Source organism: Nicotiana tomentosiformis, chromosome 1, assembly GCF_000390325.3.
Source record: "Nicotiana tomentosiformis chromosome 1, ASM39032v3, whole genome shotgun sequence".
In the NCBI taxonomy this organism is placed as follows: domain Eukaryota; kingdom Viridiplantae; phylum Streptophyta; class Magnoliopsida; order Solanales; family Solanaceae; genus Nicotiana; species Nicotiana tomentosiformis.
The window spans coordinates 118,848,969-118,921,057 of NC_090812.1; the positions used below are offsets into that span (position 1 = coordinate 118,848,969).

General features: G+C 38.2%; 4 protein-coding genes and 1 long non-coding RNA gene across 8 annotated transcripts; 2 read left to right on the forward strand and 3 right to left on the reverse strand.

Moving 5' to 3' along the window:
* Positions 1–10,847: 10,847 nt before the first annotated feature.
* On the reverse strand, positions 10,848–11,582 carry LOC138908994 (uncharacterized). Its single transcript, XM_070199905.1, has one exon. It carries the CDS (start codon positions 11,580–11,582, stop codon positions 10,848–10,850), a length of 735 nt encoding a protein of 244 aa, XP_070056006.1.
* A 2,065-nt stretch (positions 11,583–13,647) lies between these two features.
* Positions 13,648–15,360, forward strand: LOC104084893 (anthocyanidin-3-O-glucoside rhamnosyltransferase). The gene has a single exon (XM_009588848.3). It carries the CDS (start codon positions 13,742–13,744, stop codon positions 15,224–15,226), a length of 1,485 nt encoding a protein of 494 aa, XP_009587143.1. The 5' UTR covers positions 13,648–13,741; the 3' UTR covers positions 15,227–15,360.
* A 751-nt stretch (positions 15,361–16,111) lies between these two features.
* LOC104084894 (serine/threonine-protein kinase MHK) lies at positions 16,112–27,320 on the reverse strand. Of its 4 annotated transcripts, XM_009588851.4 has the most exons (19): positions 27,033–27,319; positions 26,114–26,196; positions 25,900–25,976; positions 25,729–25,807; positions 23,872–23,940; positions 23,645–23,734; positions 23,297–23,435; positions 23,094–23,196; positions 22,947–22,999; positions 21,968–22,034; positions 21,568–21,676; positions 21,158–21,223; positions 21,006–21,074; positions 20,834–20,894; positions 20,654–20,758; positions 20,052–20,098; positions 19,884–19,926; positions 19,632–19,695; positions 16,112–16,548 (listed from the first exon to the last, which is right to left on the reverse strand). In XM_009588851.4, the coding sequence occupies exons 3-19, from the start codon at positions 25,905–25,907 to the stop codon at positions 16,419–16,421; spliced, it is 1,302 nt and encodes a 433-aa protein (XP_009587146.1). In that variant the 5' UTR covers positions 25,908–25,976; positions 26,114–26,196; positions 27,033–27,319; the 3' UTR covers positions 16,112–16,418. The 4 variants fall into 4 exon arrangements, with proteins under 4 accessions (XP_009587146.1, XP_009587144.1, XP_009587147.1 ...); XM_009588849.4 differs by having other exon boundaries at positions 25,900–26,196; XM_009588852.4 differs by lacking the exons at positions 25,900–25,976; positions 26,114–26,196 and having other exon boundaries at positions 27,033–27,318.
* Positions 27,321–41,562: 14,242 nt separating this feature from the next.
* LOC138902570 (uncharacterized) lies at positions 41,563–42,478 on the forward strand. The gene is made up of 2 exons (XR_011412505.1): positions 41,563–41,625; positions 42,051–42,478. It is a non-coding gene; the product is annotated as an uncharacterized lncRNA (long non-coding RNA).
* Positions 42,122–47,649, reverse strand: LOC104084890 (chloroplast envelope quinone oxidoreductase homolog). Its single transcript, XM_009588846.4, has 4 exons — positions 47,306–47,649; positions 44,551–44,692; positions 43,406–43,497; positions 42,122–43,004 (listed from the first exon to the last, which is right to left on the reverse strand). The coding sequence occupies exons 1-4, from the start codon at positions 47,369–47,371 to the stop codon at positions 42,315–42,317; spliced, it is 990 nt and encodes a 329-aa protein (XP_009587141.1). The 5' UTR covers positions 47,372–47,649; the 3' UTR covers positions 42,122–42,314.
* Between the last annotated feature and the right edge of the window lie 24,440 nt (positions 47,650–72,089).

Sequence of the window (72,089 nt, forward strand, 5' to 3'; positions counted from 1 at the left end):
ATTAGGGAAATTTAAATGGCCATCTTCTCCAGTCTTATTTCGATTTGAAGAGGTATACTGGAAAAATATTCAAATCATGTAAATTGAATCCTCAGTATCCTCATGTGTGGCCACTGCTGAAACTTGAAGAGAATAGTTCAATTCGATCAGAACTATATAATACCAGAAAAAATCCAATGAGGATGAACTAACCAAAAAAATCAACAACCTAAAATCCGCAGCTTTAATTCCAAACCTAACGCCAAAGGAACTAAGAAAGAGGAAACAAGAGAGACAAAGAAGAGAGGGAGAGTATAGGGTAAGGGGGTGGGGGGGAGGTGATGTAAAAGAAGAATCTGCGTTCTCTTGCCTTGTAGAGAAAAATTTACGTTTTTGAGTTTTACCCTAATTTGCAATAGAGTGTTTTTCTCTATTTTATCTTCTTTATCCTTATTTTTTGTTCCAAGCAAGGTGGTGATAGTCTTTATCTTGTTTTCAATTGCGTGTGGTGTTTCTTTATCACGTTAATTGGTTCCAAGTGGTGACTTTAGGAATTGTTTGAGTTCTTGATCATTCAAGAACACGTTTTTTGATCTAAATTCGTTCTTTTGATATCATAGAATCATAACTTTCATTGGACTGGTGCAGCATCAATATTTACTTGTTTTGAACGAGTAAATAGTATTTCTTATAGTTCAAATCGTCATCTTTCACCTCGTTTTTGAATAATCAGATTCCGAGTCCTAAAACTTGAGATACGTTGTTTCTTGAAATTGGCCCACAAAATCACGTTTTCGTTTCAAGATCTTGATCCTGGCCGGTTGGTTCTTTATTAACTCGAAAAATCACATCAGGAGGGTTTAGGGGTGAGGGCTGTGGCGGAGTTAGAAATTTCGCAAAGGGTGTGCAAAGTTTTGTCTCAATTGTGATAAGGGTGTGCAAAAACTAAATATATACTTATAATAACTAACATTTAACATATGTACACCGCATAATTTTTCGACAAAGGGTGTGCACTTGACCACCCTTCGCCTAAGGTGACTCTGCCCATGGTGAGGGACATATGTCATCCAGAGGTAAAATGCATCAACCTTCAAGAATCGTCGAGTTTATTGCTAATAACAAATCATGTGAACATTTTGTAACTACCTCAAATTAAGCCTTCAAATCCCAACTCTAACCGCGGTGCATAATTTGGTAAATATCGGATTATCATATCAAAATCAAAAATTTTGGTATTTGGTATTTTGGTATTTGGTATGATAGTTGGTTTACATTTTTAAAAAATTTGATATTAGGTATGGTATTTGGTATTTTTTTTAAAATACCGAAATATCGATACCGTACCGAAATATATATTAGATTAATTTTAAATGTCCTGTCATCCTTGCAGCCTGCAGTTACCAGAGTGCTTAAGGAGGATGTTTCTAGTTCCATGTTCTTTAGTTAAAGCCTGTGCGCCACCTATTTTTGTCTATGTGGCTAATGGATGTTACCCGAATGATTTATGTATACAATACTTGTGAAAAACTTAATTTGGTCACATTTGAGAAGCTTACTGGTGTCTGGTATATTACGGAGATGCAAGTTAGAGCTTTAGACCAGACATACTAACATGTTGATGAAGTTTGTAAACGTTATTCTGATCTTATGCTCTTGTTTATAGAAGTCCAATATATGATGTGTAGTGTTATTGCATTCATAAGATTGATTTTGCTGGCTAGTTAAGGTGTTATTCTCCCTTAAATATAACGTTCAGAAGCTGCTTTAGAACCAAATAAACCGAAGTTACCGTACCGAATAAATCGAAATCGAAAGGCAAAAAATCGAACCATACGGAATTTAATTAGGTACGGTATTGATATGGCATTTTAGGATACCGAATACCGAAAATACCAAACTAAAACGTCTAAATACCGTACCGTACCGACCGCCGAACACCCCTAACTCTAACTACCTCAAAATTTTCAATTTTAAGTTTGGGCCTGGGCTCAACACGGTCTAGCTCTTAACTAGTACTCTTGATAAAAGTTATAAGTCGTAGTAATCTATTGGATAGGGTAAACATAAATGTGACTTGCGTTGTTTTGCAGCATGAAAAATCTTGTGGATAGGATAAACATAAATTTGTCTTGGATTGTTTGCAGCATGATAAATGGGGTACAGCGACATGCCGTACAACAATAGCGTGACAAGCCATATTAAGCAAACAGATCACAGATCCATGGCCAGGTGTTACTATTTATAATAAATAAACAGACACTTAAAGTTCGTCCTAGATGTCTTTCTCATACTCCAACTTACCATGTGACCATATAGACATTTTATGTTGATTTTAGTATGTCTCTTAAATACTTCAAGGTGACATGGCAAAATAAGTGTGTCTCACTCATATTTGAGCGTGTGAAGATGCATAAAATTACATTTTTACTTTAATATTTTTCATGTGAACCCCTCCTTCTTCATCCCCAATCAAGCCATAGCCACCATCGCCATGTTTGATCTTTTCTTGTTCGGAAAGATGAATTTCACTTTACTTTTTTTTCTTTCGCCTCACCATCTTCTCTTTGCCACAAGCTCATCTTCTCCATTTGTCTTCCACCATATGAGTTTTACCAAGCTTCACTCTAATATCCAAAATAGCCATGTACATAAGCCCTTTTAAGTCAAAAAACGAGCAGCCTCATCACCACCAAACAACTCGCACACAGAAGTACAAAAATACCATGTAACCATCACTATTTTCTCAACTCAAAAATAACAAAAAACTTGTCAATTTGTCCAAAAGTAACATGAAGAAGAAAGAAAAACCTCGTTACCTCCATCTCCTCGTAAACAATATCTGGATCATTCAAAAGCAATAACATTTAACATTAAGAAGAAGAAAAATCTAAACAGTAATATTCCAGCGAAAAATATCTGAACAATAACATTTTCGGCGAAATTTTATTTTTTCGGCGAAGTTTCATTTTTTTCTCAACAATAACGAAATTAATCTTTGTGACTTAAATCTGGAAAAAAAAATAAGATTTATATCTCAAAAATTCCGACGAAGCTTCATTTTTCCGGCGAAATTTCATGAATCTAAAGAAGAAGAATCAGATTTGGAACTTTCAAAGAAATTTCGACGAAAGCTCCAACGTGAAGAAAAAGAACAAAAAAAAGATCAAATTTCTGGAGAAGAAGACAAAATTGGAAAGAATGGCCGGAATTTAATTTTTCCGGCAAAGAGGGGTCGTTGGGGAAGATGATGGCGGGTAGAGTTGGAAGAAGGAAGAATTGTTCTTTTTGAGTTTTTTTTAATCAAGTTATTATTAAGGTGATAATATTTTTATTTTGAAATTACATGTGTCATTATTTCATTTGTTGACTTGACATGTCAGTAGAGAGTGTATTTCACGCAGGTAGACTTACAGACACAAGTGTCCACGTGACACATCTGTGCTAAGTTGAAGTGTCTATTGGTCACCTGGTAAGTTGGAGTGTGAGAGATACATCTGAGGCCAACTTTAAGTGTCTGTTTATGTATTTTGCCTAAATTAAATATTTCTAAAAAGGTAAAAGTTACTCAAAAGATGTATTCTTTTATTAAGGTCAAATACATAAGCAATTCCTTAAACTCGCTCCTTTATTTGCCACTTAGGGGTCGTTTGGTAGGATGCACTAGATAAAATAATGCATGCATTAGCTTTGTGTATTAATGATACCTTATTTGATAAACTTTTTGAACATATGCATTAATTATGCAAGCATTAGTTATACATCATATTTGGTATTATCCTATGCATAACTAATGCATAGAAAATCATGGTATTATGTTATCAATGCAATGGATTTTAATGCATGTATTAGCTAAGTTAAAAACAAAATTGCCCTTCAAAATTTATACTTGATTAAAATATATTATTATATTAATACAAGTTTGAAGGTAAAGTTTAATACTAAAATTTCTCCCGCTATTTATATCAATACACCGCCAATTTCTTCATTGTAAATTAATAAATATGTACTCTACTACTACGTATTGGAATGCACTTGTAATCAACTTATTTTCCTTTTATTTTTTTAATTCAAATTTTCTTTGTCTGATATCCAAGAAAGTGGAAAATAAAATTATATCCCTAGTAGATAAATAAATACCTAGTATATTTCTCTTTCATAAATAAATATTCAGTTCTATACTACAATATATATAGGTAGACAAATCAAATAATTTTTTAAAATTTTTTTCATATAAAAACATTACTCAACATATGTTTCTTTTAAAAAGATAAAGTGATGGACTGGTTATAAAGGTATTTTTGTAAACAAATAATTTTTTTTGAAATTGTACAATGCTTTAATACATCAAATCAAACAATAGATAAGAAATATGCACAACTAATACAAGCATAACTAATATCAGCAATACTAATATACCCTATTCAGCATTTTTCTTATACACCGCACCAGACCCCTTAAATTAGACTGTGTTCTTATTGAACGCATAAAGTAGAACCAAATTGTATCTATTAAACACGCACGACACAATTTGTGGAACGGCTTAAGCGTGGCTCGTGGCAAAATAAATACTACCTCCGTTCCAGTTTATGTGAATCTATTTCCTTTTTTGTCCGTTCCAAAAAGAATGACCCCTTCTAAATTTGAAAACAATTTTGTTTAAACTTACAACTCTATCCTTAATGAGAAGTTTTTATAACCACACAAATACTCTAGAACCTTTTTGAATTTTTTAGGACCACAAATTTCAAAAGTCTTCATTTTTTCTTAAACTCCGTGTGGAACGGATGGAGTAAATTAATATTTGGCGTGGAATTTTTTACATAAAACTCTCGTTTTACATTATTTTATTTCAAAATCTCCTCCCTTCATCGTCTTCTTGCCCTTCCCCCTGCCCTTTTTTTTCTGTCTTTCCCAACTCCACCGATTATCACTGGTACCAGAATATACCGACAACCATGGCGTGGGAGCTTATGAATGAGCCTAGATGCACATGCACATCAGATTGTGCTTTGTCCTTTTTAGTTCGTCCTTTCTCCATATCTATGCATTTATACAATGGCTCAAGTTTTAAGAAGCAAAGTTTAAATCAATGCATATTCGATGTCCCACTGTTCCAGCTTTTTCATTTGGGGAACATAAGAGTTGCTGGTGGTGCTTTCCGACCGACGGCAAAAATTTTCGGTGGTTGTTTGTGGTTGTGCGGTCAATTCATTGTCCATAGCCTCCAAATATAGCATATCGAAGTTTGTTCTAGGTAATTTATGTACGAAATGGGAAGATATTTGTGGTGAGAAAGTGGCTATTTCAAGCAAATTCTACCCGTGGTTGGGTTTCCCGGCGAGTAATTCTCCGGTGTAGCCTTTTTTGTTTTTCCGCCAAAAGTTATTACCGATATATTTGTGACTTAGAAGAGAGAAGAGATGAGTAAGAGGGTGAAGGATTTTAACAAGAAGGATGAGGAAATTTTCTTTGTATTGTATTCAAAAGGCATGTATATATACAAGTATAGGTGTTGAAAGAAATAATGTAATATGAAAAATTAAAGAATATTCCCTATACACTTGTCATGTTTTCATTCCTACTCCTATAACAAAATAACTGATTTTATTCTTCTACTATGTATTCACATGTGTGGGCACGTGTAGAGAAGTTTTCAGGCCTCTCATTCTTGTGAGCTTAATATGCCATATCGACGACTCAGATTAAGAGCAGCCGAGGGTCAAGATACTTTCACGTGTCTCATTATTTTAAGAGACCAAACTATACACTACATAGATAAATCCGAAATCCCTAATATTCTTGTTTGAAACCCATCTCTTTCCCTTTCTTCTCTTTCTCTTTCTTTTTTTCATCGATCAAAATCTCGATTCCTTCCTTCTTCTCTACATCCCCCTCAAGTTGGAGGGGAGAGAATGAACCCCCAACTTGTGTAAGAGAAGATTATGTGAAGCTCTCGATAGAGGTTTGGTAAAAAGGTCGGCGAGCTGCTATTGCGATGGGACGAAAGAAAGGGTTATTAAATCGGAGAGATATTGTTGGCGGACGAAGTGACAATCGAGCTCAACATGCTTCGTTCGCTCGTGAAAGACAGGGTTATGGGCGATATGTATCGCTGCTTGGCTGTCGGAGTGAATCAGAATAGGAAGAGAAGGTGGAGATGACAGGTCTGCAAGAAGGCGTACCAACCAGGTAATTTCTGCAGTAACTCGCCTCATAGACCTATATTCTACCTCGGCAGATGAAAGTGATATTGATGCTTGTTTTTTCGATTTTCAGGAGATCGGAGCTCCACCAAGCATGATGAAAAACCCACTTACGGACCTCCTGGAGTCTTTGCAAGCCGCCCAGACGGCGTCACAAAAAGCGATCAAATCAAAAGAAGGATCAGAAGATAGGAAGATTTCTTGTGAAAGATCTGCAGATAAATAGCGTAGAACACGCAAGCCGGCTGTGAAATGAGAAAGGCAGGGCCTTTGCATAAATTGACTGAGGCAAAACACTACAAAGGACAAGCCAGGGCGGGTGTTTGTGAGGTAATTAAGTTTGCCCATCAAATGCATGTAAAGACTGGGATCTGAAAGAAGAGGCCCATCATCAGCGCAGAGCTTGGAATAAGGATCAAGTGGTGAAGAGACAGCCGAGCCAGAGTAATCAAATTCCTTCAAAAGATCCAAGGTAAATTGCCTCTGACTAATAATGAACCCCTGTTTTTCTCGAAGAATTTCCATGCCTAGGAAAAAATGAATGTCTCCTAAATGTTTGACCTTGAATTCTGTATTGAGAAAATCTTTAATTTGATTGTTTCCTTCAATGTCACTACCTGTAAGCAAAATATCATCGACTGCTATGATAGAAATTAAATCCCCGGATTGTTTGTAGAATAATGAATAGTCATTGAGGGAACTAGAATAACCTTTATAGCTAAGTGCCCCAGCAAGCCTCGCATACCACTGCCTAGAGGCTTGCTTTAAACCATACAGTAATTTTCTCAATAGACACACTTTAGTAGGATCAGGAGGGGATAAGCCAGCAGGAAATCTCATGTAGATTTCTTCTTGCAAGTCTCCATATAAAAAGGCATTATTCACATCAAGTTGTGAAACAGGCCAACCTTTCTTGACTGCTACTGTTAAGAGACACCTAATTATAGTCAATTCCTTCTCTTTGTACGTCCCCCCTTACCACTAACTTTGCCTTCAGCCTTTCTATAGTGCTGATAAGTGGAGATTTTGACACTTATTAGCGCCTTTTATCTTTTGTTTTAATCTAAAAGCATTGAATTGTGTTCCCGAAATTAATGAAATGTGCTAAATTGCAGGAATGTTAGAAGATGGACTCCCGAGATGAAATCCGACTCAAAAAGGAGTAATCTAAACTCAAGGCAATAAAAGGCATAGAAGCTTACAAAGTGCAGACTGCAGAATTCCATCTGCGGCCGCAGATGATGAAGGAAAGCACAACAGACTTTTATACAAATTACAGACCGCACATGAATTGTGCGGCCGCAAAAACTGGGCTAGGAACAAAGTTCAGAGAATGTGTAAATTCCCAAGTTCCAAGTCCCTAAGAATTGCGGACCGCACAGGAATTGTGCGGCCGCAGAAGTAAAGTTGCGGACCGTAGAAGACCAAGTTACGGCCGCAGTTTTAAATCTGCGAACTGCAGAAAGACTGCCTCGCGGCCGCAGATCAGAATTGTGCGGCCGCAGACCTTCATTTCGTGACAAGTTGAAGAAACTTGCGGACAACACATGGAATTGTGTGGCCGCAGAACCTCCCGAGGGGCATTTTTGTTCGAAATTTTCAGCTTTGTATAATTAGAAGAGTTTCACGAAATTAGGTCAACTTTTGACATCACCAACTACAGTAGCCGTTTCTCTTTTCTTCTTTATGTAGTTTTTCATATCTTGGGATATTTTAACATAAATTTTACTATTTTGATTTTACAATATGAGTTTAATTAGCATTTCCTCTTCTATTTCTTCAATTGCAAGCATGATTAGCTAGATTTTTACTAGGGTTGTGACCCAACCCTAGTGTGTAAACCTTATGGGTGTTTAATTTAATGCTTGTTTATGGTTGGGTGTTTATTATTTAGCCTTGTTCATGCTTTAATTTGTGGAATTAATGGTTGCAAATATTAGTTCATGCCTATTTGACTTAGTCTCTAGTTGAGAAAGAGAGACGTAGTGTAGGATAACTTGGCTAACAAGAAATTGGGTCAATCAAGAGATTGATAATCCCAATTAAAGGGTTCAACCTAGAGATAATAATAACCCGACTTGAGCTTTTATCAAATATTTTGTGCAATACCCATTTGGACTTGAGAAAGCCAAATTGGGCAAAATCACTCTCTGACCGAGAGGTATTGAGTGGGTAATTGAGAGTTGATAGCTATAATACACCCCCGATCAACAAAACTAGCATTAAGGTCTATATCCCATTAGGCAAACACCTAGGTGATGGTCATAACCCTAGGATTTTTACAAAACTTGAAAAACAACAAAAACACTTTCTTAGTTTCATTTCTGAACTTTGCAATCTTAGTTTAAAATAGACATAAAAATAACCCCAATTTGTGGAGGTGTAAATTGAGGTAGTTCAAACTCACGTACTACAATATGTACTCCTAACTCCCATATATAGCTCCATGTGAAAATCGACCCCGACTCTTGTTGGGTACTATTATTGTAATCGACCGTTTAAAGTGCCATCTAACTTGTGTTTAACTTTGTAAACCCACTTGCATGGTAGAGCCTTCTTGCCTGGTGGCAAAACCACCACATCCCAAGTATGATTTAGCTCTAGAGCTGCAATTTCTGCGTCCATTGCCCTTCTCCAACCTGCTTCCTTACAAGCTTCATGATAGTTTGTTGGTTCTGAAATAGTGGACACACTCTTTAGAACATTCTGATTGTTCAGTGTTAATGCTCCAAAGGAGAAAGCATTAGGTTTAGATGACTGAGTATAACATAAGGAGTTGAGGTTAGTAAGAAATGTGTTGTTGCACACATAATCACTTAGGTATGTTGACTTTTGACTAATCCTTTCAGATTATCTGATTGGAGGTGGTGGAATAGAAAAAGTGTGAAGAGGAGATGAGATAGGTGTATTGGGTGTGCTAGGGTCACAGGTTGATGATGTACTAGGTGAGAAATATGGTGAGTTGGTTAGCCTAAAGCTTGGCAAGGGAGAAGAGGGGTCTGGATGGTTGGTGGTCTGATTTACTAACCCAAGTGTCCTGCTAGGTGTAGAAAAGGAAGGGGAATCAGCTGAATCTGCTCAGGTGTAGGGATAGTGTTGATAGGCGGTTGGACAGATGGTGGACTGTCAGAGGATGTGGTAGAAGGGGAAAACAAAGGCTGAGGTGTTATGGTTGTCAAAGTGAATGGAAAATGATCCTCATGGAACTTGACATCCCTGGAAATAGACACATTTCTTGTCTCAATTTCGAGAACTTTATAACTCTTTTTGACCTTGTGCATAGCCCAAGAATACGCAGCTCTTAGCTCTTGGCTTAAACTTACTCCTGTTATGAGCCAAAGTAGATGAATAGCATAGACACCCAAAAGATCTAAGTGATTCATAGTTAGGTGGTCTCCCAAATAGAACCTCATAAGGTATTTTCCCTTTCAAAACTCTAGAAGGTATTCTGTTGATGAGATGAGTGGCTGTCAGCACACATTCTCCCCAGTATTGAATAGGGATCTTAGACTGAAAAAATAGACCCCTTGCACCTCTAAGAGATGCCTATGCTTTCTCTCAACCACCTCATTCTGTTGGGGTGTTTCTACATAAGATGTTTCATGCAATATCCCTTGTGAGTCAAGGAAAGCAACTTCCTGTGATGCCTAATTCCCATGCATTATCAAACCTTATCCTTTTCACCTTCATCCCAAATTGCCTCTCTACCATGCTCAAGAAATATTTTAGAACTGTAAAGGCATTACTCTTGCAACTTAACAAAAAAGTCCATGTAGCTCTACTGTAGTCATCTACAATAGTAAGGAAGTACTTAAAACCATTGTATGTCACAGTCTTGAATGGTCCCCAAGTATCAATGTGAATTAAATCAAAAATTTCTTGTGTTTTAATATGACTTAAAGGAAAAGGAGGTCTAGTTTGTTTAGCTTGGGGATAAATGTTACACACATAATCAAAATTTGAAGGGAACTTAATGAAACTAAGATTCTTCATTACTGAAAAGGGCAGATAGCCCAATCTGACATGCCATTGGCTTACATTAGAAGTAACATTAGCCACTAATGGTGTTTGAAAAGAAATAGAACTAGAACAGTGATTGGAATTTTTTCCTTTTGGAATTGAAACTACATCTTGACAGGGCAGAATGCCAGAAACTACACTAGTAGACCTGAGTAGATATAAATTATTTCTTACCTCACCAAAAACTTATCCCCTCCTCATCAAAGGGACCTGCATTAGACAACCATCAGAAGTTAGATTTAAGGAGCATTTGAATTCACTACATAACTTATGAACAGGTAATAAGTTATATCTGAAAGAAGGCACATGAAGAACTCTTTTAAGGATCATATTTGATTGAATTGAAACACTACCTATATGTGTAACATATAATTGGAAAGAGTTAGGTAGACTAATATGTAAAGGAACAGGTAAAGGAGTCAAATCTATAAATGAACTTGAATCAAAACACATGTGTTCAGAGGCTCTTGAGTCAATGATCCAAGTCTTAGTATTAAAAGCTGAAAGACAAGTTCTAGTATACTTAAGAATTGTACCAGCCACTACATTGGCATTGATTTCTGAACTTGCATGTGCTGAGTTTCCAATCTGAACCTGTTTGATCAAGTTAACTAGCTCAGAAACTTGCTCTTTGCTAAACATTTATGGTTGATTGTTCATGTTTCCCTCATTATTAATAGCTGCTACACCCTCCTTCTGTCCTGTTACCACTGCATTTTCTTTCACGGTTGCCTGATAATTGTTTGGTTGTTTGGTCAACTGAAAATTTTTTGGGAACTCAATTAATTTGTAACAATCTGCTCTCACATGTCCTATCCTTATGTAGTGAGAGCAGGTCACATTAGGTTTGTATTTAGACTTCTTGCCTTTGAACTTTTGTGAACTATTCCCAAATTTTTGAGTGGCAGTCCAGGGTTTCTGAGTGTGATTGTTGTTCCTCTGTTGAAACTTTGTCTGAGTTCCTACCATAAAGGATGCTCCATCAGAAGGGTATTGAGGGCTCATGTATACCTCTCTTTGACTCTCATCCTGTAGTAACAATAAGTAGGAATGGTCTAAGTTGGGCAACAGATTCATCATGAGAATATTGCCTCTTGCTTGGCCATACACATTATTAAGTCCCATAAGAAATTGAATAACTCTCTGATCTTCCAAAAACTTAGTTACCTTCTTCTTTCTATCACACACACAGTCACAGATGCATCCTAAGTGTGTGCTCAGAGAGTCCAACTCATCCCATAGTCTCTTCAGAGTTGTGAAATAACCTGCTACACTGATATTTTCTTGAACTGACTTAGATATCTCCTTTTGCAGGTGGTATAGTTTAGCCCCATTGGATTGGCCAAATATGTACTCAAGACTATTCCACAGTTCCATTGCAGACTTAGAGTAGATGACACTGTCTCATATTTCTTTAGACAGAGAATTCAGTAACCATGAGGTTACCATGTCATTGCACCTGCTCCATTGAGGAAGATCATTGGAATCCAGACTTGGTTTCCCACAGCTTCCATTGATGAAACCAAATTTATTCTTGGCAGATAGTGCAATTAGGATTGACCTCCTCCAACCTGAAAAACTTCTCCCATCGAATGGTGTGTTCACGAGAGTCATACCAGGTGCATCGGAGGAGTGAAGAAAATAAGGGTGATTATAGTTCTGATTGACTGTAGTAGATGAAGAACCAGGGCTGGAAACCACTAGAGTAGAGATGACTGGAGTTTCTTCTATTACTGCCATGGTTAACTTTGAAATTTATGAGATTTTGAGATGAAGTTTGTGAAAGATCGAGCTATAAGTGCTCTGATACCATGAAGGATTTTAACAAAAAGGATGATGAAATTTTCTCTGTATTGTATTCAATCTCAAGGCATGTCTATATACAAGTATTGGTGCTGAAAGAAATAATGTAAAATGAAAAACTAAAGAATATTCCCTATACACTTTAATATTTCATTCCCTACTCCTATAACAAAATAATTTATTTTATTCCTCTATTATGTATTCACATGTGTCGGCACGTGTAGGGAAGCTTCCAGACCTCTCATTCTTGTGAGCTTAATGTGCCATATCGACGGCTGAGATTAAGAGCAGCTAAGGGTCAAAATACTTCCACGTGTCTCATTATTTTAAGAGACCAAACTATACACTACATAGATAAATCCGAAATCCCTAATATTCTTGTCTGAAACCCATCTCTTTCCCTTTATTCTCTTTCCCTTTCTTTCTTTCATCGATCAAAATCTCGATGCCTTCCTTCTTATCTACAGAGGGAAGAGCGCAGGTAAAAGAAGGAGAAGGTGGATGGTGGTGGAAGGTTGCAGGGAGTGCCATATCAGCAAAACCGGTTTAATAGGTACAATTTGACTTTAGTTTAAAGTGTTCAGTAGGAACAAGAGCTGGTTTAGGTGTCTAAATAAAAAAAAATGGGTAAATTTAAGGGTCAACTTATGTATTTGGCCTTTTATTAAAGTGTAGAATTCCAAAATTGTGTTAATTCAAAGAAAATATTTTCGTGTGCAATTTTTCTCTTTCCCTTAAAACAAAATCAAATCTAAAGCTTTCAAAATAAAAGGCTAAACTCACTTGATATATGTCCTAGATATTTATATTATTGTATTTTCTATTTTCCTGGAAAAAGTGAAACTAGCTAAAAATGACGGATTAGAAATTAAGATTAAAATTAAAGAAATTAATAGTCAAACGCTAAAGATATATCATATGAAAATGAGAGACAAAAATGAAGCGTCTACAGTATTAGAGAGATCTGGTTTGAAATAAATTCATTAAACTGTTTATTTCGGACAAAATTCGAATCAATCCATTTAAAAGTTTAGATCAACTGGAGAGTCTTAAACCCATGTCAACAAAACATAAAAACATATCTCATCCATTTCAATTTGGAAAAACTACCCAAACGGTCAGTCCATAAACAATTTCATCCAAAACTAGCCCAAAACAAAATATCTACCAAAAATAGTCCAAATGCTATTTTGTAATTTTGTTTTTTGCTAAAACACAAAGATAGTTCAAACTTTTTGAGACTTTAGCAATATTGCAATATTCTAATTCCTTTAAGTTAAAATTCAGAGAATCGAGCACCTTAACTCGATTAAGAAATCACGATTAAACATTAGTTTGTTGGATTGGGTAGAAGGATTAAACTGAAAACATCATGGACAGCTATTGAAGCTTGTACCAAATAAGTAAATAAGTAACTTATAAAAGAAATAAGTAAAAACAAATTAACACCTAAATAAATATTTAAATGGTACATAAGATATAAGATACCTTTGTACCAAACAACTACTATTACTCGTTAAAGTGGCGGTCATTCAAGAGTCATGAAATGGTTATACTAACCTTCTTTTACGGTCAACCGCAAGTCTTTGTTGATCGACGGTTTGTCCACGAGGCCTAAAAATGCTCATCAGCTCACCATTCATTCTACCTACCATTCTACAAGCTACAACATCCTGCTTTCTTCCCGTGTCTTTACTCTTTTTTGTCCTTTGGCTTCTCCATGTCCCATATATATGGAAGTTCCGATTATTTGCATAGCTAACACTACAGCACACTCTCATAATTATACTACTGAATCAATTATGAAGAATGACAAGTCAAATGATGTTCTTCATGTAGTTATGTTCCCATTTTTTGCTTTTGGTCATATTAGTCCATTTGTGCAGCTTGCTAACAAGCTCTCCTCTCATGGTGTCAAAGTTTCTTTTTTCACCGCATCTGGCAATGCTAGCAGAGTCAAATCTATGTTGAATTCTGCTCCCACTACTCATATAGTCCCTCTAACTCTTCCTCAAGTTGAAGGTTTACCTCCTGGTGCAGAAAGTACTGCTGAGTTGACACCAGTAACTGCTGAACTTCTCAAGGTTGGTTTAGACCTTATGCAACCACAAATCAAGACTCTACTTTCCCATCTCAAACCCCACTTTGTTCTTTTCGATTTTGCTCAAGAATGGCTCCCAAAAATGGCTGTTGAATTAGGGATCAAGACAGTTTTTTACTCTGTTTTTGTTGCACTTTCCACTGCTTTTCTTACTTGCCCTGCTAGAGTCCCTGAAGCCAAAAAATATCCAAGTCTTGAAGACATGAAAAAACCTCCACCTGGATTTCCTCACACCTCTGTCACTTCAGTCAGAACTTTTGAGGCTCGAGATTTTCTATACATTTTCAAGAGCTTCCATGGCGGTCCTACTGTATATGACCGTGTACTCTCAGGACTCAAGGGTTGCTCTGCTATACTAGCCAAGACTTGTTCTCAAATGGAGGGCCCTTATATAGAATACGTGAAAGCACAATTCAATAAACCTGTTTTTCTTGTAGGACCAGTAGTCCCTGATCCACCTTCTGGTAAATTGGAAGAGAGATGGTCTAGTTGGTTAAACAAGTTTGAAGCTGGAACAGTCATTTACTGTTCTTTTGGAAGTGAAACTTTCTTGAAGGATGAACAGATCAAAGAACTGGCTTTAGGTCTGGAGCAAACTGGGCTACCTTTCTTTCTGGTTCTAAACTTTCCTGCTAATGTTGATTTCTCAGCCGAGCTAAACCGAGCTTTACCTAAAGGGTTTATGGAAAGAGTGAAAGAGAAGGGAATTATTCATTCAGGTTGGGTGCAACAACAGCATATATTAGCTCACACTAGTGTAGGTTGCTATGTATGTCATGCAGGGTTCAGTTCAGTGATAGAGGCACTAGTGAATGACTGTCAAGTGGTTATGTTGCCCCAGAAAGGTGACCAGTTTCTGAATGCAAAGCTGGTGAGTGGGGATATGAAAGCTGGGGTGGAGGTAAATAGGAGAGATGAAGATGGGTATTTTGGTAAAGAAGACATTAAGGAAGCTGTGGAGATGGTGATGGTGGAGATTGACAAGCAGCCAGGTAAATTAATTAGGGAAAATCAGAAGAAATGGAAGGAGTTCCTGTTGAACAAGGATATACAATGCAAGTTCATTGAGGATTTACTTCATGAAATGATGGCAATGGCTAAGGTTTCAAGTACCTAGGATATATCAACGTTCATCTCACCTTTCATAGTTGGCATTATTACAATGAATTGAGCATTTCCCAATGTACCCGCAGAATGTCAAATTTTAACCATCAGGTCACTTGAAATGAAACTACGTAACTTTTTATTAAAGTATTGATTAATAAGTAAAATTTAAAAATAGCCAGATTTACAAGTAGTAGTTGAAAAATAGCCATAATTTCAAAAGTAATCGAAAGTTAATCATTTTTCATGTAAAGATAAATCTGAACAAAAATACAGTTCAAAATCCGAAAAATATTTCAGTATAATATACTGGAGTTCGAATTTTTTACACATGAACTTCAAGCATAATATACTGGAGTTCCAGCATAATATATTGGTCCAGCATAATATACTGGTCTAGCATAATATGCTAGAAGTTCATACACAGGTGCTCCAATCTTCAGAATATTATGCTGGAACTTGTTCATACACATGTGCACCAATCTCCAGTATATTATGCTGGAATTTTCCGTGTTGCAACAAAATAGTAGCTATTTTGCAATGACTTTGCAAACGCTGATTATTTTTCAATTACCAATGCAAAAACTAGCTAGCCCGTACTATTTTCACCCTAAAAAATAATACTAAATAACTTCCTAATAACAGATTATATCACATTAATGATGTAAAAAATTACATTGTCACATATGACTAAAATTCTTTAAATTTTAACCCAAATTGCAAATAAAAATGGGAAGAAGAGGAAGCTGGCAGAAATGCATAAAATTTTCCATGCAGAAATTAAGTTTCACGATTCAGTCACTGTTATCAGCAATCAGAAATAGGCTGTGAAATGCTATTAGCTTGTCAGATAAGGTCACGTATCATTTCTTTTCAGTTTGTTGCACAAATAAGCATATGCTCAAATCAAGACCGGTCTTTACTAGTTATATTTAAATAGTTTCTTTCTCCTCGTCTTTGATGCTTCATACACAGCTGAAAACACATTTCAGCTTAATTCCCATATATTACACCAACTAAGCCACACAAGGGGCATGAATCATCTACGTTTTAGAAGAAAAAACTTCTAAGAAATAAAATAGGGCTTGTGATGATCCGTACAATACAATTATAATTTTTTATGTGGGCAATAACATTTACAAACTACAACTGTATTCCCTATAAATCACTTAATTACTCACTCAAACAGCTGAATAATCAGTTGCTCAAACACAATGTCTCTGCTGGAAGGAGGAAGACATGGCTAGAAAGGGGTGGTCCAAGATGTTAGACTGCAGAGATGCCAAGGGGAATCCCCTCGATTGTGGTACTCCCGCAGTTGTGTGTGGAATTGAGCTGTTGAAAGATAAAAAAGAATTTATTGTGTGCATCTACTGTTTACACAAGTGCAGTAACTTTTGATGTCCGCCTACTGTTTAAAGAAATATGTTCACCAACTTTCAACGTCCGCTGTAAATTCAAGGACCTCTATATCATGAACAGAAGATACTACTCCATGTCTACTTTCAGTTATAATAATCTCATTCAAGAAAAAAGGTCATTTTAATTTTAAAGCTGAAGGGTTTTCTGGTCACACACACGCGATTGCATTTTTTGGTTAATTGTGTCATTTTGAGCAGGTAAATATTGCTAAACCATCATGATATGAGCAAAGTCTTAATCATTTGACCCAACCATATATTTGATATCCTAAGGGTTTTGAAGAATACAGTTACTATCCAAACTTGAGTGGGGTGTATTATCACTTAGTCCAGTTTGACCAATCTGATCTTTTTCTTTAGCAAGTACTTCGTCATTTCTTTTCTTTAGCAAGTCCAGTTTTTTTCAATAAGTATTTTGTCTCAACTCATCTTTACCAATTCATCCATCAAATTTTGGACTGCACCCTCTGAATCCGTTTTAACCCGTCCAAGTTAGCTGAACCAGTCAATTATACACTCGTGTTGAAATACAAAGTGGAGGACAAGGTCTTTTTAGTGTTTGCTTTTCTTTTGATAACAAACACTTGAGCTTGACTGTTTAGAGTTGGAGGATAATTTAATTACACTCTCAGTAGGATATGCTTAGCCTACTTTCTTTTAGGATTATTCCAAAATAATGTCCAATTTTCCCAATTCGAAAACTTAAATACATTTCAGAAACTACAAAAAAAAAATGAGACCCACTTAATGCAATCTTTTATGCTTTAATCCATTTTTCCACACCACAAAACCATGGATTAATATACACTTGGATGTTCTAAAAAATATTAATCTACTCACATCATCACACCGCCATTAATTAATTGAGCTAAATCAAAAGGGGGCAAGCAAATTGAGACAACACTAATGATTATGAGCAAAGGGCTTTTTATATATACAGGGAAACCTTAGTAGTGGCATGGACTCTTGAATGAATTGGGGCACAAGACTATTGTGTTGGGTGATTTAGAGCACTCCGAGAGTCGTCGTGATTTTGGGTATTGTAGGCATATAAAGTTTGAGGAGGCTGAGGGAGCTATGCGTAAGATGAGGAGGGGAAGAGCGACCAGACATGACGAGATCCCAGTAGAATTATGGCAGAGCACAGGCAAGGCAGCTATAGAGTGACTGACTAGGTTGTTTAATGTCATTTTTAGGAAATCAAAAATGCCCGAGGAATGGAGGTGGAATACCATGATTCCGTTGTACAAGAACAAGGGTGATATTCAAAATTGCAACAACTATAGGGGTATCGAGCTGCTTAGCCACACGATGAAAGTTTGGGAGAGGGTGGTGGAGATGAGGATAAGCGGTGGGGGGGGGGGGTGTCGAATTCCGAGAACCAATTGAGATTCATGCTGGAGTGATCTACGACAATTGTCATTCATCTTGTTAGGAGATTGGTGGAGCACTATAGAGAAAGGAAGAGGGATATATATAGTATTTATTGACCTAGAGAAAGAATATGATAAAGTCCCGAGGGAAGTTCTATGGAGATGTGTGAAAGCTAGAGGTGTACGTGTGGCATATATTAGGGTGATTAAGGACATGTATGATCGAGCCAAGACCTAGGTAAGAGCAGTTGGACGAGACTCGGAACACTTCCCAGTTGTGATGGGGTTACACCAGGGATCAACTCTTAGCCCGTTTTTATTTGCTTTGGTGATGGATGAATTGACGCAACATATCCCAGGGGAGGTGCCATGGTGTATGCTATTTGCATATGACATAGGGTTGATTAACGAGACACGCGGCGGAGTTAACGCTAGGCTAGAGGTTTGGAGATAATTCTTAGAGTCTAAAGGTTTCAGGTTGAGCAGGATCAAGACGGAGTACTTAGAGTGCAAGTTCAATGACGAACCTCATGAGGCAGACGTAGAAGTAAGGATTGGTGCACAAGTCATCCCCAAGAAAGGAAGTTTCAAGTATCTAGGGTCTATAATCCAAAGAAACGGGGAGATTAACGACGATGTCACACATCGTATTGGAGAGAGAGGTGGATAAAATGGAAGCTCGTATCCGATATTTTGTAATAAGAAGGTGCCACTAACACTTGAAGGTAAGTTCTATAGAGATGTTGTTAGACCAGCCATGTTGTATGGTGCGAAGTGTTGGCCAGTCAAAATTTCTCACGCTCAGAAGATGAGAGTAGCGAAAATGAGGATGTTGAGATGGATTTGTGGACATATTAAGAGAGATAAGATTTAGAACGAAGATATTCGGGATAAGGTAGGAGCGACTTCCGTGGTTGACAAGATGAGGGAAGCGAAGTTGAGATGGTTAGGGCATGTGATGAGGAGATGCACAGATGACCCAGTGAGCAGGTGTAAGAAGTTGGCTATTGTGGGTCTAAGGAGAGATTGAGGTAGGCCGAAAAAGTATTGGGGAGAAGTGATTAGACAGGATATGGCACACCTCCAGTTTATCGAGGACATGATCCTAGATAGGACAAAATGGAGATCGAGGATTAGGGTAGAAGGTTAGTAGGTAGTCGAGTTTGGGATTACCGTATATGTTCTGTGTTTTTCATATCATGTGTATGATTATTATCATTATCGTATTATCTTAACCTTCGATTTTTATTACTACATGTTGTTTCCGTTGTGTCGGTTTTCTCATTGCCCTGTTATTTTGTTGTTGCTATTATTCTTGTCTTCATCGTTTTCAACATGGCTTCTTCACTATTGTTTCTCTTTTTCAACCTGCCGAGTATTGCTTTTCTTGAGCCAAAGGTTTACCGGAAACAACTTCTCTACCTCCACAAAGTAGCGGTAAGGTCTGCGTACACATTATCCTCCCCAGACCCCACACACGGGGAATATACTGGATATTGTTGTTGGAAACCTTAGTAGTGTAGAAATTTGTAAAGAGAAGGAAGATGTATTCCTTCGCCATACTCCATATATAGTACATTATTAAACAGCCAACCGAAGTTTAATTAGAAGAATAATAACTGACCTGAATGAGGACTCCACTGGCACAGAGGTATGATGGTGATCAGGAGGAAGCAATGACCAAAAAACTGTTAAAAAAAAAAGGCATCAGCAATGACTTAACTGGATAACATTGAATATGAAGGTCTAAATGCTTAAAGGACAGAACCCAAAGATGTCCCGATGGAGTAATATGCAGTGAGGACAAGTGCCATAAATTTCTACAATGGTCAACACAATAAGGTATTAAAGATATCAAGAGATGTACACAACCTACCTGATTGCTGTGAGTGACCCTGAAAATCAGAACAGAACATATCCTGCCATTTGTCACCAGAAAATTATTCAGGCCAATGTAACTGCTATGTGATCAGGAGCATCATGAAAGAAAACCCTAAAAACAGTGAGTAAAGCTACTGAGAAACGAAAACACAATACAACTCACCGTTCCTGTGCCTCGACTTCTACTTGTCATTTCCACAGGAAATAAATCTATATAACATGATCAAGGTAAATAGTTTTAGAAAGGCGCAACTAAAAAGAGAAAATAGAAAAGTAAAAAACTTGAAGTTTAAATTCAAGATAGAAACTAAACGGGACAATCACTTCCTACTTGAAACAAAAATAATCTCTCTGTCACTTGAAACAAAAGTTATTTCTAATGACAATGATAGTTTATTTCTTTAAGGATTTTTTTTTTGTATAACTCTTTTTACTGGGAAATATTTTTCGTTGATTTTTCTTTTAGGGGAGTATGGTGGTGCAGGCATCACTTATGAGAGACAACAGGGAAGAATGCACCAGTTATGATGAGATCCAGGATTAACATCAACCAAACTGCAATTTTTGTTAAAAAAGAGACTCTTAGGCAGACATGTAAATGCAGTTTTTGCAACAGATTGAGTCACAGGCAGATGTGCATCACAGCAAAGACATGAGACTGTTGCGAATTTATATTTCATGGCTGCAAAAGGTATCATGAAAAAGAAAATGGAAAGCATATTGCCCTGCAAGTAACAGGAATAATGAAAAATATAAAATACATACCCAAACTAGGAGGACTTGGGTTAATTGCCAAAGTTAAACCAAGAAAATAGTCATCTTTTTGTCTCCCAAAGTCCCAGAGGTTCAACTCAAGATTTGGCTTAGGTCCTGCAGAAACAGAGGTTAGCTTCACACTCTTGTTAAAGATAACACTAAGGCTAAAATTGTTTTGTGAGTTCTTACCACCATTGCTTAACTTAAGCTGCAGCGGATCCTCTAGCGGCTCAAGTATCCACTTACCAACCTAATTTATTAGCAAGCAGCAACTTATTCAACCATTACGGAAAGATGCCAATCATGCCACTAAAAAATTCTAATTAGAGTAAGCAAATGACAAATAAGAGAAATATCTTACATGGAAAAAAGGGTGCTGCAAGCATTGTTCAGCAGTTGGCCTCCTTAAAGGGTCCCATGAACAGAGTTGCTATGATATGAAGGCATAAATTGTTAAAGTATTTTCTATTTCATGAGAAAAATGGCAATTTGGTAGAGATTGCAAATAACAACCTTGATCAAATCAATAGCTTCCAAACTTGCATTTGGAATGACATCAGACAGATTGACTGGTGAAACCTGCCAAAAAGAAAGGATAATAACAGAAGGAAAGAACTCAATGTGTTAGTGCACATGTCAGCATGCGCATGCACATATCAGTAAGGGGTCGTTTGGTTGGGAAACAAGTTATCCCATGATTAATTATCCCAGGATTAGTTATCCCGGAATTAGTTATTCCACCCTCTCATGGGGATAAAAACACTACCATCCCGGGATTAGTTATACCACAATTTTATCCCAACCAAACGTGGGATAAACTTATCTCAAATTTAATCCCGGAATTAATTATCTCCTATCCCTGGCCCTAAGAGAGATCACATGAAAATGGCAGGAAACTTGCAATAGGTTCAAGCTAGACTTACGTTTAAATTACTTATATCAACCAATCGTGAAGCACCTCTCACTTCTGGGAAGATAGTCCAATCTGGTGGTCCAAGAATGTAGCATATCTTATACAATTGATCAGCTTCACTGACCATGGGAAAAGAATATTAGAAAGCTCAAAATTAACAGTTCTCCAAATAATTTGACTTAATATTCAAATAAATCAAGATTCAATTTACTAGCAGAAAAGAATCTTGCAACATCAAAATAATTCTGGGTAATTGACTATGAGAGTACTTCAAGATATATCAGTATCTCTTTAAATTTTCACGAAAGCAACAAGCATTCTAACTATATGAGGTATAAAGAAGTCTAAGCTCCAAAAGAAAGAATGTAGCACATCATTTTCACGTAACTAATTATGGGCCATGAAATCACCTTTCACCAGGGAAAATTGGGCACAAAGTGAAAAGTTCAGCAAGTATTGCACCAACTGCCCACATATCTGTGTTGGTTGTTTACATATGTTACACAACACCAATAATAAAGAATAACGGTATATAAGCAAGAAAACATCAAGGAACTATTCAAAGAAGCAACCAATAATAACAATTGACTGGTTATTTCTGCCAATTGTAGACCTTATTAAAATGAGGCAAGAAACAGATTGCAGAACAAAGGGTATATACCAAAAGTAATTGCAAAACTACATCAAGTTCAAACTCTCGAACACCAACTCAACTATCTACAAACTACCTGAATCATTGGTTTTGGATGCCTGTGCAATTTTTTAGTTATACTCTTATTCTATGTGCCAATCAAACTAAGACCACAAAAAATGGGATGGAGGCAATAAGGTTGTACTAGGACAAGGTTTTACTATATCAAAAGAAGCGGAAAATTTGTTCCTTCCAGCTTTTATTATCCAAAGAAGCTAACACTTTCAATCATAACATTAATGTATTCGGGTCAGGCATTTTGAAATTAGTTCAAGGAAATTATTGGAATTGTCCTATTTATCTTCATATAACCTTCCAACTGACTAAAGCTTATTTAACCTTTTTAAGAGCCATGACAGCTAACAAAATATTATTCCCATCAAACTCACCGGTTGCCTTTATCTTGTTCCAGTATAAAACTTCACAAACGAATTTATGCCCAGTCATGTACTGAGAATTAAATTCAATAAGGCCAAATATAAAGCTACCGACAATAATATTCAAGATTGTAAACATTTTGCTCTTGATAAATAATACTCAAGATCAAGAACGTAACCAGAGCACAATGATCCAAGGCAATATCTGAAAAAATCAAATTTTAGCTTCTAAAAATACAGTATCTGGCTAGTATCAAATAAAAACCCAGTGCATTACTCAAGAAGCTTCTGGAATAGTAACAGTGAGTGGACAGTGCATACCAATGGCAGGTGTGTATGAAGAAGATTGCAACAAGATCTCTGGTGCTCGATACCTTTTAAACATATAAACACCCATCCCATCAGAGGCAAAATATTTAGTAGCACATGAAGAGGAATAATGCACTGAGAGTAGAGGAGATAACTCACCAACGAGTTGAAACATAATCAGTGAAAGGTGGCATTGATGACATTTCTCTAGCCAATCCCATGTCAGCAATTTTAATTATGTCATTTGTCACCAATAAATTCTCTGAGACAGAACAAAGTTTACTAATTAAGGTTCACACTGCCGCAACGAAAAATATCCGTAAGCTGCATGAAATACAGATAATCATTTGATAGCTCAATACCAGGTTTCAAGTCCCGATGGAAATAACCATTTTTATGCATGTGAGCGAGTCCTTGCAGCACCTGCAACATAAATCCCCGGATCTCCTCCTCTAAGAAGGGTCTTTGTCGTTCTTTCATTGATTGGTAAAGATTACATTCCTAGATACAGGTAAAAGGGAGATGCTATAGAGGTTAACATAATATTTCAAGATTCTGAAGCTAAAAGCCACCTAATTTCTAGAGTGACATAAGTGCAACCTATGTTAATTGAAATTGTTGCATTCACAAGTATTTAGAGATTTTACTGCACAGACAAAGAGGAAAAAGCTAATAAAATAGAAAATATAGCTAAAAGTCTCAAATGCTACCATGTATTCAAATATGAAGAAAAGCTCATTGTTTTCCATCACAATCTCCTTCAGCTTGATTATGTTAGGATGATTCAATTTCCGAAGGGACTGCAGAGAGAAACACTAGAAAGTCAGTGAGACCAAGTTAATACACGTAAGCAACTCTAACAGTATTAAGCCTTGTGAGTTGACAGTCTTTTGTCGATGTTTCTAGTCAATTAAGTGTTGAGAACAAAGCCACCCACTTTTACTTCACGTAGATTAATGCATTCTTCCCAAAAATAGAACTTCCTCTTCATTTTCTTGACCGCAACCTGCAAAACATTAGTTAATCTAGCTAAGCTGCATTCTTGGATAAGAAATAACATCCTATGGAATTCCAAGTATATAGATATCCATATTGGGAAATAGTATACCTGTAAACAACTAGACATAACTCCATCAGAAGTAGGGGAAGCAGAGACAAAATTAGTGGAGAGAAAACACTTGCTCATTCCAAAAGGTGAAGACAATAGAGCAACATCTCATCATCGTAGACATGAAACCTAAGTTGCTCGGACTTCGGTGCGGGTGTCCGATACGGGTGTGGATCTAGAGGTTGGATCCTTCATCATCTAAATTTTAAAATTCAGGAATACGGATCCAAGTATGAATATGAGTGGGATTTCGGCTAAAATTAATTCCCTAAAATAGAGTTATAAAAATATGTCTAAATTATGAGACATTAGGTGGAAAACTTACAAGGTATTCCGAGAAGGAGAAAATATTAATCAAGAGGAGAATCTGAGAAGAAGATAAAAGGAAAAGGACTGACATAGAAATTTCTATATAAAAGGTATTCCATTTTCTTCAATGATACCCTAGCTTTTGTTTTGATTTCAAAAATCAATGTACATGTCCCGAATTTCTCCATCGATTTTGGTCAAAGTCCTAAAATCAGATGACAAGATCCGATACGGATCCCACACCTACACCCACGTTGTGTCGACACGGGTGTCGCATCAAAAGTGAAGAGTTCGAGCAACTTAGCATGAAACAAGGAACATGACCTCCCACTTAACATTTCATCCAATGGAAGAAAAGGAAGTTGAAAAAATCCTAATGCATCATGCTTCATTAGACATAATCTGAGGCAAGAAGCTTTCACATGAGTCTTGCTAATTGTTACATGCCGGTTTTAACGTAACATTTTTTAATCAGGTGGTTTGAACCTAACATGCCCATCAACTCCCAAAATGTACTAGCCAAAGCTAGGCAATCTAGGATTTTCCATGTGTAATTACTGTTGCATGGGATGCACCCATGTAAATATATTATAAAGGAAACCAAGGACAAGGAGCAAAGTTAGTTCTACCTTTACTTCTCAAGTCTTGGAAATGTTAAGCGCTAGCGCTTAAACTAAGGGGTTCTCATTAATTCAAGCACACAACTCCCAAACATGCACAGACAGAATAACTATTACTACTACACTCAATCCAAAACTAGTTGAAGGCGCACAAACAACAACTTCTCTCAAAGCTCAAGCTTCACAGTTAGGCCTAAATTTGTTAGAACAAAATCCTGGAACATGCTCTTACATCAACTACTCCCTACATCACAAGAAAGAATGGTGGGATTCAAAGTAAGGGATCAACCATCTACATATAAGTGCCTAATCTAAATATTGATTCTTAATTCTTTTATTTGACAAGTACATATTAAGAAACAACAACAACCCAGTATAATCCCACTAGTGGGGTCTGGAGAGGGTAGTGTATACGCAGACCTTACCCCTACCCTGGGGTAGAGAGGTTGTTTCCGATAGACCCTCGGCTTCCTCCCTCCAAGAACTCCCCACCTTGCTCTTGGGGTGACTCAAACTCACAACCTCTTGGTTGGAAGTGAAGGGTGCTCACCACTAGAGCAACCCACTCTTGTCTTACATATTAAGAAACAAATATTTAAAAATGTTTGAAACATCCTATTCAGAGGAACTGTTTCTGAAAGAATAGTAGTGTTTTCCTCTTTGAACAGAGGAAATTAAAAAATAAAAAATAAAAAAAATGATTCGGATGCATGGATAAATGAAACACTAAATTTTAGTAAAGTAAAGAATCACTTACAATCTCATATGTTTCCATATTAAGAGCCTTATATACATTTCCGCAGGTTCCATCTCCAAGCTCCTTCAATATTCTATATCTGGGATTATAAAGTCGCACATAAGAAATGGATAAATCACAAGGTTGAAACAACATTTAAGTATCTAATCGACATCCAAACAAAGACCTTACTTTTCCATCTTTATATTTACAAATGAGTGACAGACCAACTCTTGCTCAACGGACTTCTCACCTCTTGATAGAGGTTTCTACAATGTAAAAACAGTGCTCTTCATGTTGTTGTTGACATACATCAGGCTTTATATGTGGCATATGATACAGTATATTGTAAAAAATCCACGTCTCATTGAAAGAGTAATTGAAAAGGAACTGAAAACTTATCAACATGCTTAAATGCAGCCTTCACAAGCTGCAAGCAGTTGTTATCATCTAAAAACAGCCACTATTTTCTGTCAATTCCTTGCATATCTGTCAAAAAGTTTCAGGAAAAAAAAAACAATAGAGCATAAAAAATCATGCTACCTTCAATCATTTAAATGGATCAAAACTGCGGGATTAAAAATGTAAAAGAGAAGCAAAAAGAACTTTTCTTAGTTGTCCGTTACACACACGGTGAGACAGAAGATGACAGAAAAGATAAAAGAAACAAGAGAGGTGATATGGTTAGGCTGCTCTTTTATACACCAAATGCTCTCTCCCCTTGATATGATCTTTTTGTCAATAACACTCGTGAATGTAATAAGCAATTAGGTATTCAGTATTCCGTTGATGTTATTATGATTCTTTAGTAACATTTGTGCGCTATAAATAGAAAATCGCCATTTCATGATCAAATTTGATTTTTTTTTTTAAGTTATCATTAAGAAAAAAGATTAAATGGAGAATCAATCAAATCAAATCATCATAAGGTCCAAGTATAGAGCGTGTGTAACTACATATTCACAAATACACATGAATGTGATGGTTCAAATTCAAACCGCTAGAGAAAATGTAGGAAAATTGTATAGCTGTTGTCTGAAGACAAATCAAACAGCACTTTTTAACTTAAGAAAAAAGCAAACAAAGCAACTTCGAGTCCAAGATTAGTATAATCGGCACTCCACTAATGTAAATCAGCAACAGGAAAAAAAGAGACGAAAAATGAGCTCGAAGAGATAAATGCAAAATGCAATAGAATTCGCTCAAAATTTGCTAACCGTAACGACAAAAGAAGATTCTCGAGCCACAGAGAAAAGCCTATGATATATCATATACTCATGAAAGGAAGTGCAAATATAGAGAAATTTGGAAGAGATGAAACTCACCGGTTAGTGCAGCGGAAACGGTATCAACGTGGGAAGATCTAGAGAGAGAAAGTATAGGGAGAATTATAGAATATTCCAATGAATAATGGACCAGTGTTGTCGTTGAAAACAAAGAGGAAATATGAAGAAAGAGAGTAGAGAACAAGGAAGGAATTAGTTAACAGAGAGAGAGAGAGAGAGAGAGAGAGAGAAAAATGGTTTTGCTGGTATTTGGCATGTAACAGCAAAATTCGCTGAAGAAGCAAATAGTAGACTCAAACCGAAAAAAGATTTTAGGATTTTGTTTTTCCTCTGTCGAAATAGTTTTTACTGATATATTTTAAATTAATGAAAAATCTGCAAAAGATGTTTGGTGGATGGTGGGAAAAAGATCCATGGGTCCCACCCGCGTAAGTTTACCCCATTGCCCCTTCTCCAGCTCATTTTTCTAGCTTATCCATATCCGTTTCTCTCTAATGACTAACTTGCCCTGCTATCGTTCATCTAATTGCTCTTTTTACCCCTTGGAGTCTAGGTTATATTCGATACTCCTTCCTTTACAATGTACTAGTACTAGTTTTAGGATACGCGCGATGCGCGTAACGCTCTATTGATTTGTATAAAATTATAAAAATATAAGTCCTTGAAAAAAAAAATTAAAATATAAGATCTTGAAAATGACAAATATTGAGCCTATTTAATCAAAAAAAAAAAGGAGTAGATAGCCTAGCTAAGCATGAAAACAATCAAGATAATTTTGAAAGTTTAGTGTTCTGTTATGTAACCCCTTCTTTTATATTAATTAGTATCAAAATAATAGTCGAGGTACCATTTATTCTAGATGAGTCAACTACAAAAAGAAAAAAAATTAGCGATGGACAAATTATGTAGTCAAATAACAAAAATTTATCACTAATCTTATTCAGTGATAGAATTAGTGACATATTATTAAAAAAAAATTATATCAGCCACAAGATAAATTTCGTAAGTAATTTCTATTTTATAAATTTATATTATGTAATAAACTTTCTTAGTAATAATATTAGTTTCTTTTTTACTAAAAAATAAAAGTCTTTTTTCATCTATTTAACATGAATATGCATTGAGGTAATTTAGGTATTTTCTATAAACTAAATTACAGTAATTATTTTTTTATCACAAATTAATAATTACTATTTTTTTCAAAAACAATTACTATTTCAAAACCTAATGTCGTATGAATAAACGAATTTAACCAAACTTCTTAAAAAGTACTTATGATTTAAATTTTAAAAACAACAAATAAATCATATGAAAGGAAAATAAAGAGGCAAAATTGGTCTCTATGATTAAACAATGACAAGGAACAAAAAATATTAAACAAAATCGTGAAGTTTCCTTGTTGGAAACTGTCACGACCAAAAATTCCAACCTGTCGTGATGGCGCCTATCTCGATACTAGGCAAGCCGATAATCTCGATAAACCACAATTTCTCTTAAGTTTGAAAATACAATAATTTAATACAATACAAAATCTCATAAATACTGACACGAACACTTTTCAAAATCTGGTGTCACTAAGTACATGAGCATCTAATATGAATACAAGTCTGGAAAATACGGTCTATAATAGTCTGAGACCAAATACAGTAAACAAGGAGATAGAGAATGAGAGACAAAGTCTGCGAAACACGGCAGCTACCTCAAAATCTCCTTAAAATCAACCGCGCGAAAGGATCAACACCCGCTATGTCGGAAAATACCTGGATCTGCACGCGAAGTGCAAGGGGGTAGTATGAGTATAACCAACTCAGCAAGTAACAATAATAACTAAGAAATTGAAGATAATGACGAGCTACACAGTTATAGTTCACTTTCAGTAATTCCCGCAAAGAATAGACATGTTTTCAAATCCGGCAGTTTAACTCAAATCAATTTTATACAGTTCAAGTTCATGTAATCCGAATAGAAAATCTTTCAGAGATTTCACAACAATGACATATAGCAACCAAGTGCAACAACAAATGCAAAGCAAGTACAACCTCTCAGACAACAGTCACTCAACTCATCACTCGGCTCTCAGCCCTCAGCACTCACACTCAATGGGTATCCGCGCTCACTAGGGGTGTACAGACTCCGGAGGGGCTCCTACAGCCCAAGTGCCTTAATCTGTACGGACAACTTACGTGCCATAATATCCTTACCTCACCGACAGGCCCTCGGCCTTACTCAGTCCCCAACCTCTCTAGTCTCTCGGGCTCTCAGAAATCACAAAGATCAGCCCAAACAAAGATAACATAGTGTATCAATAAATATCCAGAAAAGACTGAGGCATAATACGCAAGAAAAATTATGACTGGGTACAAGACAACAATTAGCAAATAATTAAACAAGTACGCGACCTCGGTGGGTCCCAACAGTACTATCACATAGCCTAAGCATGATTTCTAACATGATTTATAGTCAAATTTCTTCAACACATAGAGAGCATATAGCTAACAATAAATTATTCAACTTTACAGTTTCACGGGGCGGACCAAGTCACAATCCCCTCGGTGCACGCTCACACGTCCGTTACCTAGCATGTGCGTCACCTCCAAAATAATCACATGACACAAAATTCTGGGGTTTCATACCCTCAGGACCAGATTTAAAACTGTTACTTACCTCAAGCCGTGAAATTCTTATTCTGCAATGTCCTTTCCTCGTGAATTGGTCTCCAAATGCCTCGAATCTAGCCATAAATAATTCGTTTCAGTCAATAAAATTTATTGAAATTAATTCCATACGAAAATAATAATTTTCCAGAAAAATTCGAAAATTAGCTCAAAAATTGCCCGTGGGACCCACGTCTCGGAACTCGACAAAAGTTATAAAATACGGAAGCCCATTCAACCACGAGTCTAACCATACCAATTTTACCAAAATCCGACCCTCAATTCTTCAATTTAAACTAAGAGTGTTTTCTAACTTTTCCAACTTAATTCACCAATTATATGATAAAAATAACCATGGATTCGGGTAATTTAACCAATATTGACTTAAAAATACTTACCCCGTTGTTTTCCTTGAAAAACTCCCGAAAATAGCCCCTTCCCGAGCTCCAATCCGTCAAAAACTGAAAATCCTATTTTCAGAACTTAAACTTTCTGTTCAGACCTCTCTTCTTCGCGAACGCGACAGGTCCCTCGCGTTCGCGAAGCACAAAATGTGCTGCCCAACATTTGCTCTTCGCGAACGCGATGCTTTACGGAGCCCTTCTTCGCGAACGCGAAGGGAAAAACCCATGCCCACTATTTTTTCCTTCGCGAACGTGATACCCCAAACGCGAACGCGATGCATAACCCAGCTCCTCTTCGCGAACGCGAGACCCCCTCGCGAACGCGAAGAGCAAAATCCTGCCTGCCTGAAATTCCTCTTCGCAAACGCGAGGGCCCACTCGTGAACGCGAAAGAGAAAATTCGAAAAATACAGCAACAGATATCAGCAATCTCACCAAGGCCACAAATCATCCGTTAACCATCCAAAACTCACCCGAGCTCCTCGGGACCTCAACCGAATATACCAACAAGTCCTAAAACATCATACGAACTTAGTCGAACCCCCAATTTACCTAAAATAACGCTAAAACCATGAATTACACCCCAATTCAAGCCTAATGAACTTTGAAATTTCTAATTTCTACAAACGATTCCGGAACCTATCAAATCACGTCCGATTGACCTCAAATTTTGCACACAAGTCATAAATGACATAACAGAGGTATTTCAATTTTCAGAATCGGATTTCGACCCCGATATCAAAAAAGTCAACCCCCGGTCAAACTTTTCAAAAATTAAACTTTCGGCATTTCAAGCCTAATTCCACCACGGACCTCCAAATAATTTTTCGGATACGCTCCTAAATCCAAAATCACCATACGGAGCTATTGAAATCATATAAATTCAAATCCGAGGTCGTTTACACATAGGTCCATATCCGGTCTACTTTTCTAACTTAAATTTTCAATTATGAGACTAAGTGTCTCATTTCACTCAGAATCCCTGCCGGACCCGAACCAACTAACCTGGTAAGTCATAAAATAACTATAGAGCATAAATTGAGCAGTAAACGGGAGAACGAGGCTATAATACTCAAAACGACCGGCCGGATCGTTACAGAAATCAAGAAAAACTTTCCTCCTATTTTTTTGTATTCTTTTACTGCCTTAATATTTTGTATCCATATTAGGAGATGATATTTAGAACTCCTAAATATTAGGAAATTTTTTTGATTTTACAGTTTTATCCAGTGTGAAATCTATTTCTAAAGGGTAAAAAAAGCGAACGACAATTCGCTAAGGGTCTTCGTGCTTTTAATATAGTATAAATTTATATCCGCGCGCAGACAAATACCAAATTATAATTTGAGTTGATTGGATTATGCAAATTATGTTAAAATTTAAATCTTCTAGATAAAAATTACATATAATTATTAGATATAAGTTAAAAAGAAGGACATGAAACTATTTCTCATATTTCGTACCGGATAACATGTTTTCTTTTTTTTATATCTGTAGCAAACCAACCCCTTGATCTTAGTACTTATATTTTATTCTGTGATCAATATTAAAGAATACTAAATATATCACGTTGTAATATGTCTTGTTTGAACAAATTATTTTAAAAAAAATTATTACCACTTTATGTTTTTACCTCAAAGTCGAATAAATCCTATCCTTCTACATTTTCACCGAATTGTTTTTTATCTAGTCTTTGCTTATAGTTGCTGCATTATTCATTACTTAATATTGTTATATTTTCATGTGATCTTTTATTAGCGTACCAAATGATTTAATATCTTGCTTATTACACTTTTGATAATCATATATAAATATAAATTTTTTATTCCTAAAATTTAATGTATTTTAATACTTTTATCCTCTTACTTAGAGTTCTTTCGTCATTTAAATCTATCAATAATAATTTTGAGTATTATTTAATTATTTAATATATTTATCCTTAAATTAATTCAAACCATAAATATTCTCACACTATCTCTATTTTCCTTTTTATCTATTATGAAATTTTAATTAGTTTTTTTATTAATATTTTATTATATAATCAAAATACCACATTTCATTTTAAGTTATAACTTTGAATTAGTCTAAATTATTAATACATAAGTTTTTAAATTATTATATTAAATCTAATTATATTTTCTTATAATTATGTTTTATATCACGTGCAATTAAATTTTCTTTCTCTTTTAGTGTCAGAATACAAACTTTTATTTTTCATTACTAAATTACCTACATAAGATATTTATTTTGTATTCTTAAAATTTTAATTTGTTATCCAAATTATTTTTATTTATGTAGTAAAATTTTAACTTTGTGGTCCTGTCCATAGTTTGAGCGTTTTTATAATAATTTTAATCTAATCTCAAGTTCAAATCATCTCCTCACTTCTATTTGTAATATTAAATATTTTTAATTTTTAATTATTGCTATTATGTTACCTAATATATAGTATTTCCTGTTTTCATATGGCCTTCATTAACTTTCCTCTTTATTTAATATCATTATCCATTTATATCCTTTAATATAATATAGATCAATGTGTGATTTATTAATCTTGAAATAAATATTTATATTATTTCAAATTAATACTCGAAATTATTAAATAGTTTATATTTATTAATAATATTTTTAAGTATTATATAGAAAAAGTTTTAAAATTTTAATTTAGTTATTTATTATTATATAATTAACAAAAGTTATATGCGACTTTTTCTGGTTATGCCATATGGTTGAATTAGTTATTAGTTAAAAATTATATTTTTGAGTATTATTTAATTATTTAATATATTTATCCTTAAATTAATTCTGTCACGACCCAAAATCCAACTAGTCGTGATGGCACCTAACCCAACCCGTTAGGTAAGCCAATTACCAACTATCTGATTCCAATAAAATTAACGATGCAAATAATTAAAAGAAAATATCTAAAACCAATACTTTTCCCCAAGAACTGGTAGTACAAATCATGAGCTTCTAAGAATAGAGTATACAAAGCGGAAATGAAATAAATACATAGTCTGTTTGAATAATACATAAACAGAACTTTTATAAATGTAAGGCTACCCTGAACAAGAGCCAGCTACAACAGGAACGCATGTACATCTTCAAGTCTCGCAACCATCGAGCACAGCAACAACAATAGCCAACATCTGCACGCAATGTGCAGAAGTGTAGTATCAGTACAACCGACCCCATGTACTGAGTAAGTAACAAACCTAGCCGTAGGTTGAAAGTAGTGACGAGCTTCCACCAAGTCGGATCCAAAACCAATAGTCCACAACAATCCATAATAACATAAAGCAAATAATAATAGAAGTAACTCAGGGATAAAATACTCAGCCAAATACTGATTTCAAAAATTATAGTTCTTCATTTCAAATACATCAGTAAAAATCCAAATCGTTTGTCGGAGTTGCCAAAAATATAAATAGTTTGAAAATAATAAATTTATCCCAAAATCTTGTCAATAATAAATAAGATATTTTATTTTCCTTTCGGATAACCTGTGTAAAAACAAATGCATCACTATGCCCATCTGTCAACAATGTGTGAAAAATCATGAATGTTGTGATGCAGTACAACACAAGGAAATACATCTATATGCCTGTATGTCGTGTGTGCATGCCAATGCAATGCAACTCAATGATAAAATCATAAACAGCCCCTCGGGCAGAACATCACTCATATACAGCCCCTAGGGCAAACCTCACAGTCACTCGCGCCACTCGGGCATACCTCACAATCACTCTTGCCACTCGGGCATACCTCACAATCACTCTTGCCACTCGGGCATACCTCACAATCACTCATGCCTCCCAGTCACTCAGCACTCGACACTCGGCACTCGCACTCAATAGGTACCTGTGCTCACTGGGGGTGTGTACAGACTCCGGAGGGGCTCCTTCAGCCCAAGCGCTATAATCTGCACGGACAACTCATGTGCTGTACGGACAACTCACGTGCTATAATAATAAAGTATGCTGCAGGCGGGCAGCCCCGATCCACACTCATCCTCACAATCAGGCCCTCGGCCTCACTCAGTCATAAACCTCTCAAGCCACTCGGGCATTTCAGTAAAATAGGGCATTCGACCCAAAACATTTATATGCATCAAAATAGAGTCATAAAACTGAGTTATGATATGCAGTGAAATGAATATGACTTAGTATGAATTTTCAATTTAAAACAAATAATTCACAGTAATATGACCTCTGTGGGTCCCAATAATACTGGCACATAGTCTCAACATAATTTTTAATATGCTTTTCAACTCAATTTCTTTAACTCATAAAACCGCATGGAAAATGTCAAGATCATTTAACTACAAAATTCCACAGAAATAATTATGTCACAATTTCTATAGTGCACGCCCACACGCCCGTCACCTAGCATGTGCGTCACCTCCCAAAAATTCACAAAATACATATATTCAGGGTTCATACCCTCAAATCCAAGATTAGAAGAGTTACTTACCTCGAACAAGCCGAATCCAATATCGAGCAAGCTAAACATTGCTCCAGAAATCCCATTATGCGAGTATCAACTCTCGAATGGCTCGAATCTAGTATAAATTAATTTGATTCAGTCCACACAATTTATAGAAATTAATTCCATATCAAAATGCTAGTATTTTCCACAAAATCTGAAATTACGCCCCAAAAATTACCCGTGGGGCCCACGTCTCGAAATCCGACGAAACTCACAAAATACGATAACCCATCCAATTACAAGTTCAACCATACTAATTTCACTTAAATCCAACTCCAAATCGGTATTCAAACTTGAAAAGTTCATTTTATAACATTATAGAAATTTCCTTCTATTTCTCTTGAAGATTCAATAATCTTACACCAAAAATGAAGATTAATTCATGAAATATAATCACAATGGAGTTACGAACACTTACCCCAAGTTGTGTTGAAAATTTTCTCTCCAAAATCGCCCAACCCGAGCTCCAAAGTCCGAAAATGGGTGAAAATGTTGAACCCTCGAATTTAAGGTTCTGCCCCAACGATTTCCGCATATGCGAACAAGTTTTGCGCACCTGCGCATCCGCTTGTGCGAGCAAATCGTCGCATTTGTGGACTCCACTCGCCTGCCCAGTTTCCGCTTTTGCGCGCATCCGTCCGCATCTGCGCTCACGCAGGTGCAGAATTTTCCCTCGCACCTGCGACCAATGCCTCACAGCCCTCTGCCCGCATCTGCGCTCCTTCTCGCGCAGGTGCGATTCCGCACCTTTCGAAGCACCTTCCGCACGTGTGCACCTCGCTTCAGCGCACCCCTGCTCGCACCTGCGACTACTTTTCTGCAGGTGCGATTACACCAGAAGGCTTCAGTTCCAGGAATCTTCCCAATTCGAAAATCAATCCGTTAACCACTCCACTCGCCTGCCCAGTTTCCGCTTCTACGCGCATCCGTCCGCATCTGCTCTCACTCAGGTGCAGAATTTTCCCTCGCACCTGCGACCAATGCCTCACAGCCCTCTGCCTGCATCTGCGCTCCTTCTCGCGCAGATGCGATTCCGCACCTGCGAAGCACATTCCGCACCTGGTCACCTCGCTTCAGCGCACCCCTGCTCGCACTTGCGAGCTCGCACCTGCGACTACTTTTCCGCAGGTGAGATTAAACCAGAAGGCTTCAGTTCCAACAATCTTCCCAATTCAAAAATCAATCCGTTAACCATTCGAAACTCACACGAGGCCCTCGGATCCCCGTCTGAACATACCAACAAGTCCTAAAACACACCATGGACCTACTCGAGGCCTCAAATCACATCAAACAGCCTCAAAAATACGAACTACACACGGATTCAAGCCTAATAAATTTAGAAATTTCCAAATTCTTCAAACGACGCCGAAACCTATCAAATCACGTTCGATTGACTTCAAATTTTGCACACAAGTTACATTTCACATTACAGACCTATTCCAATTTCCAGAATCGGATTTCGACCCCGATATCAAAAAGTCAAACCCCGGTCAAACTTCCCAAAAATTTAACTTTCGGCAATTCAAGCCAAATTTCACTACGGACCTCCAAATAATTTTCTGGACACGCTCCTAAGTCCAAAATCACCATACGGATCTATTGAAATCATCAAAATTCGAATCCGAGGTCGTTTACCCATAAGTCTGCATCCGGTCACTATTTTAACCTAAACTTTAAACATTGAAACTAAGTGTTCCAATTCCTTCCAAAACCTCACTAGACCGGAACCAATTATCCCGGCAAGTCACACAACAACTGTAAAGTACAATTTGAGCAGTAAATGGGGAAGCAAGGTTGTAATACTCAAAACGACCGGTCGGATCGTTACAAATTCAAAGTATAAATATTCTCACACTATCTTTTTTTTCCTCTTTATATATGTTTACCACGTTTACGAAATTTTAATTAGTTTTTTATATTAATATTATTATATAATCAAAATATCACATTTTAGTTTAAGTTATAACTTTGAATTAGTCTAAAATATTAATACATAGGTATTTTAGTTATTATATTTTAAATCTATTGTATTTTATTATAATTATTTTTATATCACGTGCAATTAAATTTTCTTTCTATTTTAGATGTAAGATACAAATTTAACTTTTATTTTCGTTACTAAATTACCTACATGAGACATTTATTTTGTATTCCTAAAATTTTAATTTGTTATGCAATGTTTATTTTTATTTATGTAGTAAAACTTTAATTTTGTGATTTTATCCATAGTTTGAGCTTTTTTACCATAATTTTCATCTAATCTCAAGTTCAAATCATCTTTCCCTTCTATTTCTAATATTAATTTGAATTTTAATTATTGTCATTACGTCACCGAATATATAGTATTTCATGTTTTCGCGTGGTTTTCATTAACTTTCCTCTTTATTTAATATCATTAACCATTTATATCCTTTAATATATAAATTGGGGAGAAACTGCTCCCCGATTTGAAGGTAGTTATTTATTTATTTATTTATTTTATTCTAAATAATTTTAAAACTCCAACTTAAAACTACTCTCCAATTTGAATGGGAAGTTTTTTTTTATATATTTTTATTTTTTATTATAGATAATTATAAGATATCTATATTTATTAATTCAAATAGAGTAACCAATTAATTCAAAATTTAAAATTTAAAAGATTTTTTAGTTTTATATATAACTGCTCCCCAATTTGAAGGTTTTTTTTATTATTTCTATTTTTATTTTTTTAATCTAAAATAATTTTAGTACTCCAACTTGAAACTATTCCACAATTTGGATGGGTAATTTTTTTTTCTTAATTTTGTTTTTTATTATAGACAATTATAAGATATCTATATTTATTAATTCAAATAGAGTAACTAATTAATTTAAAATTTAAAATTCAAAAGAATTTTTAGTTAAAAAGGTAGTTTATTTTATCTTAAAGTTCCGAATGACATATTGGTATGATGTCACTTGGCTTAATGAGATTACTTTTTCTTCTACTTTTAATTATAGATAGATATGACATTGGTTGAATCGTCAAGAAATTTTAATAAAAAATAAATTAATAATTAAATTTATAATCTTGAGTATACTATAGTATTTATGTGACTATATAATATTGAAACGTGTGACCTTAATTTAAACATGGTATATCATTTGTGTAATTAAAAAAATATTGAGAGTTAAATAATTATTGTTTAGCTTAGTGCTTAGCTGATTTTATGGCATTTAATAAGTAGTTGGGCTAACGATTAGTTAAGTGTCAGCTGGTGTCAGCTCATTAGTTGGTTAGTTACTAGATATTTTTCTTGTCTCAAATGTGTATATAATACAGTCATTACATAGAATGAAATTAGTTTTTACTTTCCCAAATTCATTTCGTCTTCTTCCTTAGCTTCTATTCTCTCCCTTCAAGAATGACCTAGAAGATTAAAGAGATTATTAATTGAAGCTCAGCTCGAGCTCAAGTAATATCTTATAACTGTAATTTGATATGGTATCAGAGTCTACAAGTTTTAAATCTTTCTCATTCTGTGTTCGATCTAAACATGCAAGCTTTATTTCAGTTCAATCACTAAACTTTTGAAAATTCGTGAATTTCACGCATAATCTGTTCTAAACTCTTTTTTAATTTCATAAATCAAATTATTTTGCCATGCCTATTATGAAAATAAATAATTCATTATTGAATCGAGTAATCATGCTATTGTTGACACGAGTATATATGCATCCCTCTGATAATTTCGATGCGATGTTATTACAAGTTCCTTGTAATAGAGTTAAATACTGATTCTAAAGAAGAAGAGTATTACGAGCACTGTTGGCCAAAAATAAATAATATTTTATTAATGGAGAGTATAAAAGGCTTCTAGAATTATTGAAGTAGTAGTGGGAAAGGCGTGATGATATGGTGACCTCGTAGATTTTGAATTTCTTAGCTAATGAAATTGCTAATAGTATTGAGTATATAAATAATGCAGTCGAGTTACGGAAGGAACTTGAGGATTGCTATGATCAGACTAATGGTACAAAATTATATCAAATTTGAAGGAAACCAATGACATGTCACAAGTATTTCTTAACATAACTAGTTATTATATTAGGATGAAGAAGTTATGGGAAGAGTTGAGTACTTTAAGTGCTAAAATCTAGTACAGTTGTCAATGCAATATGGAGCAATGAGCATATGCACAACATTGAATAAGATCGGGGACGATATAATTTTTCATAGGGTTGAATAAAATATACACTGTAATTCGAGAAAGTATTCTTAAGATGAATCCATTGCGCTCAATAACACAAGCCTTTTTTATGCTGCTTCAAGAAGATAAATAGAGAGAAATTAGGTCAAGTAACCAATCGGTTATTGAGTCTACATTACTAAATGTGAATACAACAAGTCCAAACTCTTTTAGAACATATTATGCTCCAAACAACAACTATAATTACACCAACATATCTAGACCTTTCTATGACTATTACATAAGTGTTTGTTCCCAAAGTACATACAAAGTATACAGGGCTCACAAGCAGTAAAGTAACTCGAAATCCGGATGTGGAATGCACAAACACTTAGTTTAATCACTACCTAAGCTAGCAATAATTTATTATCCGTTCAAGGTTATCAAAGAGTGGTAGTTGTGACTAAATTATTATCCCAAAAGTTAAACAAGTAATTAACTAACAAGAATGCAAGTGCTTATGATTATGACTTAACCAATTGAGATGAAGATTCCGTGGTCGATTTATCAATCCTAATTATACTCCGTTAATTCAAATTATCTATGGTTACTAGTTAACTCGATCATTTAACGAATAGTATGCTCCTGCAGTACTACCTGTCTATTATAATATATCAATTATATATCCCTATGGTATTGAATCTATCATGCACGAATATAGTACGACATTCAACTTAGCAAGACTACTAGATATATCTCTATCCTAACCACGAAATCTTTTTTCGATACGCGAGTTCCAAAATAAGCCCTATTTAATTCTAGTCTAATCTAAAACGGTAGCATAAATAATAAATAAATTGGTGGTTACCCAATTTATAAATTAAATCTAGAATTAAAGAAACAATCAATAATAATAATTCGTATTAACAAAGTAGTAATCAATTAGTGCCAATAATTATGTCAACCACAAATGAGAATAAAAGTATTTAGCTACTCATAAAAAGAATTTTCAAAACAATAGCTAAAATTCATAAACGAACAAGAAAGAATGAAAGAAATAGTTGAACTCGCTGCCAGATCCCTTTATCTTCTGCTCTTTGTATGTCTGCCTCAAAAGATGTGACCCTCCATCCCAAGATATTTCATGGGGTATTTGACATAGGGCGGCTAAGAGGTCATCTAATGCAATCCAATTCCGCCTAGGTCTCGCGCGATGCGAGCCCTTTGAACGAGCTGTAATTTTTTTTCCTCTTCTTTTTCTCGCATAGGCTCGCGCAATGGCCCTTATGTTACTGTTTTGAGTGAGAGCTGACTCCTCTGACTCATTTACCTCTCCACTGATACACGACCTTTGGGTGAGCTACCTTCAACTCTTTTCCTTGTGAGTTGTGTCTTCACTTCCCATTTCGCACGATTTCATCCGCTTTTGATCCACTTTAGTCCAAACTAGTACCTACACTTAACAAATACATAATGAGTATAAATCACATCAATACTCATAAAATCTTCATCAAATCACACAATATATAGGATGCAAATATATCTAGAATATGTACTTTTTTTCAATTATCACCGTCACACGGTTAAACTTTTGCTTGTGCTCGAACAACTTTAAAATTCAAACACAATGTCAAGAAACACTTTCAAAACTCACTCGAGTATCACAGTAATGACATTAGCTTATATGAACGTTTAGAACCCAATTTTCAGATATACAAAAAATTATCACTTTTATCCGGGGAGAACTAATAAAGAAATAGTATCAGATAAATTTAAAAAATGAGTGGTAATTGAAAAATAGTCTCAGTTTAAAAAATAATCGAAATTTAACCACTTTTCATGTAAAGATAAATCTGAACGAAAACACTGTTCAAAATCCGAAAAATATTCCAGCATCATATACTGGAGTTCGAATTTTTTACATGTGAACTTCCAGCATAATATACTGGTCCAACATAATATGCTGAAGGTTTATTCACAGGTGCTCCAATCTCCAGTATATTATGCTGGAACTTTCCGTGTGCTGGAGTTCCAGCATAATATGCTGGAAGTTCGTACACAGGTGCACCAATCTCCAGTATATTATGCTGGAACTTTCCGTGTTGCAGCAAAATAGTGGCTATTTTTAATGATTTTGCAAACGCTGGCTATTTTTCAATTACCCGTCCGAAAATTGGTTAGCCCATGCTATTTTTAATTGTTTGACTTACCCAAAAAAATGTTCAAGTTAAAACAACTTGAAGATATTAGAAGCTGTTTTTCCAAAGAGACTTTTCAGAACATCATAAAAAATACATTTTAGAAAACAACTATTCAAACACCGTTTCTTTTTCCAAAAACTTCTCCGAGAAACTGCCGCTAAACACTAGCAACAACAGCTAACTTGTAAAACTAATTATTCGATTGTGGTTCACATTTGAAAGTCAATTAATTCATATGTATTTCATATTTGTGAGATAACGATTGAAATCCAGTGGCTCAATAAACCACTAAAATGTTCGTTAAGACTAACACCAACTAGTTTAAGAGTAGGCTTTAGTTGATCAACTGATATGTAATGCTAAAAGGTGCATTCAACTATGAATGGAGTTGTTTCATGACTTGTATTTTACCGATTAGTCTCCCTGTTCCCTCCCAATCGTGCAGTTTCAAGTAATTCCTGCATATACTGTTGAGGCTGGTTTATAGATGGAGCAAAACTCAAAAGTCATTTGCTCATAATTCTTAATCTGCATCTTCGATTTTATTTTTAGACAGCTACTTTTCGATTTAGTTTGTCCTAGTTTTCTTTTCAATACTCCAAGGATTTCTTTCATTTTAGATACATTCCTGAGGCATCCACCTGTGGAATTAAATACAATTACAAAACACCTTGTGAACTAACTCGCATACTTTCTTACCATACACCATTATTCATATAAAGAACGTAACAGGGGTCTTTAAATTGGAAAATTAACAATAATCAGAAATGGAGTGGCGTACTTAGTTTGCAGTCATTGATTTGGAGAGAACCAGCAGTTGTTGACTTCTCAGTAATGTTATGATCTTCTTGATCATCATCAGACAAGTTCTGATTGATTGCCTCTGTTACTGTGGGCGCCATTGTTGCATCTCTTTCTCTATCATCAACTTGTTGCGTTTGAGCTTCTTTATCCCTTTGTTGATTAGACATTTTGAACTTCTTGATACTCGCTTCTACTAAATTCAGAGAGAGAGATTTACACCTTACCACCGAGTTATAATGAAAAGAAGCTGTCTAAAAATAAAATCGAAGATGCAGATTAAGAATTATGATTAAAGAACAGTCGCGAAGAGCGAGCGAGTTTGAGTTTTGCTCCATCTATAAACCAGCCTCAACAGTATATGCAGGAATTAAATGAAACTGCACGATTGGGAGAGAACAGGGAAACTACTCAGTAAAATACAAGTCATGAAACAACTCCCAGAGAAATAAAGATTTATCACACAACATATAGTAAGTGAAAAACCAGTTGACACACTGCACATCCATACAAGGCAAATGAAAATTGTTATCGCTGGATAGATTTACCTGTCATAATATACATGCCTCCCAAACCTTTTATTACACACCTATATAACATTAACATCATTTGAAAGACTACTCTATGGCTCCACAATAATCTTTCCTGTTGCATGTCCATCAATGCTCCTGCTCCAAGCATCTTCAGCCTTGCTCAGGGGATGTTTGGAGTCTATCACTGTTTTAAGTTTCCCTTCCTTCACAAGACTAACAACCAAGTCCAGGTTCTCCTTCTTGGGAATTAAAAGCAATGGCACCAACTGCTTCTTTGAGAAGGTTAGTTTCTTTACTGCATAGGTCCACATGGCGCTAGGTCCAGGAGTCAGGTCGATGACCTTCCCTTTCGCACTTAAATTAGGCTCAAAGGTAGACCAAGGAATGCCTGTAGTACAGTGAATTACTGCATCATATATTTGGCCTGATGGACTCTTAAGAGCTGCTCCCTCTGGGGTCTTGTAATCAAGAACCTCATCTGCTCCTAAGCTCTTCACAAAATCAAAGTTACGGGCTCCACAGGTAGCAGTAACATGGGTGTTACCAAGTTTTGCCAGTTGCACAGCATAATGACCTACACCACCAGAGGCAGCTGTAACTAAGATGTTCTTCCGGGGTCCAGTTCCATCGAGCTTGACCTCAGCAGGATTGACAAGGGCCTGAAGAGCTGTAACTCCTGCAACAGGAAGACCTGCACCTTCAGCAGCTGATACTTCAGCTGGTCTTGGAACAGTCAAACTCTCCTTAGCCACCGCGTATTCAGCCAATCCACCTCCATTCTGCATGACAGTTCACAAAGATCCAACAAGCATAAACGATAGAACAATATTATGGTTCAAAGAGAAATGATTAAGCAAAAGAGGAGAAATACTACAAGATAGGACAAGAGCAGGTTGTTCTAGTCACGCGAGTCCACTTCCAAACAAGAGATAAGGAGTTTGAGTAACTTGGAGAACTGTTGTTGGCCCATGGGGAGGAGGGTATGAAAAGGGGGATTTACCATATAAATAAAAAACAAAAGTAAGTAGCATTGAACTGTAAAGGCAGCCAGCAAGAAACAGAAACAATATTCATGTAAAACGAATGTAAACCCTGCGCATGCCCTTCACTTTTTAAGTTTCAACCAAGCTCCAAAATGCAAGAGAGATAAATAAAACATTTGAAAAAGAATTGGACTTACCAGGGTATTAAGCATAGCCACAACCTTGTCGCCGACCTTGAAATCTTTTACACTAGATCCTACCTCTACAACCTCTCCTCCCACGTCAGTAGCTGATACAACAGAAATTGGTTAAGAGCACAGTAAAATCACAAGAATAAAATGCATAGTGCAATGCATCATGCAATTACTCCCTATAAATAAAGATAACGGCCATGCTGTCTTGATGTCTTCCCCAGTTAACTTCCTATTCAAGTACATTACTATTAACAACAGTTGATGTTGTTGAGCAAAGTTAATCTTCCTGTGGGCTTCACACTTTCGTTCCTTTTACTTTTTCAGAATTCAACAAGTTCAGATCACTCGTTTATTAAATGCTAAACAAGCAAAATAACTTCCATTTCTAACAATATGACCTTAAATCCTTTTCCAATCAAATTATTCACCTTTTTATGTCACGATTCTCAATTTCTCAGATATTTTATACTGATGCCGTCTCCTATTCTAGTTATCCCTATTGTTCCGAAAATTTTGATAGAGCCTTCACTTTGTCAATACAGCTTCACGATAAGTTATTAAATAATATATATTGCAAGTAAATTTATATGTAAATAGTCCAAGAAAAGACTTCTATCTTGATTTTGATGTGTTTTGGGAACTCTACTCTAGGCAAATGCATACATGCTAGGAATTAGCTTTAAGATATATCATTCAGCAAAAAGCCTGAATATGAATACGCTTCCAAACAAACTCTATCAGCACAAAAATTTAATTAGGGATTCTAGATATGTCTGTCGGCCTTGTATAACCTAACAGCCAAGTACCTAGGCATTTCTGTTTTTTGGCCAGACAAAATGGGCAATGAAAAAGTTGCTCAATACAGGAACACCTATCTCCACCAATAAGAAATTCTCTGTTAAATCACCTAGGTTACTAGAAAAGGGAACAATAAGACAAACTATATTAACTTGTCAAGGGAGATGAATTTTGATAGTCAATATATATATTTGAGAAAACCTAGACAGAGCCTCTCATACCAAAGCTGATGCGAAAAACATTTGAGAACATATAACACAAGGCAACAACTACCAAAACCTAAAAACACTGCAAACAGTGTGTAAGGAAATTCTGACAAAATGTCTAGATGTATTGATGATTGAACTTACTAGGAATAAAAGGAAACTTGGGAGGCAGAAGAGGACGAAGCACGCCCTTCTGAATTTTCCAGTCAACAGGATTTAAGCTTGTAGCCTCCAGTTTTAGCAAGACCTCATCCTTCTTCGGAGTAGGCACAGGGACTTCAACATGCTGCAAGAAGCAAAGACGAGCATACAATCGAAAAAGCTCTTATATTAGCAGAAATCTTACTAGTACCGAGTAAATGAGCAGCCGCATTCACAAAAATGCTTAAAGCAAATTACAAAAAAAGAAATAAGACAAAACAATATGGGAAATAACTGCAATTCATTATTCAAGAGCTGTATCCCCGTTAAGGCACAAAATCCAAATGGTGACAAAGGAAAACTTTACTTATAAACATCAAATAAAATTTTATATGTATACGACACTCAAATTTTCTTCTAAAATGACCAATTCATTGATATTGATTACTAAAAGATGGGTAGTCACCTAGAAAAGGTCTTTCATGGTTGGTGGAGTTGCTCTTTTTTTCCTTTATCTTCTTTTCCTCAAACTAATACTCAATTTATACTAGGTATGTTGTTATTGTTGTTTGTTCCAAGCTAGCACTTGTCTAGAAATAATAACACAATTAAAGCTAGAAGATATGCTAGTTAACAAGAATCCATCTTAAACTTTTCAAAATTAACTTTAATTTATTTATATTTTAACAATCCTCCAAACTCCTTTGCCTTGAACCCCGTACCCCACACTCCCCTATCTCCCTATCATCCGATAGCCACAAATAGTGGGCATCTTTACTACTCAATGGCTGTAGCTCAAAACCTACTACAATTACAAAGTTATGAACCTACTGTATTTCAGAGTTATGATAACTCGGGATTACATAAAAAGCTAAGCAGAGGAAAGGGAATTTTTTTTTCTTTGCAGGGTTCATATGCTGGTTGGGAGGAATAGATAAAGAAAGGAGGAAGACTAAAGTGAGAGAAGATTTTAAAAGGAATCCATTTTTGAAGCTGCATGTTGTCTAGATTGAGATTTTTTGTTAGGAAATGATTTTTGCAATAGTGTTATCTTGGAAAAATAGACTGAGTTAGTTAACCTTGTTTTTAGTTGGCATTGCCCCAGTTAATTTGCAAGTTGCATTACCTAATCTGTATTTCCATGCATTATTGACCCCATAATTAGACTTTACCCAAATTTCAGTATATTCTTGCCGCTACTGTGGTTTGATAATTCGATTTGCATTGACTGAAAAATTGCACTTTTGACTAAATGTTTTAAGTAGTCTCATGCTTAAACATCAACTTCGCCAAAAAGCACCTGTATGTATGCAGAGCTACGTATCAGAAGGCATTTTTCAATCTCTCCTTACAAATACAAGTAGCACAAATGTAAATTTTCTTGTCAAAACTAGCACCCAAGATGAACGCTACTCAGTATTGGAAAATCTCATTACAAACTATTACCAAGTACATTCGTGTGTGTGTACGGAGACATATCAAAAGGCATTTTGAGGCTCTTAAGAGATAGCTGTGTTTTAGAGAATAGTAAAAGGTATTTGAGGCCTATCAAATCTTAATATCCCGGAAAGGCCAAGGCCGCGAGGAAAACTCCAAGCCCAACTTTACTGCTTTCGAACTACAGCCTTAGCAACAGCCGACGTCTGATGTTACCATTTCAGCATATGATCGAACTGTTGGATTAAACTGGTTTACTAGGAGAAAGACATGAGACCAAACAAATTTAAGGGAATAATAGGATCTCAAGTTGCTTGGAATGGATCAGCCCTTTTAAGATTAATAACTCTATAACATTATCTAAGAAATACAAGTAACTTTTGTTTATAGGAATTTCTTCCAGCTTAACCAACACTTCCATTGATAGATATTTCTTCCATCTTAACCAAACCACCGTTTACCATAAGCCTATTTCTTTCTCATTGCTTTTTTTATCAGCTTATGCATTATGGTATTCTGGAAATTCAAGAGCTTTTAAGACTTATCCCTTTCCCCCTTAACTCTTGCACCTTCGCATTATGAAGTTCCACTACATACACAATTGAAGCAGAAAATAAATTGGATTATTCAACTCTTAAAATTTGGTCACCTAAAGTTTTATTATCAACTCAACCATGAAAATTAGAATACTTGTAAGGATGGTTTATCAAAATAAATAGGACAAGAAGTAGGAAACCCCCTAAAGCTAATGGCATCAAAATAAAGCCCTTCTGTCCTCTTCTGTTACTAGAGTATTTTAAATCCCTTTTTGTTAAAGCTACGAAGCAAAAACTTAATTTCCAGATAGTAAACGGGAAAAAATAATTAAGTTTTATAATTCTTAACTAATGGCAGATATCATCTTCTCACATCCCTACGTCCTAATTCTGCAACTTTTTGTGATACCCAATCCCCAACAAGAAAAGTTTCCTATAGAGTAAGTAGTTAAATTATCATTTCAAATACTAGTCTGAAAATAATTTTTTCTGTCTAAACTTCAAATAAATTCAAGTATCCTGCCAATAAGAATTCAGTCGAAGAATTCTAAATTTCTAATGACGTAAGTTCAACAGTCCAAGGGCCAATTATATAGGTTTAGACGATCGTCGCCCTCATCAAGAGTCCCGTTCAAACAACTATATCTGCAATTTTCTAATGAGAAATGAGCCAATTAAAATACCCACTTTAACCATCTTCAGTAACGTCCCAAAGAATCAATAAAATATGTTAACACTCAAAAATAGTTATTGATATGTCAAATGATGAGCGGAAGTGAGAATACCTTTAAGCCAGCGGCACCGCCACCATAAGAGTTGTATTGGATAGCATGCATCACCTTCCCAGCCATATCAAATTCACGCCTTTCTCTTAATTCGGGGAAGGAGCGAAACCACCGAGGCAATGTAGTATTGTTATATACTACTCCTATGCGGGAATCGCCGCTAGCATAGGGTGCTTATTCTATATCTTTAGGGGACACGTGGCTCATACAGGACTTCTCATATATAAGAAACTTAGGTGGCATTTATTTCGATTAATGATGAAATCTTTTTTTTCTGGAAATGAAGACCGGACCGATCCTAAAGAGTAAAGACAATGAATGATAAAAATAGTAGTATGTCACATCAACGAACAGATCTGAGAATGCTCCATCCATTGTTCCTAAATCTGAGGCTACAGATTCATTCCCTTGATTCACAATGATGATAATTTTTTACTTCCCTAAGGTAAATTATTGTTTACCTTTCGAATCGGATAACAATTTAATTTATACGTGACTTTAAGGATACGTGATACAATTTGATACGATTTGAGAGAATAGATTAATATTCAAATTGACGATAAAGAAATAAATGCAAATCACAGGAATCGAACAGCCTTGGCCCTCGAATTCGATCACCCTTGAACCAATAGATGTTTCAACTAATGTATGAACAAATTAACAAAATGATAAAAGCTAGAAAATAATAGTATATTACTTTATGTTGCGTAATGTGTTTCTTTTTACAAATGATCAGACCCCCTTTATATAGTAGGGGAGTCCTACTCTTGATATAATTCTATGTGAGGTAAAAAATCTCATGATTAGCTAATTAATTGGTCTATCCTTGATAAGTGCCGAGATTTCCGTCGTGATCTACAACCGATCTCGATTTTGTTTGGTCCCGGAGTCTCGAACTTAACGGTATAACCTCGCATCTCAGTTTGATATAATTCGAGGTCGAACCTTGACCTATCATATTCCTGTTTCGATTAGTCACACAAGGGGCGAGCCCAATTTTGATTGTATACAGATAGTCCTCTCGTTTCTCGGAAAGAAGATGACGAGAAACGATATGAACTTCCGAATCCCGTCTCGATGGGCCATGACGTAAGCGACGAACGGTCACTGAGACACCCGACTATGACGTAAGCGACAAACGGGTACCGAAACGTCCCGTCGGCCCAGTTATCAAGGCATTAAATGCATGTCTGTTGCTGGTCGGTCACTACGGGTTCTGAACCGTCATCAGCAAGCTATAAATACCCTAACTTTCATTTATTCAAACTTTACGTTCAAAGCTCCTCCTATTCTTGTTCTTCAAAAATCCCTTTGCTCTCCATTTTTTGCACCCAAATTTCTTGAACTTTTAGCAAACCGCTAAACATACCTTCCTAATTTTCCTTTCTTCTGTTCTACAATGGCAAAAGCTTCTAAGACTGTCCCGTAAAAAGAGGCCGCCTCTTCATCACGACCCGCCGGTGACGGGGCTGCGGCGGAACTACACCCTGAGGAGTTCGTTCCTGCGGGGTGCCTGATCTCGTCCAATTTCACTCCTCTATTTGAGGATATGAAAACGATCGATGCAATAATAATACTCAACAGAGTCGGGGTCGAATTCCACATGGAGCTATGTGAATGAGTGTTAGTAGTATATATCTTAACGCGTGAGTTTGTATATCTTAATTTGCACTTCCACAATATTGGCTTTTGTTTGGAAATCTAAGTTAGATTACAGTTGCTATTTAAAGAATGAAACCAGGAAATTATTTTTGGTTGTTTTTCAAATGATAAAAAGACCTAGGACTATGATCTTTACTTAAGTGTTCGCTTAATGGGTTATAAACTTTAAAGCTTTTTTTATTGGTCGGGGTGTATTATAGCTATCAACACTCAAGTACCCACTCAATATCTCTCGGCCAGAGAGTGATTTTGCCCAATATGGCTTTCTCAAGCCCAAATGGGTATTTGAACAAAGCAATTGATAATAAGCTCATGTTGGGTTTTACTATCTCTAGGTTCAACCCTTTAATTGGGCTTATCAATCTCTCGATTGACCCAATTTCTTGCTAGCTAAGTTTTCCTAGACTAAGTCTCTCTTTCTCAAGTAGAGACCAAGTCAAAAAGGCATGAAATAATATTTGCAACCATTAATTCTTCAAATAAAAGCAAGAACAATGCTAGATACACCTAACTATAAACAAGTAATAAACCAAACACCCATTAAGTTTATACACTAGGGTTGAGTCATAACCCTAGTAAAACTCTATCTACTCATGCTTAAATTAGAAGAAAAAGAAGAAGAAGTGATAATTAAACCCATATTAATAATTAAAAATGACAAAATCAATATTCAAAAAGCTCAAAATAGCAAAAACTACTAAAAAGAGCAAAAGAAAACGTCTAGAGTGGCTGCTAATGTCAAAAATTGACCTAAAAAGTAAAACTCTTCTATTTATATAGAGCTAGAATTTTTGGACAAAAATGCCCTTTCGGAGAGTGTGCGGTCACATAATTCTATGTGCGGTCCACACTTTGCTTCAGCTTAAAAAGGTTGGAAATCTACGGCCGCATAATAATGAAGTGCGGTCGCACTGCCCCCTTTCTACGGTCCGCACAATAATGTCTGCGGCCGCACCTTGTTCTTATGCGGTCCACACAATAATGTTTGTGGCCGCACAACTCTTCTTTTGCGGCCGCACAATAATTGTGCAGTCCGCACTTGAGTTGGACTGGAGGTGCAGGTTCTCTGAACTTTTACTCTGACCCAGCTTCTGCGGCCGCACAATTTCATGTGCGGTCCGCATCTTGCAACCTTCTCTAATGGAATTGCTTCATGACCTGCGGCCGCAGATGGTATTCTGCGGTCCGCACTTTGAGCTTTTGTGTGCTATTTTTGTCCTTGAGTTCAGATTACTCCTTCTTGAGTCGGATTTTATCTTGAGGGCTCATCTTCCAATATTCCTGCAATTAAGCATATTTTATCAGTTTTCGGGAACACAATTAAGCGCTTTTGAACTAAAACGAAAGCTAAAAGGCGATAATAAATAGTCAAAATTCCCACTCATCAACTCCCCCAAACTTAAGCTTTTGCTTGTCCTCAAGCAAATAAAGTAGTTTCTACCTCCACATGTTAAGAGCCATTCCAACTAATCAAAGGTGAATCAATCACACATCAATTAGGACCAATAATTACACATGACTTTTATGAATTATCAACAAGGCAACAAGTTGAACTTTTAAGCATGAATAGTTCTAATATGACACTTGAGCATCAAGAGTTGACTTTATTCATCAAGGAAGTTCGCTCTTTCATATAGGTCATTGTGGATCCCAAACTCCTCCCCCTCTACTCTCCGTTTGCCTATTTCACTTAAGAATATAACACTCAATTCAAAGATTTGTGAAAGGTTCGCTCATCTCTCAAAAGAATATCGCAAAGTACGGTTTTAAGTACCATAGGCTTGCCCTTCATGTAAATCACCACTAATGTAAGCTTACTCGGCTTAAAATCACATAGGACTTTTTTGGGATGCAATGAAAGCTTTTGGACTAAGGATGGATAAGCTATGATAGAACGAGTTCATCTTTCCTTAAGCACTCCATGTTCTTTTAACGGCTTATGCTTTTGCCAACTCTTTGAGGCATTTCCTTTTCCGTAGGGGAGCTAGAGAGACTTAACTTCACTCTTTCTTGGTCATGATACTCATTTTCTCCTTCTTTGCTCTTTCCATGCTTTGCATCATTACATTTTTTTGAATCCCTTCAACTCTTCAACTTATTCACTTTATTTTTGCAATTTTTTTTGTTTGGTTCTTTCTTTTTCTTGCCTTTCCTTTTCTCTTTTGTGCCTTGATACCTTTTTCAAACTCCTCGTCTCTCCCCCAAACTTACATTTTTAGCCAATTATTTCACAAGGGTGTTAAGGAAAGCTCGGGTGCCAAGAGAGGGTCACGACAAAATGGGTAAAGGCTTATAACATGGTTATCAAATGAGAAAGGTTTTAGGCTCAAATAGGTTGACTAGGGATAACAACATAGGTGGACAATGGAAAATTTCAAGCGGGTCAAGGAGAGCCTACAATCACTTCTCAAGCCAAGCAAAACTTAAAATTTCGCCTAAAAACACATTCAGGACAAGTTCTAGACCATCTGCACGGGTACTTGGACTTGCAACAATAACATCTCACCTCTCACGCAGCTGGATTGTTAAAGAGGATAGAGTCGAGGGCCCACAATGACCATATTCAAGATTGAAAATCACTATGGTTTGACTAAATCACTCGATGATTGCCTAAGTCAACACAAGAGTCAAAAGGTCACTAATTAGAGCTATTTCTTTTCAAAAACCTTATTTTTAACCATAAGCAAGTAGTTAAGTATGTTGGTACCAAGTAAAGCATGTTTGACTCTTCGAGTATGACTCAATTAGGTCTTTTTATTCATTATTACTGCTATTCTTACCTAACCATCAAAAACAGACTCAATCCTTTAAGAAGATTGTCATGTCATCCATCGTTGGGAAGAGTCACTCGGTTCACACAAATACCACCTTTGAAAAAAACCGTGGCATTAAGAAACCAAAGGCTTATTATCCACTAAAACATAAAAAGAAGCTATTAAATCAAAAAGAAGCTACTAATTCAAAAAGAAGACAAACATAAAAATAAAGAAGCTAATAAAGCAAAAAGTTATTAAAAGATAAACGGATATACATAATGAGGGATAAGAGAGAATATATACATAATGAGAAAGAAGAAGAAAATAGTAATAAGTTAATTACAGGCCAAATGTGTCATAGTTATCAAAATACAGAATCAAAATCATTAAAATGTCAAAGAAACTCCACCCCCCACCCGAATAAAAATAAGCATTGTCCTCAATGCTTAATAAAATACGAGCAAAAGAAGGGTAAAAGTTAAGAAAGCTCCCTATGGCACTGCGGCCATCTCTGTGTCCATGGCATCATCACCACCCCCTGTCTCCTCCAATTGGATCTCATCGTGCTCAACTCTGGGAGTGGCTGGGTTGGTGAACATTTACCACACTGCCTCATCAGTGTCAGCAGCATTGTCTGGCTCCTCAGACTGGCCAGCTGATGCCACTGGAGTTGATGGTGCTGGTGCTGACATTGCTGGATCTATCAGCATGTCAAATGGAAGATCTCCAGATGCTACAATCTTGGTCACCTTTTTCTGCAGCCTTTCAATTAATTCTTGGACGCCTGGGATTTCCTCATTTTCTTTACTTGCTTGCCCAAATCCTCAATCGCTAATCTATGTTGTACCAATGTGTTCATTATTGTGGTCTGGTTCTCCAGGAGCTTCTTCAAAGTCTCCTCCACTGTCGGAGGTATTTGGGGTGCCTGAATGGAGGAATCTGTTGCAACAGCACTGGATATGTCAGACAACTTTGCAGTAGTTGTCTGCATCTAGTTGTTGAGGCTCGCCAGTGTCTGGGAGATTCGCAACGCAGATAGTGGAGCAGAAGGCATAGGCACCGGCTTCAAAGCCAAGTTGGAAGGTACTGAGGCTGAAGGTGGAGGCATGGCAGTTGTACTGGAAGATGGCACTGCTGAAGTGGAGGGCATATTTGCAGACTCTGCAGCTACCACTGAAGGCTCATCAGACTGGCCTACGGTAGTAGTCGGCTGACCCTTTCTCTTTGGGTTCTTTGGATCTATCAGAGAATACCAAGAGAAAGGCTTCTTTTCCCGAACCTTCGTGTCAAAGTCTTGGGGCTCTACCTGTGCATCCGTAAGGTACTCAGTGATGGTGTTGGGATACGGGTAGGAGGTGTCAGCTTGCCTAGCAACCACTGTCATGTTAGCTGACATCACGACACCCACATTGATTGGGTACCCGGCCATAATAAATGCAACTAGAACTGCCTGTGGAATAGGTAAATTGGTCTCGTTTTGGCACGGGTCTAGTCTGCTGCATACGAAGGTTTGCCACCCCTTCGCATCAAAATTCAGGGTGTTCCGCTGAATAGGAACCCCTGCAGTGATCTATGGTGGTGGTGGCCCCGGGGTTGCAAGAATCTCAGCTAGCCATGGGCGAGCTGCATCACCCATTGCCAGCTTCTCCAAGTACTGCACTAGCTCCATGTCCTCAAATTCAAGTAGGTGTTCAATATGTGCTGGTCGAACCACACCTTCAGATTTCTCACTTTTGTCACTTTGGTTCCTTTCTTGATATGTGCCACATTTGCATAGAACTCCCGGACCAAGTATTCCTTGGCGTCCACTACTGACTGAGTGAACCATATCCACCAATTTCTTTCTCGGAACTGCCTCAACACTTCTGTATTGTACTTGTCAAGGTCTTGAAGTAGGAACTTTTGCTTAAGAGTGAGCGATCTCACCGACCACCACTCACGAAAACTAGTGAAGGCAACTAGACACACAAACCGATCCTCCTAGCCCTCTTTCTTCTTCGACCTCTCAAGGCCGGCAACTGTGGTATCACCTCCTCTATCATCGTCCGGAATATCATCCACAACAGCTGCTGGTGCTTCAGGGACAGGTGTAGAATAGGTCTCTGAAGCCTGACTTGCACTCTCTGAACCCTCGGAAGTGCTACGCGAGGAGGAAGGTTCGTCTCTAAGTTGGTAACTTCCATGCGGCTGCTGTGGGTATGATTGAACCGCAGGCTGCTCTTGCACTGAATCGCCCTATGATGCTTCCCGAGATGGGGCATATGAACTAGATTCGGAGGGCTCGGGCTGGCTTCCTCAGCCTATTGTGGATTTCTTGTTGATTACCCTTTGGAGGGCGAGGGGTAAATTGCTTTTGCCTCTGCCTCTGGAAGGCTCACCCCTCCCCTTTGACATGTCACCATGACCTCGGGATCTGACCATGTTTTGTAACAAGTAACATCAGAAGTTAGTTATGGTTCAATTGTAAATAGGCAGTATAACACATTTCACAACATGAATGCAGGGTGGGGAAGTGCGGTCCGCACAATTGCAAGTGCAACCGCAGATTGGGTTGTGCGAACCACACAATTTAGAAGTGCGGCCGCAGTGATGAAACTGTGGTCCGAACAATTTTGAGTGTGACCGCACATTTGAAGTGCGGTCTGCTTCGGCCGCACATTGGATTCCTTAAAATAAAAACTCTCTAAAGACAGAGAATGGGCTGATATGCGGTCGCACACACATTTCTGCGACCACGGTGATATTTCTGCGGTCCGCATAATTTCAAGTGCAGTCCGCAGAATAATGCTTCACCAACTACCCTACTCTCCACTTCTACGGACTGGCGGAGCGCACAATTTCTTGTGCGGTTGCATATTTCAAAATTAAATCGGGTAGATTTTCTAAGGGTTTCAATTTTTGCACAAATTCGACATGGTAATTGTAATAAAATATGATAATCAAGATACTCATTCCCTAAATAGCAATTAGGAGTTGACTCAGCACAATTTAAATCCCCTCATACATAAAATTAACCTCTAGTGAAAAATGGCCTAAAATAACTAATAAATTGTAAACTAAATTAGAAAATTGAAGAATCCTAGAAGTGATTTGATTATACGAGATATGAAGGAGTGAAACTAAGTGATCACAGACGTGGATGGAGTGTGCCAGATGTTTGAACAGATGAGTTCCAAATTTTAGGGTTTAGAGTGCTCAGAGATGGAAAACTTGTACAATAGCCCAAGACTACAATTTATACCTATGGGTAGGCTTGAGGAACAAAGGAGAAGTGTGGTCGCAGAATTCCTTCTGCGGTCCGCACTTTGTTACCTAGGGGCGCAATTTTCCTTGATGATCTGCGGTCCACACAATTTGGGGTGCGACTGCAGATTTTGGCTGCGGACCGCACAATTTGATGTGCGTCCGCAGAATGGCCAATTCTCTGACAGACCAAACTTCAGAGAGTTTGCATTTTTTCATCTCAATTTGTGCGGTCCGCACAAGAATTATGCGGCTACAATTGCCTTCTGCTGTAACATTCAAAATTGTGCGGTCCGCACTTTTTCCATACTTAGCCACTTTTTCTGAGCACAGTTCCTGGAAAGCACACTCATTCCTCCAACACACTTCAAATCCAGTTAGCACGAAATAAGACCTATCTAAAGAAGAAGAAAAGAAAAATAAAAAGAAACATGGGTTGCCTCCCAAGAAGCTCCTAATTTAACATCGCGACACAATGCAGATTACCATCACTTCAAATGAATCACTGCCACCACGTGGACATCATAAACTTGTCCCAAATAATGCTTCACCCGATGACCATTGACTCGGAATACCTTATCATTTTTTTTCTTCAAGTCCAATGCACCAAAAGCTGTCACACCCACAATTTCAAAGGGACCACTCCATTTGGATTTCAGCTTTCCGAGAAACATCTTCAATCGTGAGTTGAACAACAAAACAAGATTGCCCACCTTTAACTCCCTGTTTCAGATGTATTTGTCATGAAGGTACTTCATTCTTTCTTTGTACAAGGACGAACTTGCATATGCATGGTACCAGAATTCATTTAATTCATTCAAATGTGCAACCTGCAAGTTAGCAGCTGCATCCCAATCAAGATTTAACTTCTTTAAAGCCCACATGGCCTTGTGCTCGAGTACCGGAAGATGACAAGCTTTTCCAAATACCAACAGGTATGGAGACATCCTAATAGGAGTTTTTAAAGCAGTCCGATAAGCCCATAGTGCATCATCAAGCTTCTTTGACCAATCTGTCCGGTTTGCATTCACTATTTTGGACAAAATACTCTTTATCTCCCGGTTGAAGACTTCCACTTGACCGCTAGCTTGAGGGTGATAGGGAGTCGTAACTTTATGGGTGACACCATACTTGCTAAGCAAGGTGTCAAATGCTTTGTTGCAAAAATATGACCCCTCATCCCTTATGATAGCCTGCGGAGTATCAAATCTTATGAAGGTGTTCTTCTTCAAAAATGCCACCACACTTCTTGCTTCATTGTTGGGTAGAGCAACGACCTCAACCCATTTAGACACATAATCAACCGCAACTAAGATGTAGGTGTTTCCACAAGAACTCACAAAAGGTCCCATGAAGTCAATACCCCACACACCGAAAATATCAATCTCCAAAATGGTGGTGAGGGGCATTTAATTTTTCTTTGAGATTCCAACATTCATCACAATGCTTGGCTAGATCACTTGCATCCTTGTAAAGAGTGGGCTAATAGAAACCGCAACTTAGCACTTTGGCCGTTGTTCTTGCTCCACCATGGTGACCACCATACGACGAAGAATGACAAGCCCCAAGAATTTCGACTTGTTCCTCCTCCGATACACATCTTCTAATCACTCCATCCGTACAAATTCAAAAAAGGTACGGTTCATCCCAATAATAGTCTTGACAATCCCGTTTCAGCTTCTTCCTTTGGTTTGAAGAGAACTCATCCGGGGTGATACCACTTACAAGAAAATTTGCTAGATCCGCGAACCATGGAACATCTTTAATTGAAATGGCTAAGAGTTTCTCATCGGGGAAGGAGTCATTGATTTCAAGGCCATCACGCGGCCTCCCTTCCTCCTCTAAATGAGACAAGTGGTCCGCCACTTGTTTTTTACTTCCTTTTGGGTCTTGGATGTCTATATCAAACTCTTGCAACAAAAGCACCCATCTCATAAACCGGGCTTTGGAATCTTTCTTGCTCATAAGGTAACGAAGTGCCGTATGATCCGTGTGGACAATCATTTTTGCACCCATTAAGTACAGGCGAAACTTCTCAATAGCAAACACAATGGCAATGAGCTCTTTTTCGGTCACAATGTAATTGACTTGGGCATCATTCATGGTCTTACTATCATAGTAGACTGGATGAACGATCTTGTTAATACGTTTCCCCAAAACTGCTCCAACCGCTACATCACTAGCATCACACAAGAGCTCAAAAGGAATTCTCCAATTAGGAGCGGTGATAATGGGAGTAGTTGTCAACCGAAACTTGAGCAATTCAAATGCTCTCATGCAATCATCATTGAAGTGAAGTTTAGCATTTTTCTCCTAAAGCTTGCACAAGGGGTTCACCACTTTGAAAAAATCCTTTATGAAACGCTTGTAGAACCCCGCATGACCCAAGAAACTTCTCACGCCTTTCACAGATATTGGAGGTGGAAGTTTAGAAATCACCTCTATTTTCGCTTTGTCGACCTCTATTCCCTTCTTTGAAATCTTGTGGCCAAGGACAATACCTTCCTCGACTATGAAATGGCATTTCTCCCAGTTCAATACCAAGTTTGTTTCTTTACACCTTGCCAATACCTTATCCAAATTTTTCAAGCAATCATTAAAGGAATCCCCAACTACCGAAAAGTCATCCATGAAGACTTCAAGGTAGTCCTCTACCATATCCATAAATATCGCCATCATACACCGTTGAAAAGTTACCGGTGCATTGCATAAGCCAAATGACATCCGCTTGAAAATGAAAGTGCCATAGGGACAAGTGAAAGTTGTTTTCTCTTGATCTTCCGGGGCAATAAGGATTTGATTGTAGCTCGAATATCCATCTACAAAGCAATAAAATGCCCGACCGGCCAACCTATCAAGCATTTGGTCAAGAAAGGGTAGTGGGAAATGGTCTTTCCTTGTGACTTTGTTTAGCTTTCGATAGTCCATACACACTCTACATTCGGTCACCGTTCTTGTTGGAATCAACTCGTTCTTATCATTGGTGACCACAGTTATGCCCCTCTTCTTCGGAACACATTGCACCTGATAAGTCCACGAACTGTCAGAAATGGGGTAGACAACCCCGACATCTAACCACTTTATGATCTCCTTTTTGACCACCTCTTGCAGGGATTTATTGAGTCTCCTTTGATGTTCAATGGAGAGTTTGGCATCTTTCTCAAAATTAATCTTGTGCATGAAAAATGCGGGGTTTATTTTCCGAATATCCGTCAAAGTCCACCTAATAACTTTCTTCCTCTTGTGGAGCATTACCAATGTAGAGTCAACCTGCATGTTAGTCAAACAAGAGGAAAAAATAACTAGTAAAGTAGAGCAAAGACCAAGGAATTCATACTTGAGATGTGGAGGTAATGGCTTCAACTCCAAGATAGGAGGCGCTTCAATTGAAGGCTTTGTAGGAGGAGTTTTCCTATTCTCAAGATCTAAGGAAAGTTTCCGAGGTGCATATTTGTATGACCCCATCCCCTGCAAAGAATTAACACATTCCATGAAGCCATCCATTTCATCATCATCGAAATTGATCAAAACAGCCTCCAACATGTCACCCACATTAATCGTGGCACTTGTATATTCAATAATCACATCGGTCACCAAGTACACGAACAAACACACTTCATTGCTATTCGGTTTCCTCATAGATTTGCACACGTGGAAGACCACCTTTTCATCACCCACCCGGAAAGTGAGTTCACCGGCTTTCACATCAACAAGAGCCTTTACCGTAGCAAGGAAAGGTCTACCAAGAATAATTGGCACCTCATAGTCCAATTCATAATCAAGAATAACAAAATCCGTTGGGAGAATGAACTTGTCAACTCGAACCAATACATCCTCAATCACCCCCAACGGTCTCTTCATTGTACGATCGTCCATTTTTAATCTTATAGATATGGGTCTTGGTTGCCCAATTCCCAATGTCTTGAAAACCGAATAGGACATCAAGTTGATACTTGCCCCAAGGTCACAAAGAGCTTTTGCAAACTCGACACTTCCAATGGTACAAGGAATTGTAAAAGCACCGAGATCTTCCAACTTTGGAGCCATAGAATGCACAATTGCACTCATTTGGTGAGTGACTTTGATAGTTTCAAAATTCATCGATCTCTTCTTTGTCACCAAGTCCTTCATAAACTTTGCATATCCGGGCATTTGCTCCAAAGCTTCAACTAATGACACATTTATAGAGAGACTCTTCATCATATCAATGAACTTCTTGAATTGATTCTCGCCATTTTTCTTGGCAAGCCATTGAGGATAGGGATGAGGTGGCTTAGGTAATGATGCCTTAGCTTTTTGTACCACCGGTTACAGTATGTCATTCACATGATCCCTAGACGGGTTCACATCCTCTTGAGTCTCTTCCATCGTGTCATCAATATCAATCCGCACTTCATTATTTGCTTGCGCAATATTGTTTGGGATCTCTTCTTCTTCTACCACTTGCTCATCATCCACAAGTTGCCTTTGACTTGAGGTAGGTGCATTCCCACCTCTTCCACTTCCTGTAGTAACGGCCATGGCATGCCTCGTAGTGTTCCCACCCTTCGGGTTCACTACCGTATCACTTTGTAGTACCCCCTTAGGACGAGAATTTAAAGCTTGAGAGATTTGACCCATTTGCACTTCTAAGTTACAGATTGATGTGTTGTGTGAAGCAAGTTGGGCATCGAAATCAGCATTCTTCTCCATCATTTGCTTGAACATGTTCTCAATACAACCCATTTCATTGTTGGAGGAACTGGGACCATGAGAAGGATAAAGAGGTGGGTTGCTCAATTGTTGGTACATCGGGGGCCTTTTAAAACCCGATCCCTGATTTCCTTGGTTGTTGTTCCACCCACCTTGGTTGTTGCCTCCCCAATTGCCTTGATATTATTGTTTTGCCAATTCCCTTGGTTATTGCTTCCACTCCAATTGCCTTGATTATTTCCACTATTCTAATTACCTTGGTTGCTAGAGTTCCAATTGCCTTGGTTATTCGAAGGTCTCCATTATTGTTGACTAGGTCCTTGGTAGTTGTTTCTTTGCCCTTGAAAGTTGTTCACATATTGGACCTCTTCATCTTGATCATTGTAAGAATCTCCTTGATCAAACCCACTATCATCCTGCACAAAATTGTCCACTCTTTGTTGCACTTGTGGGACTTCTTGTTCTTCTCTTGTTTACCATCATATTGACCCCCTCCATAGCATTGACTTGCCTTGGTTTTTGCACTTGTTGAAGTTGAGCCTTTGCCAATTGGTTCATGGTGGTTGTCAACTCAGCTATTGCTTGCCCATGGTAATGTAACTCTTTATGAAGAAGAATCACATTTGGATCACCTTGTGGAACATTGGCTCTAGATTGCCACGCCAATGAAGTATCCGTCATTTTATCTAAAATATCACACACCTACGCATAAGGCATAGTTATGAAGTTCTCACCGGCAAGTTGATTCACTACACATTGGTTGGTGGTATTGATCCCCTGATAGAAAGTTTGTTGAATCATGTTCTCCATCATATCATGGGGCACTCTTTTACCATTGTCCTATATCTTTCCCATATCTCCTGTAGTGGTTCATTAGACTCTTGCTTGAATGCTAGAATTGTATCCCGAGAAGTACTTTGAAATAAATTTCTCCGCTAGTTCATCCCAAGTATGAATGGAATGATTTGGAAAATGTTCCAACCAATCTAAAGCTTTTCCCCGTAGAGAGAAGGAAAAAAGCCTTATCCTCAAAGCATCCTCAGAGACATTTGTTTGTTTGCTTCCCCAACGCGTATCAATGAACCCCTTCAAATATTTATATGCATTTTGACCTGGTGCGCCGGTGAAGAACTCTTGTTGCTCGAGCAAAGTGAGCATCACGTTGGTTATTTGAAAGTTGCGCGCCCTAATACGGGGTGGGACTATAACACTTGCATACCCTTTATTCAGCGACACCCGGTTTGGAGCCTCTCATGGTGGAGGTGGGGGTGGAACGAGAACATTGTCTTGAGGCAGTTGGCCTCGTCTATTGGCTTAAGGTTCAAGAGGGACCTCTTCCGTTGCATCATCATTAACGTCCACATCCCCCACGACTATGTTTTCGAGCTCATTGTTTGCCATGATTGCACCTACAATACTCACACGTTAGTAACAAGGAAGGAAAATAAAATATTCCAAAAACACACCTAAATATATAGTAACAAGGAAGGAAAAGACGATATTCTAAAAATTGATCTCGTCCAATTTCACTCTATTTGAGGATATGAAAACGGTCGATGCAATAATAATACCCAATAGAGTCGGGGTCAAATTCCACAGGGAGCTATGTGAATGGATGTTAGTAGTATATATCTTAACACGTGAGTTTGTATATCTTAATTTACACTTTCGCAATATTGGATTTTGTTTGGAAATCTAAGTTATACTACAGTTCCGATTTAAAGAATGAAACTAGAAAATTGTTTTTGGTTGTTTTTCAAATGATAAAAAGACCTAGGGCTATGACCTTCACCTAAGTGTTCGCTTAATGGGTTGCAAACTTTAAAGCTTGTTTTATTGGTCGGGATGTATTATAGCTATCAACACTCAAGTATCCACTCAATACCTCTCGACCAGAGAGTGATTTTGCCCAATTTGGCTTTCTCAAGCCCAAATGGGTATTTGCACAAAGCAATTGATAATAAGCTCAAGTCGGTTTTTACTATCTTTAGGTTCAACCCTTTAATTGGGCTTATCAATCTCTCGATTGACCCAATTTCTTGCTAGCCAAGTTTTTCTAGACTAAGTCTCTCTTTCTCAAGTAGAGACCAAGTCAAAAAGGCATGAAATAATGTTTGCAATCATTAATTCTTCAAATAAAAGTAAGAACAAGGCTAGATACACCCAACTATAAACAAACAATAAACCAAACACTCATTAAGTTTACACACTAGGGTTGGGTCACAACTCTAGTAAAAATCTAGAGACGCATGCTTATATTAGAAGAAAAAGAAGAAGAAGTGATAATTAAACCTATATTAATAATTAAAATGATAAAATCAATATTCAAAAAGCTCAAAATAGCAAAACTACTAAAAAGAGCAAAAGAAAACGTCTAGAGTGGCTGCTGATGTCAAAAATTGACCTAAAAAAGTAAAAAATTTCTATTTATACACAGCTAGAATTTTCGGACAAAATGCCCTTTCGGAGATTCTACGGTCGCACAATTCCATGTGCGGTCCGCACTTTGCTTCAGCTTGAAAAGGTTGGAAATCTGCGCCCGTATAATAATGAAGTTAGGCCACACTGCCCTCTTTCTGTGGTCCGCACAATAATGTCTGCGGTAGCACCTTGTTCTTTTACGGTCCGCACAATAATATTTGCGGCCGCACAACTCTTCCTTTTGCGGCTGCACAATAATTGTGCAGTTCGCACTTATGTTGGACTGGAGGTGCAGGTTCTCTGAACTTTGACTTTGATCCAGCTTCTACGGCCTCACAATTTTATGTGCGGTCCGCATTTTGCAACCTTCTTTGATGGAATTGCTTCATGACCTACGGCCGCAGATGGTATTCTGTGGTCTGCACTTTGAGCTTTTGTGTTGTTTTTGTCCTTGAGAGTTCAGATTGCTCCTTCTTGAGTTAGATTTCATCTTGGGAGCTCATCTTCTAATATTCCTGTAATTAAGCATATTTTATCAGTTTTCGGAAACACAATTAAGCGCTTTTAGGCTAAAACGAAAGCTAAAAGACGCCAAAAAGTAGTCAAAATCCCTACTTATCAGTGCCCGGCCGTTGCCGATTTTAATATTGAAAAAACTTCCTCGGTACCTGGTCGATATGAGCCGATCTCGAGGTACATATGTACGATCATCGATGATCTCCTCACCAAGGTTAAAGAAGATTTCAACTGGGCCAATAAACATGTGGTGGTGCCTTCACCTGAGGAGTCAATCACTACCCATGTGGGGGATCTTTTTTTAAGTGTTTACACTAACCCCTTTATGTTGGGGACCTTAGACTCGATCATTGTTTCCTTCTGCAGGAGGTACGACATGACTCTTGGCTAGATTCATCCTTCATTCAGGAGAATAGTGATTCTCCTTCGATTCTTTGTAAACAAAATCGAGGGGTGTTCCTTCACCCTCGATCATCTTATGCGCCTCTACAGTCCTGGACTCTATCGAGGAGGGCTGATCAAACTTGCTCGCCAGGCCAGTAGAGCCCCGTTCTCGAGTATAGATGAGGCTCGAGACCGAGATTGGATGGGCCGATTTGTTCGAATAAAGACTTCGGGCCTGATCCCTGCCGATGACATGCCATTTCCCGAGAAATAGAACATGAAACGTAAGTGGTACTTTGCCTAGAAGATTTAATCTTATTGTTTTCCCTCTTATCTCCTTTCTTATCGATGTTTTTGGTGTTGCAGTGGTGACCTAGATGCTAGACATAGTTCCTCAACTCAAGGAATGGGTCGAGGGCCTTGTGTCACAGAGACCATATTCCGAGTGTGCTTGGATGGAATTATCGAAGGGTCGATGAGAGGCCTGTAATCATGGTAAGTTTTTTTCCTGATGTAATAATGTTTGATTTCCTCCTTTCGCTGTCGAATTCTTATCTAATTTCTCTTGTAGGTCTCCACAAGGACATTGCTATGAGGCCTCCATCCGGTGATGAGGATATGCCTCTCAAGTCCCCTGATCCGAGGCAGGGTGATGAAAAGAAGAGAAGAAGGGCCCCGAGTTCCCTGAACTTGGAGAAGAAAAAACCAAAGAGGAGGCTGGTGCGTAAAGCTAAGGAAAGTACCAGCGCCCTCCCATCGGACTCGATCCGCCGACTGAGGGATGAGTCTGAAGAAGAAGAAGAAAAAGAAGAAGAAGATAACTCTGAGCTAGTGGCTCGGGTGCGGACCGCTTTGCCCCGAACTAAGGAGGATGTTGAGAAGGCATTGGCCGGTACCTGCGAACCGGAACGAGGTGCGACAGCTTTGCCCCAGGCCAGGGAGGTCGAGAGAGAGACCGGGGCTGACAGTTCTCTAGCAGAGGGCGTTACCCCAAGGGACGTTCTTGGGGCGATCGACCTTATCGGGTCCCCTCAGATCTCATACGCCATGATACGCGAGGTCGGTATGCTAGAAGGTAGTTCTTACGAGGGGCCTCAGGGGGCAACTGATATCCACAGCTTCTTGATTGGGTTAGAGTCCGCTGCCTCAGAAGATGTCACCATGCTTGGTGACTTGCTGGTGCCAAGGAAGGTACCGTTATCGGGTGCCAGTGGGTCTTCATCGAGCCCAAAGCTGGTGGATCGGTTCCCGGCCCCGAGTGTTAACCCTGACCATAGGCGGTCGATAGTTTTCTCTATCCCGGAGGATGCCTGGGTTTTCTGCCCCTGTGGAGATTGCTAGCTACCTCAGTTGCTTGGTGACCGAAGAGGACCAAGCCGTGATGGACGTGGTGGAAATGCCTTACCTATGCAATGAGGCCCAACACACTTTGAATCGGGTAACTTCGAGTGTTACTTCATTATTTATTTTAAATTTGAAGTTGTAAATACTCCTAACACATTTCTTTACGCTTGCAGGCCTCGGTATTGCACCATGAGGCTTTCCTCCGAATTGGGGAGGAGTTAACCCGACATGAGGCTGAGGTTCGGGAGCTCATCGAGAAGAGAGATACTTATAAGCTTTTGAGTGAGAAGCTTCAGACCGAGTTAGAAGCGGCTCGGAATGAGCATACCGAGTGGGCTGAGTAGGAAAATCGAGTACTTGAAGATAGTGATGACCAACTGGACTCAGTGGCTAATGATCTGATCCTGCAGGTACAATAAAGGCTTGAACAAATCGAGCAGCTCCAGGCGCAGGTAGACGCGATACAAACTGAGGCCGATGAGTTCAAGAAAAACATGGACCTCATAACCTCGCAAAAGGAAGTTGTCCAAGCATAACTGGCGTCGGCCGAGGCTCAGCTTTGTGCTGCAAAGGAGAAGACCTCGGTGCATGCCAAGAGGATCGAGGAGCTCCAATCTGAGCTTGAGAGCCTAGCAACGGAGCTCGAGGCGGCCAAATCTGAGGTGGCCGTGGTCAATATCAAGGCCGATGCTAAAGTGACCCAATTCAAGGTTGACTTCAAGGCTATTCAAGCACATGCCAAGAGCATGGAGAACATGCAAGGTGGGAAGCTCGAAGGGAAGCCCTCGAGGGAGTTCATGCTCAGGGTTTTGACATATTGGCGGAAATCGAGAATGCCAAGGTAGAAGAAACCAGGGCCCGAAAGCTGGCTTTTTCCCAGAAAGGCTCCGAGAGCTTATCTGAGTCTGAAGGTGGGGAAAACGCCGAGGATGAAGATGCTGCTTCCGATGAGGATCAGGCCATTTAGGTCTTTAGATGTTTTATTTTTTGCTTCTTGCATCTTTTTGAGGTCGTTTTGGCCACTGTACATTCCTATATTGGGCCATTCTGGCCTTTGTAAAAAGATTATATACACAACGCTTTCTTTCCCTTTTGGCTTTCAAATTTTCCCTTTGCTTATTTACTTGTATTCATAAGGGCCGGAACGCCTTAATATAAAATAATTTAGGTTATGTCCAAAAGTTCGAACAAACCTTGTCTTTGCTTTACTTTGTTTTAAGGCGTCTTGGGGGTTTGGTGTTATCGAAACATTTTCCCCAAGTAGGTAGCCGCGATTGTAGTTTGCCGAAGGTAGCCTTTAGAACTAGTTGTGAAAAAGTTTCTTTTTCGGAGGCCTAACTTTTGTTACAGGTTTCGGACGTCTCCGAGCCGTGTTAATTCGGCCGTAGACTTTTAGTTCGGGAGCTTCCCATTGGACTTGTTTTTTCGAGCTATCCGGTCTTTCCCAAGATAACAGTCCCCGAGTGGGGTGGCCGTGGCCTTTAAAAATTGAGAATTGCCTAATAGGTCTTATACCCCCGAGGCCTAGTGACTTGGGTTGTTTGAGCATTTAGGACGGCAGTCCCCGAGTGAGGGAGTGGTCGTTCGTATTCCATTATGGATTGCCTTTGGGCTCATTATTTCAGTAGATTGGAAGTACGAAACTCTTTAAGGGATGTAACAATTTCTTTTTAAAACATAAGATGATAGCAAGGAAAGTACTTCTCTTTATTCTTGTGCAAAACAGTCATACATTCGTACATGTTTTATGCTAGGGCTCGAGCAATATATGTGGGCACGTTTCATTTGACCGTTTGGCCTTTACAATAAATCCTACCTATCGAAACCCTTCCTTTACGAAGTAATTTCCTCGCTAAAGTTGATATCCAAAGGTAATGCATATCTAAGGGTAATACCCTCCCCCGTATTCGAGGTTGATTGTAGAGGAACCTCGAATATTGTTGAATTGATCTTCGGTAATGATTCATAATCGGACTTAATTCTAAGTTAGCATGATCCATTGTTGCCTCGTTAAAAACCTTGCCGAAAAGCCCATTTGGGACAAAACTGGTCTAAGGAAAAAAGAGTGCAACCTCTCCCCTCCCCTGTGGGTTCAACCCTGAGTCTAATGCCTTAACGACCTTTTAAGCGCCTCTCACAACGGACTCGACACCAATGGGGCTTAATTCTAAGTTAGCATGATCCATTGTTGCCTCGTTAAAAACCTTGCCGAAAAGCCCATTTGGGACAAAACTGGTCTAAGAAAAAAAGAGTGCAACGCATGCTTTCAGACCTAAAGACTTCGTGCCTCTTCTTGTTGATCACCTTCAAGTGTTAGTCCGAAATAAAAAAGAAATGAAATGGGGTCGTACCTTAGCAGTAATACCATTTTAGGTGAGATATATTCCAATTGCTCGGTAGTTATTCTCCGTCCATCATTCCGAGCTTGTAGGACCCTTTCCCGTTGACCTCGAGAATCTAGTATGGTCCTTCCCAATTCGATTAACCTCTTCTTAATGTTTTGGATGATGGTTTTGTTGGTCGATTCATCTTGCCCGTTTCTGCTAGGGTGATAAGGTGCCGATAAGATTCTTTTGATCTTTTGATCTTCGAGAAACTTGGTCACTTTTCTGCCGATGAATTGTTTCCCGTTGTCACACACAATTTCGGATGGCATCCCGAACCGACATATGATGTGGTCCCAAATGAAGTCGATGACTTCCTTCTCCCTAACCTTCTCATATTCCTGTGCTTCAACCCAGTTAGAAAAATAATCAATCATAAATAAGATAAATTGAGCCTTACCCGATGCCCATGGAAGAGGGCCAACGATGTCCATTCCCCACTTCATGAATGGCCATGGTGATAAGACTGAATGCAGCATTTCCCCGGGTTGGTGAATCATCGGGGCATATCTTTGGCATTTGTCACATTTTCGAACAAACTCCTTCGCATCTTTTTCCATGTCGATCCAGTAATAGTTGACTCTGATTATCTTTTGAACCAATGATTCGGCGCCTGAATAATTTCCGCAAATGCCCTCGTGAACTTCCCTCAGAACATACTCGGTATCTCCCGGTCCCAGACATATTGCTAGTGGGCCATCAAACATTCTTCTAAACAAGGTTCCGTCTTCAGACAAGGTGAATTGGGTTGCCTTTGTGCGCAGGGCCCTCGATTCTTTTGGATCCGAGGGAATTTTCCCGATCTTCAAATACTCTACATATTTATTTGTCCAATCCTAGGTTAAGCTCGTGGAGTTTATATCGGTGTGACCTTCTTCGACTACTGACCTCATGAGTTGCAAGATGGCCCCTGAGTTGAGATCGTCATCCTCGATCGACGACCCTAAATTTGCGAGGGCATCAGCCTCACTATTTTGATCTCGAGGTACGTGTTGTAAAGTCCATTCTTTAAATCGAGGTAAAGTTACTTGTAACTTATCTAGGTACCTCTGCATTTGTTTTTCTTTGACTTTGAATATTTCGTTAACCTGATTCACCACAAGGAGGGAGTCACACTTAGCTTCGACCACCTCCGCCCCCAAGATTTTGGCTAGTTCGAGACCTGCAATCATGGCCTCATATTCGGCCTTGTTGTTAGTCAATTTCATAGTTATAATAGTTTGTCTAACCACGTTGCCTGTGGGCGGCTTTAGTACGATGCTAAGTCCGGACCCCTTTGCGTTCGACGCACCGTCCATAAAGAGGGTCCAGATTCCCGATGACGTCCCCAAGTTTACCAACAACTCTCTTTCGACCTCAGGTATTAGGGCCGACTTGAAGTCAGCCACAAAGTCTACCAAAATTTGAGACTTAATGGCTGTTCGGGGTCGATATTCAATATCGTACCTGCTGATCTCTACGGCCCACTTGGCCAGTCGCCCCGAAAGCTTGGGTTTATGCATTATATTCCGCAATGGGTAAGTTGTTAGAACATATATATGGTGACATTAAAAGTACGGTTTTAGTTTCCTAGAGGCGCTTAACAAAGCAAGCGCCAATATTTCTAGGTGGGGATATCTAGTTTCGGCCTCACCCAAGGTCCGGCTAACATTAAAAATCGAAAATTGCATACTTTGTTCTTCCCGGACTAGGACTTCACTTACCGCTATCTCTGATACTGCCAGATATAAGTACAACTGTTTGTCTACCCTCGGCGTGTGAAGCATCAGCGAGCTTGACAAGTATTGTTTAAGCTCTTCCAGGGCCCGTTGGCATTTCAGTCTCCATGTCAAGTTATTTTTCTTTTTCAGCAACGAGAAAAATCGATGACTCTTATCGGAGGACCTCAAGATGAATCGCCCCAGGGTGGCTATGCGCCCGGTTAGCCTCTACATGGACTTCACATTGTCTACTACCATGATATCCTCGATAGATTCGATCTTGTCGGGGTTGATCTCGATTCCTCGGTTGGATACCATGAATCCGAGAAATTTACCTGAGCCAATTCCGAAAGTGCGTTTTTCCGGATTCAACTTCATGTTGTACTTATTCACTATACTGAAGGCTTCCTGCAAATGCTTAAAATGCTCCTCTACTCGCAGGGACTTAACTAACATATCATCAATGTAAACTTCCATAGATTTCCCTATTTGTTCTTTGAACATCCGGTTTACTAGGCGTTGGTAAGTGGCACCAACATGTTTTAATTCGAATGGCATTACGTTATAGCAGTATCTACCATATTTAGTGATGAACGAGGTCTTTTCCTGATCATCCGGGTTCATTTGAATTTGGTTGTACCCGGAATAAGCATCGAGAAAACTAAGGATCTCGTGGCCAGCCGTGGCATTGATCATGCGATCGATGTTATTCAAAGGAAAAGAATCCTTGGGGCATGCTTTATTTAAATCTTTGTAATCCACATACATTCTTAGTTTATTTTCCTTTCTTAGGGAATACTACTACGTTTGTTAGCCATTCGGGGTATTTGACTTCCCAGATGGACCCTATTTTAAGAAGCTTAGTTACCTCATTTTTGATGAAGGCATGCTTGATCTCGGACTGGGGTCTCTTTTTCTGCTTCACCGGATGGAATTTCGGGTCCAAGCTTAGTTTATGGGTGGTGATCTCAGGTGGGATACCTGTCATGTCAAGATGGGACCAAGCAAAACAATCCATGTTAACTATAAGAAATTAAATGAGTTTTTTCCTGAGCTCGGGAGTTAGCCCCGTTCCCAGGTATACCTTTCGATCAGAAAGATGTTCGATCAATATGACCTGCTCCTGCTCTTCGACTGTTGATTTGGTAGCGTCGGAATCATCGGGGACTATGAAGGATTGAGGAACCCCATAATCATCGTTTTCGTCAGTCCCCTGCTTATCTAGTTGGGTCGAGGTCGGCATCTGTGATTGCTATTTGGCTTCCTGTTTTGCTTTTGAATCTGACTCCTTTGTCGATAAGAGTGTTGATATTGGAATCACTTCATCAACGACAAACATTTCCTTCGCGGCGGGCTGCTCCCCGTAGATTGTTTTGATCCCCTATGGTGTTGGGAATTTTAACACCTGGTGCAAGGTCGAAGGCATAACCCTCATGTTGTGGATCCACGGTCTCTCGAACAGGGAGTTATATCTCATATCCCCTTCGATCATATAAACTTGGTCTTCTGGATGGTCCCGACTGCGTTTACTGGCAACATAATTTCCCCCTTAGTATTTTCACAAGCCATGTTGAATCTGTTTAGCACTCGGGCCACAGGCACGATTTGGTCTTGTAGGCCGAGCTGTTCTACGACCCTTGATCGAATGATGTTGGCTGAACTACCTGGATCAATTAACACACGTTTAACTCGAATTTTATTCATGAGTACATATATTACCAGTGCATCATTATTGGGCTGTATGATTCCTTCCGCGTCCTTGTCATTGAAAGATAAAGTTCCTTCTGGTACGTAGTCCCGAGTTTGTTTCTCCCTCGTGATCGACACCTTGGTGCGTTTTAACATCGGCCCTTGGGGAACATCGACCCCTCCGATAATCATATGAATGGCGTGTTGAGGTTCTTCTTGCTCGTTCTGTTTATTAGAATCCCTATTTTTGAAATGATTCTTGGCTCGATCACTCAGAAACTCCCGAAGGTGCCCGTCGTTGAATAATCGGGCTACTTCTTCTCTTATCTGTCGACAATCTTCCGTTCTGTGGCCATAGGTGCCATGATATTTGCACATTTGGTTGGGATTTCTTTGGGATGGATCGGTCTGCAAAGGTCGAGGCCATTTGGCATCTTTGATGCGTCTGATAGCCGATACGATGGCGGCTGCGTCAACATTAAAGTTATATTTTGACAATCATGGTACTTCTTTAGGTCTGATAGGCCTATCGAAACCATTCTTGCTCATGATCCCTCGAGAGCTCTGACCTCAGTCATTTCTCCTTTCATTTCGTATAGGATTTCACCCAGATCCGCTGCTCCTACGATCTCCATTATACGACTGGTACCGATCCCTATTCAACCTCGTTTCTCAATCAATGTCCCTCTTGATTCTGTCATCGGGCCTGATAGGATAAACGGACCCGGAAGGAGCCCCAAGCTGGTCGTCTTCGACCATGATCTTTGATTGATACCGATTATGCACATCGGCCCAAGTAACAACCGGCTATTCTATCAAATTCTACTTCAACTGCTATGAAGCCACCGAGCTTCGTACATTGAGTCCTTGGGTGAAAGCTTGAATAACCCAATCATCGACGACCGGTGGCAGATCTATTCGTTCCATTTGGAATCGTGACACGAATTCTCTGAGTATTTCGTTGTCCTTCTTCCTTACCTTGAAAAGGTTTGATTTCCTAGTTTCGACCTTGATGGCCCCAGCATGCGCCTTTACAAAGGAATCTGCAAGCATAGCAAACGAATCAATAGAATTAGACGGTAAATTATGGTACCATATCATAGCACCCTTTGACAGGGTTTCCCCAAATTTCTTTAGTAAGACAAATTTGATCTCGTCATCCTCTAGATCATTCCCTTTAATAACACATATGTAAGAGGTGAATGCTCGTTCGGGTTGGTCGTTCCATTGTATTTAGGAATTTCGGGCATGCGAAACTTTTTGGGAATCGGTTTGGGAGCCGCGCTGGGGGGAAGGGTTTGTGCACGAACTTTTTGGAATCAAGACCCTTCAATATTGGTGGTGCCCCCGGGATTTGATCGACCCTGGAGTTGTAAGTTTTCACCTTCTTGTCATTTTCCTCGATCTTCTTTTCCCCCGACTCAACTCGTTTTGTTAGTTCTTCGAGCATCTTCACGATTGCAGGATCGGCCCTCGATTCATTCCTGTTCGATTTTCTTGAAAATAATCGACCCTGTGGGCAACTTCCTGGGATGGCTCGGGCTCGATCCTGCTTGGTGGGCGATTCTGGTTTTGGAGCTGGGCTATCGCTGCTTGTTAAGCCTGCAACATTTCGAAGATCACCCGAAGGCTGATCCCGCCCTCTTTACCGCTATGTGTGCTTTGAGCGGCTGATCGAACGTCCCTACAGATGCTGCTCTCGGGATCGACGGCCAAATTTGCATTGATGGCTACATGCAAGCTGACGTCGATTGGACCTTTAGCCGAAACTCCATCGAGGCCAACTGGAGGTACGTCGTTCCCTGGTGCTATGTTATCATTTTCGTCATGGTGACCGAAATCATTGTCCACGTGTATGGGTGCTGACTGAGAGTTCGACATTTTGATCCTAGAATCAAAGATACTTAAAAGAACAAGTGTAAAATAGTGTGTATTATGAAAGCTTGTACCAGGTAATCACTATTATCCTTAGCCCCACGGTGGGCGCCAAACT

Bases quoted from the DNA above. Each gene is read 5' to 3' on its own strand.
- LOC138908994 (XM_070199905.1), bottom strand. From the start codon at position 11,582: ATGGAACTGTGGAATAGTCTTGAGTACATATTTGGCCAATCCAATGGG.
- LOC104084893 (XM_009588848.3), top strand. From the start codon at position 13,742: ATGGAAGTTCCGATTATTTGCATAGCTAACACTACAGCACACTCTCAT.
- LOC104084890 (XM_009588846.4), bottom strand. From the start codon at position 47,371: ATGGCTGGGAAGGTGATGCATGCTATCCAATACAACTCTTATGGTGGC. The intron at 44,693-47,305 runs GTATTCTCACTT...TGCTTCTTGCAG, and splicing joins GCGGTGCCGCTGGCTTAAAG to CATGTTGAAGTCCCTGTGCC. The intron at 43,005-43,405 runs GTAAGTCCAATT...ACTGTCATGCAG, and splicing joins TGGCTATGCTTAATACCCTG to AATGGAGGTGGATTGGCTGA.
- LOC104084894 (XM_009588851.4), bottom strand. The intron at 21,677-21,967 runs GTGATTTCATGG...TCCCATGGTCAG, and splicing joins CCAATTTTCCCTGGTGAAAG to TGAAGCTGATCAATTGTATA. The intron at 21,224-21,567 runs GTAAGTCTAGCT...TCTTTTTGGCAG, and splicing joins TTGATATAAGTAATTTAAAC to GTTTCACCAGTCAATCTGTC.